Source organism: Rhinatrema bivittatum, chromosome 9, assembly GCF_901001135.1.
Source record: "Rhinatrema bivittatum chromosome 9, aRhiBiv1.1, whole genome shotgun sequence".
Taxonomy (NCBI): domain Eukaryota; kingdom Metazoa; phylum Chordata; class Amphibia; order Gymnophiona; family Rhinatrematidae; genus Rhinatrema; species Rhinatrema bivittatum.
The window spans coordinates 17,176,712-17,248,800 of NC_042623.1; the positions used below are offsets into that span (position 1 = coordinate 17,176,712).

Sequence of the window (72,089 nt, forward strand, 5' to 3'; positions counted from 1 at the left end):
TATACATCATGCGACATGAGGCTCCGTCCACACACCCACTGCAACATGTGGCTTTGGGGCTCTCATACCCAGGAAGAGAGCCCACATGCTGTACCGCACATGGTATAATGCAAACCTCTTGTCCGATCTCTTAATGAAAGTATAATGCGACCATCATATAGTGTCACTCTGTGCTGGCGGCTTATGTGTGAAGCCTGTAGGGCACAAGGACTATCGAATCCATAGGTCGCTTATACTAAACTTCATGTATGCTCTTAGACGGAGCTACACATACATCGGAGAAGTGCACCACTTCTGAAAACATAACGTGCACTTACCTCTGAGAACCACGGATGGCAATCTCTTATGCGATCCTGAAGTCTATCCTCCGACACTGCAGTGTTTCGGAGCATGAAATTCCTTCCTCAGGGAGCTTCAGGAGAATTCTGCTGCCTAAGAATTGGGGTTACTCGTGTGTGGTCACAGCCTATGCGCTTGGTTTGGAAAATTATACAGCGTGCACCAAACTGTGTGCTACCTGCTAATATTTCTTCTCCGCGGCTGCCCTGGTCAGGTAGTCCTTGTGCCCTACAGGCTTCACACATAAGCCGCCAGCACAGAGTGACACTATATGATGGTCACATTATACTTTCAATCAGAGATTGTACAAGAGCTTCACATTATAGCAGAATTTATATCAACTTGCCGAGTTCAATTTTGGGTCACTGTTTTGATAGTACCGCACATGGTGGCACGCTTTCGCCCACTGACAATAGCTCAGCAGTTAAACATACATTCCTTTTCCACTCTTTGCTCAATTATAGGTAATACAAAAAAAAAACCTCAATACACTTTTTGAATGGGCCAAGCACAGCAAAAGCTTAATATTTGTCAGCCAGCTGATGCTATTGTCAATTTGGGTAGAAAACCTGCAAGTTTCAGCTTGAAATGACCACTCCCATTTAAAAGGAAAAAATTCAAATTGGGTTGAAAGAGCAACCATCGCTGGTTTGCATCTGACAATTTCACTGGTGTGCAAACAGATCTCTGAACGCTGGCCAGGCACACAGGGGAAATACAGGAAGCTAGAAGGAAGTGTGCAGCCAATAAGGGCCAGACTGCAATCCAGACTGAGCAAAGATTTTGATTTGTACCAACTGATTTGGAAAGAGCATTGGCTAGCGGCAGAGCAGGAGGATATTCTGGATTTTATGGCTAGAGGAGGAAAATATGACCTACTGCTGGGAGCTGGATCAGGGAGAAGGTGGGATTTGAGAGGGACAGAGGATCAGGCTTATACCAGGTAAGGCACAGAAGCCCGGCTGGTAGCAAGGAGTCGCACAACTGGACTATGGCCACATGGAAGTCTTGTAAGATGGGGTAGGTCACGAGCCAGGCCACTGCTGCAAGTCACCTTTACAAAACATGGGAGTGAAGAAAAATTCAAACTAAAAAAACCCCATCAAAGTGAACACCTTCTCCATACAGAGAGTTAAAAAAAATGTAAATGGAAAGGACGCCTAAGGCCTGGCACACGATACAGGCTCCCATCCAACTTTGTCTGAACTCTTTCAAGGCAGATAAAATACACTTTGGAGATGGGCAATAATGGCATGATTTCCCCATAAAGCACAGTGACATTATAATATCAGCAGGCAAAGCTTCTGAGAATTCAACCAGAAGGCCACAGAACAGTGCAACTGGAAACAGATAAAGCTTCCAGGCTGGCAACCACCAGAATGGGAGAGAGAAAGAAATCAAGGTCCATTTACATCTTCCCATCACGTATCGGGAACTGTTCAGTGCATAAATGCGGTTTGCATTTCCAGCTATTTTGGGGGCGGCTATGGACCCATGAAGCAATACTAGGACTCGTTTCCACCCATGGTCCAGGAATGGAGACAGACCCAGGAACTTCTCACTCCCAGCAATAGCTTTGCCCTCACGACTCGATTCAAATCATGAAAGAGCTCTTTCATTGCTCGGCTCACAGGAACTCCTAGCCTGTCCTAAAGAAGAAAATTGGAAATTACCTGCTAATTTTCATTCCTGGACTACCACAGCTCAGTCCAGACAAGTGGGTTTATGCATCCCTACCAGCAGATGGAGTCGGAGAACAAAAATATTGAGGCACTGCTACATAACCAAGAGTGTCACCTGCAGTCCCTCAGTATTGACCTGTGCCCAAGCCAAGATGTGTAACTCCAAACCTCTAAAGAAGCTGGGGAACAAGTTGGAGCTCCCAGCCAAACTGACCCCTGAACTATGGTCAAGAAAAACTTTTTTAAATCTCAAAACTACAAGAACTATACACAATTATCGTCTGCAAAACAAAATTAATCTCTGCATCATCAGCAGCATCCAGAATCAGGCGAGGTCTTTCTAAAAATTAATCATACTCAGAATGGGACAGTAGCCTGGACTGATCTTTGATATTCCAGGAACGAAAATTAGCAGGTAAGAACCAAATTTTCCTTTCCTGTTCATACCCAGATCAGTCCAGACAAGTGGGATGTTCCCAAGCCCCCTCACTGGGTGGGATCCCGAAAGACCTGCACGCAGCACACTTTCCCCAAAGGCGCCCTCCTCTGGGGCCCTGACATCCAAACGGTAATGTTTAGTGAAAGTGTGCAAAGAGGACCACGCTGCTGCCCTACAAATCCTCCTGTGGCGACACCAACTGAAACTCCGCCCAGGAGGATGCCTGAGCCCTAGTGGAATGCGCCCGCAAACCCTCAGGGAGCGTCCGACCTTTACAAATACAGGCTGAAACAATCGCCTCCTTCAACCAAACGAGACATCGTACTCTTAGTCGCCTTACCACCCTTTCTTGGTCCACTGAACACCACAAAAAAGATGGTCCAAGGTCAGATATTCATTAGTCACCCTTGAGATATCTTAGGAGAACCTGACATCCAAAAGATGAAGCTCCCTCGCAGGGGGGAGAATCGGGCGTCAAAGGCGAAAACCCCAGCAACTGCATTATCTAAGATGAAAAGCCAACACTGCCTTGGGCAAAAAGAAAGGAACCGCCCGCAACGAGATTCCATCATCGGAAATCTGCAAAAAGGGCTCCCTGCACGATCAGCCTTGGAGCTCAGAAGTCCATCTCGTTGAGCAAATCGCCACTAGAAAAAGTGCCTTCAAAAAAAGCCCTGCATAAAGGCTCGAAGGAAAGGCCACATAAGACTCACAGAATCAAACTGAGATTCCAGGATGGACAGGCTACGAACTGGAGGGCGTAAATGCCTTGCTCCTTTCAAAAAAATGCACTATTTCCGGACGTGAAGCTAAAAGTCTTCCCTGCAACCTCCCCACTAAAACAACCTAAGGCTGCAACCTGGACTCGGAGAGAATTATAGGCCAAACCTTTCAACAGCCCCTCCTGCAAATAAGGCCAAAACCTGGACCACATTTGCCTGCAAGGGATCAGTGTCATGGGTACCACCACCAGGCCTCAACACTCTCCAAACTCTGATATACACCAAAGAAGTGGAGGATCTCCTAGCATGAAACAGAGTAGAAGTCACCGGCTCGGAATAACCCTTCAGGCGGAAACATCACCTTTGAAAAGCCGCTAGACAGAAACAATCCGCCTGCTCTGACAAGATGGGTCCCTGGCTCAGCAGACCCTTCAAATGGCTTAAGCGAACGGGCCTGTCCACCACCAGCTGCACCAGATCCACAAACCACAGACGTCACAGCCACTCCAGCGCTACCAGGATCACTGTCCCTGATCCTGCTCGATGCGACAGAGCACCCAACCTATAAGCAGCCATGGAGGAAAGACATACAGCAGTAGCCTCTCTGGCCATGGCTGAACCATAAGAACATGTCATACTGAGCCAGACCAAGGGTCCATCAAGCCCAGCATCCTGTTTCCAACAGAGGCCAATCCAGGCCATAAGAACCTGGAAAGTACCCAAAAACTAAGTCTATCCCATGTTACCGTTGCTAGTAATAGCAGTGACTATTTTCTAAGTCAACTTAATTAATAGCAGGTAATTTGCCTGCAAGGGATCAGTGTCATGGGTACCACCACCAGGCCTCAAACACTCTCCAAGAACTTATCCAATCCTTTTTTAAACACAGCTACACTAACTGCACTAATCACATCCTCTGGCAACAAATTCCAGAGTTTAATTGTGTTTTGAGTAAAAAAGAACTTTCTCCGATTAGTTTTAAATGTGCCAAATGCTAACTTCATGGAGTGCCCCCTAGTCTTTCTATTATCTGAAAGAGTAAATAACCGATTCACATCTACCCGTTCTAGACCTCTCATGATTTTAAACATCTCTATCATATCCCCCCCCTCAGCCGTCTCTTCTCCAAGCTGAAAAGTCCTAACCTCTTTAGTCTTTCCTCATATGGGAGCTGTTCCATTCCCCTTTAACATTTTAGTAGCCCTTCTCTGTACCTTCTCCATCGCAATTATATCTTTTTTGAGATGCAGCGACCAGAATTGTACACAGTATTCAAATACAAACAGTCTAACTTCAGTTAGTCAGCCAGAGTGACTCACTGCTCTCTTGATTAACAAATGTTGGTACCTATTCAAACCAAATCACTCTACCTCAACACCTTTCCAAAGTGATTAACTGAACTTTTCAACTTTTTACTTAGGTATACACTGCTCCTAGCTTATTTCTAGCTTCTGGATACTTTTTTTTTTTTTTAAATACAAGCACTCAGTTCTGCTTACTATTCTGTATTACAGTTCTGTATTTAAAAATACAAACAGTCTAACTTGTTTATTCGCTGCCTTACTGACTATTAAAAGTACAAACACACTAAATAATATTCCCAAATAGTTAACTTTGCCCCAATACTTTTAAAAAAGACAATGTCCCTAGCAAAAATTGACTGATTCCTTTCAGCCACCAGCAAGGTGATCCTCTTCTCTCAGTGCTCCCAGAGAGGAGAGGTACCATGAATGTACCTAAACACTTCTGGGAGCTCCAGATCTTCTTTTCTCTACTCTGTACTAACATTTCTTCCCTTTTGTTTTTTTGTTTTAAACTGACTGCATGTTTGCACCTCTACTATCTGCTGGAGACAGAAATTTCAAAGAAATACTGAGGGACTGCAGGTGGCGCTCTTGGTTATGTAGCAGTGCCTCAAAGGTTTTGTTCTGTCTCCATCTGCTGGTAGGGATGCATAAACCCATTGTCTGGACTGATCTGGGTATTAACAGGAAATATACCTTTTCACGATCAACATGAAAAATTGACTGCAATTTGAAGTTCCAGCAAACATTAATATGCATTACAGGAAGAGATTCCTACAAGGTGGTCCTTTCCATGCCCACTTGCACTAAAGCAAAGTCTGAATTATGGAAGAGAGACCTCTGTTAGCAAGAGCAGCGACATACAGCAATATCCCAAAATGCAAGAAACTATAAAATAAAGGCCACCATAAATGGAAACGAATCTTTATCGTGAAAAATAAAAATGCATCAAAGACTGACCACTTAGAAAGTTTCTTTATCCTATAAAAAAAACAAAACAAACAAATAAAAATTAAAATGAAACCTAAAGCAAAAACAGGGCCATCACAATGAAGATGAGAATCTCCTCCCAGAGAGAATAGGTCCAGTTTCCCAAGAGCATTTGATTCTCTGCTCAGTCTTGCAGGTCAAAGCCGATCGCAGGTGCGTCAATACAGTTCCGTAAGGTCCAGGACCCGAAACTTGTCCAAGTTGTAGAAACAAGCTTTTACCACCCGGCCACCGAAATACCTTCCATTCAGATCAACCACGGCTGAAACGGAAAACAAAACAAGTTAGAAAAATGAAACGGCGCGATCAACTAAGCAACCGTTTCCTCTCTTCTTAAGCCAGTGTCCCCGGGCGAGACACTGGTACGACACGGGCAGGGATGTGCTGCCGCTCAGCCGTGCAGGCCCCCAAGGGGTCAGAGATCCCAGAACAACCAATTTCATTAATGCACACGGAAAGTCTGGGTTTCAATAACTGATTTTGTGTTTTATTCTATTTATGCTTATGGACTCGAGTAAAAAAAAAAAAAAAAAAAGATGCACACAATTAAAACCTTTTATCACTACACAAAGCATTTATGTTCTATTTGCTACTTTTTTCTACCCAAATACATTAATTCTTAATAGTTTTAAATTGTGCTTTTTATCAGTTTAAAGCCCTAGTAGACATTGGCAGTGCTGCGCAGTATAGTCAGAAAACTGTGCATGAGATATTTACCAGAACGAAGCACCATGACAACTCCGTGACACAAAATGCACAACACAAAAAGAGCTGTATCTAAGAGGTCATCCTTCCCCTGGCAGGAGCAGAAGAAAACCCCATCAAAGCGATTACGTTCATGAAGAGAGAGCATTTGCTGAGGGACTGTAGCCAAGATGTTTCATAAGGCCCTGGAAACGCAGACAATCCACAGAGAACATTACAAGGCGGCAGAGCGTGAAGAGGGGAGGTGAAGCCATTGGTGTTTACGAGGGCATCTGAAGGGCAATGGCCTACAGAGCTGGAAGAGGCTCGCTCGACAGTCGGGCTACAGGAGAAACAAGGCCCAGCCAGACCTGGTGTTTTTTTTTTTTTTTTTCTCAAACAGCTGTGAGGGGGGGATTTAGCTTGCAAGAGGCTGCCAACAGTTGAAAAGCCAGAAAAATGCACAGATACAAGAGATGCCCATTTCCCGGTGTTGAGACAGAAAAAAAAAAAAAATAAATGACAAAAAACTGGGTATAAATAATCCAGGGAGAAAGAGCAGCTGGAGCAGCCAAACCTGTCACATCCCCTGCCTCCAGGTTAGAAACATAACATGATCCTGATCGCCACCTGTCCTTGTTCTCTTTTCCTACTTTTAACCACTTTGAGTGCAATTTTCAAAATGCCCACAGAAGTGCAAAGTCCCCGGGTGCTTTTTATCCATAGACCTTGCAGCGATTTCCAAAGGGAAAGCTCCCGCCCAAATCTGCCCCAGTGTTTCTGAGGAGATGCTTTCTGCAGGTAAAGTGATGCGCGCACAGGATTACATCTTTACGGTACGTGAGCGCCCCCTCCCCCGAGGGGCGGGAGAGTTTCAGAGAGCAGGGGGAAAAAGCACCTTGGAAAAGCTGCCTGATCAGAGCCTTCTGCCAGGGCCTTTCCCGGCCTGTACCTTGCAGCAGGATGCAGAGCCCACGCCAACGCTCTCTCTCTCTCTCTCTCTCCTTCCAGGTATTTCTGAAGTGACCCAGTGTACTTTCTGCACGACCTAACGTCCATCACCATAAGTATGGATGCGTGCCGTCAACTTTTACTGCATCTTACGAATTATCTCGGTTAGACTCCTTCAACGAGGATGGTGCTTCTTCATACCCCGTACAATTACTTTAACATAAAAGCAGCCGCTTCTGCTCCTTCCAAAGGATGCCTCCTCTTAGTTATAGCTCCTGTATCATTAATACTAATTACCAAATAATCCACTTAGTTTGTACCCAGCTGCCCTAGCCAAGACAAAACCACACTCAAAATTTTTATTTTTTAGCAAACAAAACTGGTTTTGTCTGCATACACATGCAAGGAGACAGAAGTGCACTAAAAAATTCAGCGTTACATGTTAAATTCATTTTTAAATTTAACTTCGAACCCTGAAGTTAAGTGTAACCTTTAATCACGGATATTAAAGCTGAAAAATCAGTGTTTCATAGGTCCCATGCCAGAGGATCTCGCATCTAACACTGAAGTTTTAACTTCTGTGCTCAGAGGTATGAAAAAATCTAACCCAGAGTTATTAACAGCATTTACTGCTCACTTTGTGTTTTACACTAGTGCTCTGTCATCTGCACACTAAAAATGATCAGCACACTCATTTGACTATAAGTGCCCCAGGTTTAGCACATTCACGGGTGACTGGGGAATTATTTTAGCAGCCAAAAAGGCATTAAGAAGTGCACTATTACATCCCACAGAAGATCTGATTCAGTACGCTACACAGCCTCTTCAGATAATCTTACCCTCAAAAGTCAGATAATTGTGTTTCCTTCTGCTCCTTCTTATGCAAAACATTTAACCTCAAGTTTCTGATCAACACTCAGGAATTCAACACTTATTTGTATAATATTTTAAAAAGCTTTCACTAGATTATATCTTTCAGCTTCACACATACTTTGTATTAAATTCAAATTTGGGTTATAAGCAATTATATTTTAAAAAGGGAAACATTTAAAAAAAAATTTAGAAATTCTTTATACAAACAATTCTAAAACAAATCCGATTTCTTATCTGCCCCAGATGGAAAATATTATATAAATGCAAATTATTATTACAGTAAATCTTAGAGGAAAAAAAAACGAGTGGCAAATACTTCCTGCTTGATGGTAGAAAGCGAAAAGGTATCTGCTTCTGCATACGTAATGGTTCAGCGCATAGCAGAGGCCATCTCTTCTGCCTATAAGAGATCCTCCTAGCCTTAGGCCACCAGAACTGCTCTCCCTCTCAGGCCACGGCACTCTAGTTTAATTTCCAAGGAGGGATACTGTTCTCAAGGCTTCTTTTGTTTCTTCTTGAATGGGATTTTGGCAGGTTAAAGTGCATGATTTGTCGGTATTCACTATGAGGCCTGGCTAAAGTAAAGTAATCGAGAGACCTTTAATACTTATGACCGAAAGCCCTCAATTCTTTTCATAAAGAGAGAGTGAATTCATTCTACCCTCAGCCCCCCACCCTGTGCTAAAATTGCAGCTAGCTGAACCTCCCTCACTTCACAGATGTGCAATCTCAGCAGACCCACGGGATCAGTTAGCAAAACCCACACGTCTATCTTGTGTCAGATTAGAAAGCTAACGCGGAAATCCCTGGAAAATCCAATGAACAGAGTTGGAAGGCAGCCAACAGAATTACTTTACCTTTGATCGCAGATTCAACCCTTTCAAATTCCAAAAATATTCTCACCGCTTCATCATCAGGGGCACCAGGAATCTGAAAGTGTTTAAAACATGGATGAAGAAAGTTTGCAAGCTGACGTGCCTTTGAGTTACTTCTCTCTAGCTGTGCTATATGATGATTGTGGCCATGCATCAGTCTGTGGCTTAGCCCCTGGCACAGGAATCCCTGGTTAAAACCACAGGATCAGCACAAGACTGGGTAGAAATAAGGGAAAAGTGAAAGTAGCAGTGCAGGGAACTACATTTCCCAGGGTACCTGTGCCTAGTCTCTTGGGCCAGAGGCCAGCCCTCCTGACTCACAACTGGGTAGAGTCATGAGCACCTCGCAGAAGGCTCAGGGGAGGGGTATAGGGGGTTCCTGGGGCAGTAAAGGAGTCACAGTCAGGGGAACAGCTGAGCAGACTCACCATGGGAGGTGACTCAGTGGAAGAGGACCCTGAGGCAGGATTTTCCACACAATATGTTTTTTAAGTGATAGTTTTCTTTTGCCATACTGCCTAAGGAGGACACTGCTATAAACAGGAAAGGAAAGGAAAGGTTTTTTGTCGACATGTATGAGGGAAGCCAGACAAGTACGAGGAACAAGGCAGAAGCAAGTAAGGTATAACCTGGTCGGAACTGGGTTTGCTTGGCGTGCTGCGTCCTGTCCAAGTTGGGTTGCTGCACCAGGGGACTCTTAATATATTCAGCAGTACAGAGAATGTGGGCAACGGCAGTACTGAGTAAAGAGAGACTTGGTGACACATCCCTAGGAGCAAACCTCTCCTCAGCTTAGAAACTGCAGTGGGGGAAATGCATAGGAAGAGTGTTTTGTTTGAATTAAAAAGCTGTATTTGTGAGATGCCCGGAAGCAGAAGACCAGGCTTAATTAGTAAGCTGTGAGAGCTGCAAATCTTCTCGTCAATTATGCTGGTGGGGAGGCAAAACCAGGAGTCTGGACTGATCCGGATACGTACAGGGACTGTTTGGCCTCAGCAGCCAGGGCTAGCTACATAGCATGGATATTCCTTGCACATAGCTGCCTCAGTGAAACTCTCCTGTCCCAGAGAAACAAATAATATGCTGTGCTAGATAGGGTTCCCCAGTACTGCTTAGGGTCTAGTAGTGGGTCTAAAATGACAACTGCTTTGCTTGAAGCTAAGAACTTTGCCGGTGATTTGTTCTGCAAGAATTATGATAATGTTGCTTGGGCAGTAAAGCTGAGATTTGCCAAAGGAATGCCTCTGCTTCATGGACGTTTATTTGGGTATTAAGAGGCAGCTCTGGTTCTGTCAGCCTGAATATACCCCTGGAAAGGTGAACCACAGGAATATTAGTGGGAAGAAAGGGTCAGCAGTGATATCACCAGGCACGCTGCCCAGCGCCATGAAAGCAGGGGGGCCTAGCAGCAGTAAAGTAGAATTTAGGGCTCAGTTTGCCTGATCATAGATTAGCCGGCGGTGACAACCCTACACCCACTGGAGCTGCCGGCCACAAGGCTCCCGGGCCCTTGCTCCGCTGTTACAGGCACACACCCCACTGCCCCTCGCGTTACCGAACGGATCCAGCAGCCCCACACCCCCCCCCCCCCCCATGCTCTTACTGCGAGATAGTGCCCAGCCTGGCACGTAAGCGATACCAAAACGCTGGGCACTCAGCATGCGGCGCTGCTTCCCTAAAACCACCCCGGGAAAAGGGGCTTTCAGCCGCAAAATGACGCCTCACCTCAAAAATGACACATTTTCCGACCTTGCCGTATTTTTCACATTCTTCTTTTGTTTCTGCTTCCAGGTCCTCGTCGACTTCCCCGGCACCTACCATATTCTGGGAGCAAAGCACGAACAGGGGCAATCGTTTTGTTACTTAGCCGGGTACAGGGCGCGTAGGGTCTGTAACACCAGGGGTATGGGGCAAGCTCATTTCTCCAAGAATAAAATTACACCAAGGTGAAGGTTTCTGACAGTGGGCACTGGCCCTAGCGAAAAACAAGAAAACGTCTGCACCCGAATCAAGGATTAGAAAAAAAAAATAAATCTTTTTTTTCTTGTACTCAATACATTTGCTCAGAACCGCACCCTTCTGCTTCTGTCCCAGCTCTGATGTCTCGTGGGAGTGCTACACACAGGGACCGAGCCAGCAGCTTTGCTACGCCAGCTTCCCAGATCGTTGGCTGCAATGTGGGGGCAGAGACTGTGAAGGACAGAGAGCTCCAAGCAATCCAGAAAGGATGGAGTAGCTAGATGCAGGGATATCTGTTCGCAGTTTTTATTTTATTTCTCCTGGGAATTTCTGGGGTTTTGTTTTGGTTTTTTTTTTTTGCAACGATATTTACCTGGAAATATGAAAAGTCCTTTTTCCCCCCCCCTCCACGGTTTTCTCCTATTTTGGTTGCAATAAACACTGATAAAATCCCAGGAAAAATTAAAGAATTAACTGAAAACAAAGGTCCTCAAGTATATGGTAACAGCGGGTTAGGATGAAAGAAGAGTAGGGATTCACTGAGCCCAAGCTTCTGAATTTATTTTACCTTCTGATTTATTACATCTTCAGTTCCTTGCAAACACAGAAAGTGAGGCCAGGCAGAAAGAACAAGGCCCGTCAGGTCTGGCCGTTTTCCCTTTTTTAGCTCTATATAAGGTCCAGGTGTCCCCTGCCTTCCCCACTGCTTCCTTTAATTCCATAACTGCTTTTGGGGCCGATGTAATAAAAGCTATGCAAAATTGGTGCTAGTTTCTGTGCCAATTTTTGAGCAAGGGCAGGGTAAAAACTGGCAGCCCCATGGGATGTAATAAAATAAAAAGGTATGCGAACGAGGCCCGCACCAAAAATCTACACGAGGTTAAAAAAAAACAAAACACACGCCTAAACCCACAATGCAGAAAACCGCGGGAAAAACAGGCGCTAAAATCAGCGTCAATGTAAAAAAATGCTGCAGAGTTCCTTAGTGGCTGTTTAAAGTGACAGAGGCCAAACGGATTATGCCTACGCTGATCCAAGAGATATCAGAGCCTACAAAAGAAATTGTCCTGTATAATGCTTACGAGTTAGATAAGCAAAGCTGGTTTCAAACTCAAGCCACTGCTCTGCAAAGTATTATTTCAGCTTCAGATACACAGGCAGAGTGGAAAATGCATAACAATTCTATGTGCCAGGCTCTGTACAATACAAAACTTTGACAAATGAGAACTGGGCAGGTACATGCACTCAATATGCAAGCAGAATTGTTTACAGCTGGCCTGGCTTATTCTCAGGTACATGCACTGAAATATAAAAGCAGTATTTGCAGCTGGTATGGCTTATTCTCAGATACATGCACTGAAATATAAAAGCAGAATTATTTACAGCTGGCCTGGCTTATTCTCAGGTACATGCACTGAAATATAAAAGCAGAATTATTTACAGCTGGCATGGCTTATTCTCAGGTACATGCACTGAAATATAAAAGCAGAATTATTTACAGCTGGCCTGGCTTATTCTCAGGTACATGCACTGAAATATAAAAGCAGAATTATTTACAGCTGGCATGGCTTATTCTCAGGTACATGCACTGAAATATAAAAGCAGAATTATTTACAGCTGGCATGGCTTATTCTCAGGTACATGCACTGAAATATAAAAGCAGAATTATTTACAGCTGGCATGGCTTATTCTCAGGTACATGCACTGAAATATAAAAGCAGAATTATTTACAGCTGGCATGGCTTATTCTCAGGTACATGCACTGAAATATAAAAGCAGAATTATTTGCAGCTGGCCTGGCTTATTCTCAGGTACATGCACTGAAATATAAAAGCAGTATTATTTGCAGCTGGCCTGGCTTATTCTCAGGTACATGCACTGAAATATAAAAGCAGTATTATTTACAGCTGGCATGGCTTATTCTCAGGTACATGCACTGAAATATAAAAGCAGAATTATTTGCAGCTGGCCTGGCTTATTCTCAGGTACATGCACTGAAATATGCAAGCAGAATTATTTACAACTGGCATGGCTTATTCTCAGGTACATGCACTGAAATATAAAAGCAGTATTATTTACATCTGGCATGGCTTATTCCTGGATTATTTTGTGTATCTCAAAACAGGTGCTTTTAACTTTTACTCCTGCCCTTATCCAGGCGCTAAAAAACCCATGTACTAACAATTTTCTCTGCATTACCCGTTAAGTGCTTCATTTGCATGGGCCTGCACTAAACCAACCACGTGTTTTTACTCCAATTTTTGCGCGGGGTTTTTCAGCACCGATATACCCGCGAGTGCCTTACCACAGCTTATTACATCGGCCCACTGTCCCCACCTCCTCGCCAGGAAACCATTCCATGTTTATAAGTAAGTTTAAGTCCCAAACCCCTTTGAAAATAAAGGACCCTGATAAAAAAAAAATTTCACTCTCTTCTCACCCTTAGTAAGACCACCTTGGTAGGGCACTTCAGAATCTCCGTCAACGGATTGGAGTCAGATTTCTTCAGGGCGTCAACTGAAGGACAAAAGTGCATGGGCTGTAATTGTTAATACACGCAGCTGTAAGCCCCACCCAACAATCAGATCCCGAGGGAGAAGAGCTGCCACCTTCACGTTCACGACCCCGATTTAGGGTGCTCTTCTACACAAAGGCTGCGCGCTGCGCTGCCCAGCACTACTAAATTCTTTGCTTTAAAAAGAGAGGCCGGCTGCTGCTCTTACCTTTTCCCGGCTTTGCGTTCTGGGAATTACAGATTCGTTCTTATGTATATGGATGGGTGAATCTTTGGTTCATGTACGCACGTTTTTGTAAATCGAGACCTTGCATATCAGTTATGCTCCGTATTTGGGCTATCGCTTTCTCTTTTCAGATTTAGATGTGCTATGGACGGATTGAAGTTCTTTTTCTTATGGACTCCCCCAGGAAGGGGGATGTGGGGGGGGGATTTGTGTTTCGTATGTATTTCTAATACGCTTCTGTACGTTACCTATGTATTTCAATGTTAAAAATTCAATAAAAACCTTAAATTAAAAACAAAACAAAAAACCAGGCATGCTAAGCTGAAAACCAGAAGACATAAAGTGCTGTGTTACGGAAGGATAAAAACCACACGTGCAAAGAGCTCAAAAGCCTGAGCTGATCTCACGCTGTCAACAGGCGTCCAAGTACCAAAATGGAGAGAGGTACAGAAAAAATAAATGGGGAGCAGGATGGTTTCTGCAGCTGTCTCCAGGGCACACACACACGTGGTCTCTCCAGACCAGTTCAGCTGAACAGGGCATGGCTTATCCTTCACTAGAGTGGCCCTCAGATGCCTTTAAAGGAAAAAGGGGGGTCCCTTAGGGAGCACAGGGCCAGGGTCTCATTCATTTAAACCTGGGAGTCAGCTCTGCAGTGAGAGCTCATGCCATCATGGGGGTGATAGTCCCCACAAGGGGGGCCCACTCATAGTGGAAGGACCCAGACACAGCTAGGAGAGAGTTCAGCTAAAATAGAAGATGCCCACCCTTTTGATTTTTAAGTAGACAAAATTATTTCATAACACAAAAAAAGAGAACCAGGAATAAGACCAAAAGAGGGTGGGCATACATCACATGGCTATTTTACAGACAGCTGTTTGGCTAAATCCTCTCTACACGGCATTCGGACACAAGGCACGATAAAGCAAAGCGGTGAAAGGTGGCCCTACCTGAGAAGCCCGCAGCTGCATCCTCTGTTGGGGCGCTTCCTGGTTTTCCTTTCTTTTCTGTTCAAAACACTTGCAGGTCTTAACTCTTTGCAGAACAGACAAGGTGCATCGTGTACGTCAGTCACGCGCCTTCCACGCAGCGCCGGGTCAACGGGGCCTCCGTGCAGACCTCCGGCACACACTCGCATGCAAACTCTCCCAACCTCCTGCCCACATCTCTTCCTTTGTTATTCAGCTTTTAGGTTGCAAAGCAACACAAATCTTATCAGTAGCTTGGGCCGAGACACTTTCTGCTTCTGATCCCCACAAACGGGAGGCAGCAGCTGGACTCTTGGGGTGGGGAATTAAGAAAACCATCCCAGATCCTTAAGTTACAGTAAATACTTATCAAAGGGGAAACTCACAGGTGCTTAATACCAAGATAATCCTGGTAGAAAGTGTATTAGTGTTGCTAGGGCAATAAGAAATGGGAGTGGCTCACACAACTTCCAAACACGTATTTTGAAAATTAAACACAATCTGGTCTGAAAAGGAACAGCCCGATTGGTTTGGGTTTTGATCTAGCTGCAGGTTTAAAACAATTTCAGATGTACTGCAGCTCCAACATCCGTGGTCAATCCCGTGAATTTCCTGGTGGGAGGAGGGTTGGGCGAATCCGAGGCAAACGATGCCAGGCACGATTCCCCAAGGTAAATCAGAACAAACCTAAGAGCAGCTCTGCCCACACCGTGGTCGTATTACTCACAGGGAGCGAAGACACAAGTCCCACACGGTGTGCGATTATTTCCAGAATGCGGGGTTTTGTTTTGTTTTTTTTGTTTTTTTTTAACGACCCAATAGTTTCTCCTAGCTCCTTTGCACTTCCAGCTCAGTCAGAGCCGGGGCTGGGAGCTTCCATTCACAACCGCCCGGGTACTTTTCCTCCACCTCCACCATTACCCAGTCCGGTCAGTGCAGGGACCGTGCACCGGGGCTCCCCCTCGAACCCTGCACCCAGCACTGATCGTAACCCCCCCTTCCTTCCTGGAGACTGAGAGAGCTGCCTCCGCAGCATCCCCGTCCCCAGCCAACCCCGTGATTGAAGCGGGGACCCTGGCGAGGCAGTGCCGAGCCCTTAGCAGCCGAGCCATCGCGCCGGCTCTAACGCAGAGCCCATCTTTACTATGGAAATCAAAATCCTTGGCAAATGCTTGCCCAGCTTTGAAACAAATAAATGCCCCACCTGAGCGCTACATCTAGGTGCTCTCTGAATACTTCACTAAGGTCTTAATGAACTGAAGTACCTTTATCTGCCAGATCTCCGATGATAATCTTGCCTCCTCTCTTGCTGGTTTTTTCCACCGACAGCGCTGTGCTCAGGCCTTGCTCGTGTTTCCCCAGCCCCTGGCCTTCTCGGAAACCATACTTCTGCATAATTTTGTGGGCTACAGTCCCTCTATTACAGGAGGAAGAAGAAACACTGTCTTAACATTTTATTGCCTGACAGCTTCCTCCTAATTCCTTCGGACTTCCAGTTCTACTAGGATCCTGTCCGAACCAGGGCTCCAGTGCCATGAGCTGGGGTTCACAGGCTTCCCTTCCCCCTGTCTAGCCCGGTCCTCTGGCTGAGAGGTACGGGCTGTGCTTCCTTTCAGGACAGTAAACGGATACCCTTGAGCCAGCTGGTAAACGAATGCTGGAGCTTCACAGGGGACTGTAGACACTGCCTCTGCAAGACTCCCCAACTCCTGTCAACCTACGGAACAGGAGATGGGCCTATGAATTAAACTAAGGTCTCCAACATGGCAGCTGGGCCATTTATTTATTTATTTATTTTAAACACTAGCATAGCCTGGCTGTAGTGCAATAGGCACAACCAGCAATGCTAAAAGTAAGCCAGGCAGCTAGGACTGAGCAATCGTTTCCCAAAGGAAAACTGGTTCTTACCTGCTAATTTTCGTTCCTGTCGTACCACAGATCAGTCCAGACTCCTGGGTTTTGCCTCCCTGCCAGCAGATGGAGACAGAGAAAGTTTTACAGACACTGCCACTTAACCTCGTGGGCCACCTGCAGCTCCTCAGTATCGGTCTGCACCCAAGCCAGAATGAGAAAAAAAAGAAATCTATCCAAAAATCTCAAAGCTTTCAAAACCAGAAAAAACTCTTCAACTAATTAATCTTATTTAAACAACCCTGTATTACATACTATAAAAGCAGAATGAGCGGACGACTCACCCCCTCTACCAAATCGGGCAGGTCCTGGACTGATCTGTAGTACTACAGGAATGAAAATTATCAGGTAAGAACCAATTTTCCTTTCCCTGTATGTACCCGATCAGTCGAGACTCCTGGGATGTACCCAAGCTCACTACTCAGGGTGGGACCTGGAGAGTCCCGCTCAAACACCTTCGCCAAAAGATGGGAAAACCGCTTCCCCCACATCCAGCCAATAGTGCCTTGAAAAAGTATGTAGTGATTTCCAAGTCGCTGCTCTGCAAATCTACTGCGGAAAAACTAGTTGAGCCTCCGCCCAAGAACACAGAATGAGCACGCAATCCCTGGGAGACCCTTAGTGATGTAAGTGGATCCAATAGCTTCCTTAAGCCATTGTCCAATAGGAGACTTAGATGCCTTCAAACCTCTTTTTGGCCCGCTCCACAGAATAAAGAGATGAACCGACTTCTGGAAGTCATTAGTCATCCTGAGATATCCCAACAAGGCTCTCCTCACATCTAACAACTTCAGCTCCCTGGCATGAGGAGCGGAGGCATCCAACTCAGGAAAAAGCTGGAAAGTTTCGCTGTCTGATTCATATGAAACACGGAGACCACCTTAGGTAAAAAAAGAAAGTACTGTCTGCAACGAAATCCCCGACTCTGAAATCTGAAGATATGGATCACGGCAAAAAAAAAGCCTGCAACTAGGAAATTCTTCGAGTCGAACATATGGCCACCAGGAAAACAACTTTAAGAGTAGCTCTTCTGAATGGTTCAAAAGGAGCCTCACATAAACCTCTGAGGACCAGATTAAGATTCCAAGGTGGACACATTTTCCGCATGGCCGGACACAAATTCTTCATCCCCCGAAGAAACTGAACTACATCTGGGTGAGCTGATAAAAGTAGAGCCTTCTACTTTGCCTCAAAGACAACCCAGAGCTGCCACCTGGTCCTTAAGCGAGCTCAGAGACAACACTTAAACCTTTTTGCAGAAAAGACAAAATGTCAGCCACCAAAGATATGAGAGGCCAAACCGCGTTAGAGCAGCATCAGGACTCAAAAACCTTCCATACCCATATGCACGAAAGGTTAGTAGATTTCCTCCTGGCCTGTAGCAACGACTACCTCAGGATAGCCCCTACGTCTCAATCACTGCCTCTGAAAAGCCATTCTGCTAGACAAAAGCAAGTGGCCTGGTCTGAAATTATGGGACCCTTACGAAGAATGCCCGCTATGTGATCGAAGCGAATCAGGCCATCCACTGCCATGTTGAATAGATCCGCGATCCACAGGTGACATGGCCACCAAAATCACATCGCCTGAATGCCTATGAGATGCGTTACCTTGTCCACAAGCGGCCAAGGAGGAAAGAACCTCCCAAGGCACTACTAGAGCATCGATGCCCTCGGCTACGTGCTCTCTTCTCCGACTGAAAAACCGAAACGCCCTGTCATTCTGACGAGTTGCCATTAGATCCACATGTGGGGAGCCCCACCTTTCGCGAATGAGCTGCATCGCCGATTCAGACAACTCCCACTCACTGGGATCCAAAATCCTGCAGCTCAAATAATCCTTTTGAACATTTTCGACCCCGGTGATGTGTGACGCCGCTATCCATTCCAGGTGTTCCCCCAAAAGTATCAACTCCTGCCCCTACTGGGTCACCGCTAGACTCTTGGTTCCGCCCTGATGATTTATATAAGCTACAGTCGTCACATTGTCAGACAGGATCCGTAACAAATGACCTCTCACCAACGGCAGAAAAGCCCACAAGGCTAAGCGGACCACCACTCTGGTCTCCAACCAATTGATAGACCAAGCAGTCTTTTCATGGACCAGCAACCCTAGGCCGATTGCTGCTGAAAAACTGCTCCCAAACCAGAGAGGCTGGCATTGGTAGTAACCACTACCCACTCTGGAAATTAGAGGTCTTTCCCCCGAATGAGATTGGAACTTAGAAGCCACCAGGACAGACTCTCCTGAACGACACCCTCGAATGGCAAAGGAAGGTGAAACTCCTCAGAGACCAGGTTCCACCGTGCCAAAGAGTCTCATATGAGCAAACGCCCATGGCACCAATTCCAGGGTTGAAGCCATAGAGCCCAGAACTTGCAAATAGTTCCATACCTTGGGCATCAGTAACTTTAACAAGTGACGAACCTGCCCCTGCAGTTTCCGAACTCGCTCCTCCATGAGAAACACTTTATCCTCCAGAGTGTCGAACCAAGCTCCCAGATACTCCAAGGACTGTGTCGGTTGCAGGCGACTCTTTGCCAAATTCAACACCCAGCCAAGTGACTTGAGAATACCGACAACCTTCTGAAATGAATGGCGACAAAGAAACTCCAACTCTGCCCTGATAAGCCAGACATCCAGATAAGGATGCACCAGAACCTTTCCTGACGCAAAGCCGCTGCTACCATCACCATCACCTTGGTGAAGGTGTGTGGTGCCATGGCCAAACTGAAAGGACGGGCATGAAATGGAAAATGCTGACCCAGAATCATGAACCGCAGAAAACGTTGCGAGTCTGGCTGAATGGGAATGTGGCGATAAGCCTCCGTTAGATCTACAGATGCCAGAAATTCTCCCTTGCAAACTGCCATCTCAGGGTTTCCATAAGGAAACACGGTACCTTGAGAGCTGCATTGACCTTTTTTAGATCGAGAATCGAAAGAAAGTGCCTTCCTTCTTTGGGACCATGAAGTAAATGGAATACCTTCTCAAGCCTACCTCCTTGCAGGGAACTGGAATTACCGCCCTCAGCTTTCACAGACTGTCCGGCGTCTCTCGAACCGCTATTTGTTAGTCTACGGAACCACAAGGGGAAACCAAACACAAGTCTCGGACCGGACGAGCAAATTCTAAAGCATAGCCGTCTCTTACCACACTGACAACCCACTGGTCCTGAGTAATGATGACCCACATCATGCAGAACCGAACCAGGCGACCACCTTTAAAAGGAACGACGGAGTGGACCAGTCTCGCCTCACTGTGAGGAATTAACTTCGGCTGCACCACCACCGGCAGCACCTCTGAACAGTCTCCGGGCTCCCCGAAAGGACTGACCCTGAAGGGAAAACTGCTTTTGCGGACCTGGCGCCACCCTTGCCGGATGAGACCTCCGAATGTCCTGAAAACGAAATGGACCTGAAAAAACCTCTTGCCCTTAGGTTTTGTCTTCTGGCAATCTGAGACCCTTATCACCTTCTCTAGGTCCTCACCAAACAGGAACCAGCCTTTAAAAGGAAGTGAACCCAACAGGCTTAGAAGATACGTCCCCTGAACAGTTACGCAAGCAAAGCAGCCTCCTGGCAGAAACCGCCGACACCATAATCTGAGACGACGTCCGAACCAAATCATAGAGTGCATCCACCCTGTAAAGCCACCACCGCCTCAACACCACCTCGCCTGACTTCGGGAGACTTTCCTGCGCCTGCCATACTCAGCGCAGGCAAGCTCGCTGCATAAAACTAGTACAACTAGCCATACGCAAGCTAAGGGCTGATACCTCAAAAATCCTCGAGGTGGACTTCCAGTTTACGATCCTGCATGTCCTTCAACGCTGCAGATGCTACCACCGGGGATGCTCGTCTTTTTGGTAACTGCTGAAACTGCGTCAACCTTAGGAAGTGAGAAAAGCTCCAGCATCTGCTCGGGTAATGGGTAGAGCTTTGCCATGGTCCTTCCCACCTTTAACCCTGACTGTGGAGTTTTCCAATCCCTCTTCACCGACTTGTGATAAGGGAAGGCCATCGGGGGACCCCTCAGCCCATCCAGGACCGGATCCGCACCTTCCAAAATCAGAAATCTTCCTAAGGAACTTTAACCCCCAGCCCCTGAAAAGCCTGAGGAATTAATGGGCCAAGTTCCTCTTTTCAAAAAAAGATGCACTGTCTTCCGGTCATCCCCCCTTGGGGGCCGGATTCCCTCCAGACCCATATCGCCTGCTGCCTGATCTACCTGCACATCACTGCCAGCAGGTTCCCTTGTCCTCACTGGGAAATCCTCAGAATCCTCCGAGTCGTCCCCCACTGGGCCTGAACAGGGAGGAGGACCCAATAATTCCTGACCAGAGGAAATGCGCTTCCTGCCCGGGCCCCACAGCACGTCCCTCCGACGACTGGGACTGAGAATCCAGGCTGCCCTGTTGCTTGGCCAGATAAGCCTCATGCAGCAGCAAAACAAAATCAGCTGAAAAAGGCTTAGCAATCCCAGCCCCACCTGAAGGGGCACCCGGGATAGGCAGCACATGAACCTCTTCCCCCTCAGAGCCTCAACATGCCAGAGACAAATGAGGGGGAGCCACCCCCCTCCCCCCCCCCCCCGACACAGGAACGGCCAAAAGTTAATCCAAAATGGCCACTGTTCCCGTGCTGAGCGGGAAAGGATCTTCACCCACCCGCGCGAACCCGGCAGCAATGTCGGAACACAAGCGGGAGCCCTCCATTTCTTTTTTTGCGCACACCCGGCCGTCAGACGAGCCCTTCCCGCCCGCTGAACAGCCGGAGCACAAGCTGAGCCAACTGAGCGCGAATGCGCCGAGCCGCACGCATGGCCTGCCGACCCGCAGCCCCCATCACCGTAGTCGGGGAACCTACCTCAGAGAAGGAAAAACACCCCAGTGAAACAGCTCAGCCACCCGAGAAAGAGGAGGAAGTCGCCCACACAGGAGAGCTGTGCTGCCGCCTCAGACTCTCTTCTCTTTTTTTTATTTTTAAAAACTATTGAAAACTCCCCCAAGGCTGAAGAATAGAGCTCAAAAACAGAGGAACCAAAAATAGGGTAACTCGGGGAAAAAAAAAAAAATTACCCAGAGCCTGCAGCCGTCTAAGCAGCCTCGTGAAGAGGAGGGATCAAGGAGCGAGGGTACTAAAAGGTCACCAACCTGGAGGAAGGCTCAAAATCTAAAAGGAATTGCCCAGACTGCAGAACTTCAGGTTTTGCACCATCTACCATCTGCTGGAGACAGAGAAATACTGAGGGGACTGCAGGTGGCACACGGGGTTAAGTAGCAGTAAAACTCACTCTGTCGCCATCTGCTGGCAGGGAGGCAAAATCCAGGAGGTCTGGACTGATCTGGGTACGTACAGGGAACTCAGAATGACCAATGCTTACCCCATATTAGCAAGGAAGGAATTGCTGGGGCCTGTTGGAGATCGCGGTCTCTCTGGCTCATCGTAGATTGGGGGCGGGACGGCGGCTTTAGAGCCTGAAGATCGCGACCTCGGCTCGTCTTCATAAGGAGCAGGAACAGCTGAGAGCAGACAGAACATGCCGCCAAATGTTAACATGCAAGGCTGCTATACACTCAACACTTAAGCATTCACTTCACTTGAGCCAGGACTGGCTCCTTGATTCCTGGATCAGAAGTGAATTCACATCATGGAAGGAGGTGAGAGTCTCTCCTCCTCACAGCTGATGGACAGAGAGGCTCCCAAAATTTCCCCACCCGCCCAAATATTCAGTAAGTCGGCGAGTGGCAAAACCATCCTGACAGCTTTATCGGGCAAGCTCTGCTGAATATGGGGCGAAAGTAATCGGGATAACTTTGCTGCTTGCCTGCTTCCTGAACATCCCCCCTGGTATGTTTGCTTTATTCACTGGATTGGGTTTGATGCTATTGCTAGGGTTACACTTCTCTAAGGGAAAACACATTGCTGTGGAATATTTTTTTTTTTTTTTTTAAACTCTGTGCATGTTGTGGGCCTTATTTGCACTTATCTGTGCATTCAGCCCAGCCTGCCATGTGTTGCAATGTTTATATGACCCTTCTCATGCATCTTCATGAGAACAGAGAAGCAGGAATAGCTTGCACTTACAAATAAACTCATATACAGCAGGGGGCTTTGGTGTGCTTAAAAGAATTTTCCATTTCTCTGTTGTGACGTATTCCTACCCTCTGCCCAGCCAGGACCACGATGTGCTCATAACAGAATGAGCCAGAGATCTGAGACCAGACAATCAAATAATGGTTATTGCTGGTTATCTGCAGACTGGACTACATCTATAAGGGGTATTTTTTTGTGTGGAAAGCTTTATTATGTCATGAAAAGAAGAGTTACACTGCTTTAATTTTCTCAAATCAATAAATTCCTCTACTCTGCTTTTATTTCTAATTTCAGCTTTTAAAAACAGTTTAATGTAACTTCACAAGTTTCCTAGAACAAAAACAAAGGAAAATTTAAAAAAATGTTATGACGTTGGAATTGTATGAAATGCAAGAGGTTTACATTATGTGCAGAACAAAGTCAAGATCTGCCACCTAGTGGTAGAACATATGCATTACAGCCTCACCCTACTTGAAACCAAATGTCATGTTAGAGGCAGGTAACGGTGGGATACTTACACTCTTTGTCCTTCTCCATGAGAGAAGTAGGTGGTGCGATGGCGGCTCCTCCCATACCTAAAAGAGAAGAGATTAATCAGAGGAGGGAAACAGGCTTGGACCATAGGCAGGTGCATGATTCAGGAGCTGCTCTAAGACTGAAGACATGTTCTTTCGTTACAGGTTTCCCTGCATCTAGCAATATTTACAGGTCCCAAAGTGTAGGAGCTCATCCACCAACATATTCCAAGAAAAGCAGGAAGTCGTGGTCAGGTCCTACTTTATTAAACGTAGGCTTTGCTGTTCACAGCTGGCAGGAACAAAAACTGGCCCATAATGTAAAGACTCAGACAGCTCCAAGGAAATCAAATGTCAAGAGCAAGCAATTGCCATAGTGTTTGTTTCAAATTTAAACAATTTGGATTTAGGTAGCATCTTTATGAGTCAGGTTACAGAACTCCACCTCTGATGCCAACGTGGGATAATCTATAAGCTATCCCAGAACCCAGGTGACAAACCCGTGTTTGTTCTGCTCACCCACATGCACCCGGGTCAAGGAATCTGAGCTGCCCAAGGTGTAGACTTGCACTGATTTTCACATTAGATACACTCAAAGCCACATGCATTTAACTGTCCAAACACGTTCTTGTCAATCAGATCTCAGAACCCATTTCACAGGTCAGGTCTAATGGACTGATCCATCCAATCGTTTAATCGTTTCTCCCAGAGGAAGCTCAAAATTCTTCCTCCAGTAGCATGTGAAAAGGAGAGCTGAGCACACTGCACACTGACACCCCCAGCCTGTAACCTGCCTAGGACAGCAATGATAATCACATCACCAAAACAGAAACTAGGACAAAGCCATCCTGTATACAGCAGTGAATGAAATAATCCCACAGTTTCTACTTAGAAAGACAAACAGAAAATTTGGTTCTTACCTGCTAATTTTCGTTCCTGAAGTACCACGGATCAGTCCAGACGAGTGGGTTTATGCATCCCTACCAGCAGATGACAAAACTTTGAGAGTGCCACCTGCAGTCCCTCAATATTGACCTTTACCCAAGCCAAGTTGTCTACCTTAACAAACCCCAATAAACTTTGGGTGAACAGAGACTTAACTAGCCCCTCCTTGATTTAACCAAAAAAACTATACCAAACTATGTACACTGCTTAATATTCTGAAGCCATATCCAGAAGGCAGGAAGTCTTTCGACAGATGGGGGCAGGTCTCTGGACTAATCCGTGGTACTTCAGGAATGAAAATTAGCAGGTAAAAACCAATTTTCCTTTCCTGTTCGTACCACGGAGCAGCCCAGACGAGATGTACCCAAGCCCCTTTATTCTGGGTGGGAACCCGAAAGACCTGCACGCAAAACACTTTCCCCAAACATAGCCTCCTCTGGGGCTCGCACATCCAAGCAGTAATGTTTGGTAAAAAGTGTGAAGAGAAGACCATGTCGCCGCACGACAGATCTCCTTTGGAGAGAGCAGCTGACACTCCACCCACAAGGTTGCCTGCGCCCTGGTGGAATGTGCTCTCAACCCTTCCTGAAGTGATGAGCTCTTAGAGATGTAAGCCAACATTATCATCTTTTTTAACCAACGAGCAACAGTGCCCTTGGAAGCCTTATTTTCCTTCTTTGCTCCACTGAACAGGATAAACAGATGATCTGATCTCCGAAAGGCATTGGTCACCTTGAGATATTGCAAAAGAAATCAACGCACATCCAAAAATTGAAGTTCCCTAGCCATCGGAGAATCGGCCATCAAGTTCAGAAAGGCCAGAAGCTTGACAACCTGATTGAGGTGAAAGGAGGATACCACCTTCGGTAAAAAAGAAGGAATCATATGTAAGGAAACTCCATCCCCTGAAAAGCAGAGGAAGGGATCCCTGCGCGATAACGCTTGTAGCTGATTTTCGCCAAACCGAGTAGACAGCCACAAGGAAAACAGTCTTCAGGGTTAAATCCTTCAACGACACTTTCCGCATTGGTTCGAAGGGAGGACCACACAGCACACGAAGAACCAAATTCAGATTCCAATCTGGAAAGATCTTCCATACCAGAGGACACAGATGTTTTGCTCCTTTCAGAAAACGAAACATCCGGATGCAACACTAATGGCCTACCCTGCATCCTGCCACAAAGGGAACCCAAGGCTGCTAGTGGACCTGAAGGCCAAACCCTTCGCTAAACCGCTCTGCAAGAAGGCCAGGACCTTTAAAGACTGCACCCTGTTCTGCCAACACCAAGATTCAAAGACTCTCCATACTCTGACATAAGCCATCAAAGTGGAAGGTCTTCTTGCCTGCAGCAAAATTGCAATCACTGGTTTAGAATAGCCCTTCAAACGAAGTTGCCGCCTCTCAAAAGCGATCCTCCCAGTCTGAAAACATGGGACCCTGTCGCAGCAACCCCGAGAGGTGAGACAAGCAAATGGAACAGTTTACTGCCAGATGTAAAAAATCCACAAACCACAGCCGCCGTGGCCATTCGGGTGCTACCAGAATCATCCTGCCTGGATGTAGTTCGTTGCGCCCCAGCACCTAACTTACAAGAGGTCACAGGGGAAACACGTACAGCAACAGGAGTGCCAGCCATGGTTGAGCGAGAGTGTTGATGCCCTCTGATCCAACCTCCCTTTTGCGACTGAAAAAGTGATCCGCTTTGGCATTCACTGGAGTCGCCATGAGGTCCACCACTGGTTTGCCCCACCTTGTCTGCAGCAAGGTGAAGGCCTCTGTCGACAACTCCCACTCGCTGCCTGCTGAGGAAGTCCGCCTGCACACTCTGGCCACATGAGAAGCAGCTATCCACCACAGATGTTTCTCTGCCCATTCAAACAATTCTTGCGCCTCCAGTGCTAACAGATGACTCTTCATGCTGCCCTGCCAATTAATGTACACCACTGTCGTCGCATTCTCAGAGAACACTCGCACTAACTTGTCCCGAATGAGCGGAAGAAACGCTAACAAGGCCTTGCGCACCACTCTGGTTTCCAGCTGAATGATAAACCAAGTTGCCTCTTCTCGCAGCCACTGACCTTAGACTGATTTCCCCTGGCAAATCATCCCCCAGCCCAAGAGGCTGGCATCCACGGTCACTAACACCCAGTCGATCCATCCCTTTCTCCAGACTGTGCTGAGACAGCTACCACGAAAGACTGGACCTGGCATCCTCCGGCAACAGTAAAGGAAGCTGAAATTCTTCCGAAGCAGATCCCAATGGGATAACAGAGACCCCTGCAGAGGACGCATGTGAGCAAAGGCCCACGGCACTAACTCCAGAGTAGATACCATGGAACCCAACACTTGCAGGTAATCACAGATCCCGGGCACCGACAAGTCCAGTAACTGAAGGACCTGATTCTGCAACTTGAGGACTCTTTCCATAGTCAAACACCTTCCCCAGCCAGGTATCAAAGCGAGCTCCCAGATATTCTAGGGATTGGGTTGGCTCCAGATGACTCTTCGCAAGGTTAGTCACCCAGCCCAGCGACTCCAGATGCTGCAGTACTCGCTGGACCGAGCGCACACACTTCACCTCTGACTTTGCCCGTATCAGCCAATTGTCCAGATACGGGTGCACCAGGATATCTTCCTTCCTGAGAGTCGTCACCACTACCACCATCACCTTTGAGAAAGTGCGCAGCGCCATCGCCAACCAAAGGAAGAGTTTGAAACTGGAAGTGTTCCCCAGTACCATGAACCTCAAAAACTTCTGGTGGTCAACCGAATGGGGATGTGGAGGTAGGCTTCTGACAGGTCCGACGATGCTGGAAACTCCCCTTTGCAAACCACCGCTATCACTGTGCGCGTCTCCATCTGAAAGCGTGGCACGCAGAGGGCCTCATTGACCTTCTGCAGATCGAGAATGGGCCGATAGTGCCTTCCTTTTGGGCACCACGAAGTTCACAGAATAACGACCCTGTCCCTTTCCAGAGACACTGGAACAATAGCTTGCAGAAGTTGCACATATTGCAGCGACTCCTACAGCAGAAAATTACAAAGGCATCCCTGAGCGGCTGAGAAAATTCTAAAACATAGCCTTCTTTCACCATCTGCAGGGCCCACTAGTCCGATGTGATCTTGGTCCACTCCTCATAAAACAGGGTCAGTCTCCCTCCAATGGCCTCTGGAGAGGAGTGGACCCGCATGCCTTCATTGCCTGATCTTGTTCCCGCCTCCACCTTGGAAACCCACTGTCCCTCGGGGGGCCTGTGTTGGGCTCAAAAGGACTGCTGCCGGCCAGAACTCTGTTTTGGGGCAGCCGGCGCCCAACTCCTGCCAGCGCGAAACCTCCTTGCCTCTCAAAATCGAGAATGTGGAGGAAAAAAAACATCTTGGGGTTCTTCTTGTACTCGAGCAACTTGTTACCCTTAGACTCCCACAATTGCTTCATGAGCTGCTCAAGATCCTCTCCAAACAGCAGCTTCCCCTTAAAGGGAGGTTAGACAGCTGGGCCTTAGACCACACATCCACCAACCAATTTCATAACCAAAGGAGTCTCTCCTTGCAGCCACTGCTGAGACCATGCTTTTGGTGGAAGCCCGAATCATGTCGTACAGGGCATCTGCCACATAGGCTGCTTCTGCTTCCAAGTGGGCCGCTTGCACCACCTCTACAGTTGATCCCGACTTCTTACAGTGATCCTTCTGAACCCAGCACAAACAGGCTCTCTGCATCAGACTGCCGCAAACCGCTGCATGCAGGCTCAGAGCCAAAACTTCAAACAACCTTTTAAGGAGGATTTCCAGTTTTCGATTCTGAATATCCTTTAACACCGCTGCACCTGCCACCGGAATGGTAGTCTTCTTGGTAACCGGGGAAACCTTCCACGACTCCAGGGTCTGTTCCGGCAAGGGATATAATTTGGCCATAGCTCTGGCTACCTTCAAGCCTGCTTCAGGAGATTCCCACTCCCAATCCAAGAACTTCATCATCATCTTAGGTAACAGGAAAGCCTTAGGGGGCCCCTGCAATCCCTCCAGGACTGGGTTCACCCTCTCACTGTGACTCCTCCTGAGTGACTTAATCCCCAGTTCTTCCAGAACCTGGAGGATCAATGGGTCCAACTATTCCCTGCGGAACAAACAGACCACCCGAGGATCATCCCCATCCTCAGCCAGAATCTCGTCCGGATCCTGCATAGATCCCCTACAGGAGTGCTAGGATCCTGACCCGGATCCAGCAATGGATCCCGTGCCATACCAACAGGGTCCCTACCTGGATCCAGCGAACCTCTCTGTACCCGATCCAGATCAACTGTCTCAGACGGGTCTTCCACCACTACCACGGCCCTCTTAAGACCCAAGAGCCTCAGGAAACCTCCGGACTCTGTCTGCTTATGTTTCCTTGCTGCCTGAGACTTCCTAGGGCAAAGGCCTCTTGGTCCCATCTCCCTTCCTGGCCAAATAGGCCTTATGCATCAAAAGGAGAAATGCGGGGAAAAAGTTTCCGACCTGAAGGAGGGTCCAGATCCGCATTCCCTTGCGGCTACTCCCCCGCCCTGCCGTCAGCAGGGTCTTGTTCTGCAGGAAAAAAGTATGGGAGGGGAGTCCTGAGGCCCTAAAACAGCAGCCTGGCTCCCAGCATGTGCGCACAAAATGGCCGCCGGTTCTTCAGACCCCCCCCCCCCTTCAAAACCTACCCCACCAAATTTGGGTTCCTGCTGTCCCCCAGGGTGCCCGCTGAGGTCCCCACACCTCCGGAGGCGCATTCTCCACAAAGCGCGGCCGATTTGAGGCAAACTCTTGCACGGCATGCCAACAAAAGGGGCCTAAAAATAAACCCTGCCCGCAAGCACTGCAGGTGGCGCTGTCCGGGTGCTGAACCAAGCCCACTGGCCCCGACACACACATTCGGCTCCACTCACCTCGACCTGCCTCCCAGCAGTGAAACCTGAAGCCAGCCGTTGGAGCACAGCCTAAGCTGCACCGTCCCTTTCCTCCTCAACTTTTTTTTTACTTAAAGGGACACTGAAAATACTTCCCTGCTTCTGGTGAAGATGGCTGAGCCCAGGTAGGCGACATGGACCCAGAGAGGATGAGGGAACTGGAACCACCAGCTATCACCGCCCCTGAAGATAAGGCAGTGCTCCCCAGCGATCACCAATCCCCTGCTCTACCCAAGGGATGGCCCACGAAGGATCCTAACATCTCGGGGAGCCGAAATTTTCACAGTTCTTCATTTTTAAAATTTCTTGAAAACTCCAGACTTCAGGAGTGCACCTCTACCATCTGCTGGAGACAGAGAAATACTGAGGGACTGCAGGTGGCGCTCTCGGTTATGTAGCAGTGCCTCAATGTTTTGTTCTCTGCCTCCATCTGCTGGTAAGGATGCATAAACCCACTCGTCTGGACTGAGCCAGGGTACAAACAGGAACAGATGGTTTCTGCCCTTCTGGTCAGATTATTAGATAAATTAGTCAAATTCTGAGAATGTGTCCAGCTAAACAGGTTGCTGTTTACTGTTAGGTTTATATTTAAGAATACATAACTCCAGGTGGCAGTCTGAACATTTGATGAGCTGCAGATTTACACTATGCGGGCTGCAAGGAAAACTAGCAAATGATGATACTAGAACATGGTTTGAGCTCACTAGGATTGAAAAGTATAATATAGAAAACATAGCCGCACTGGCTGATCCAGTGTCCGGCTGACTGCTGGGATCCTGGCGTTAAGCATTCTATTTCCATGATGTGTGAAGGTGCGTTTACTGTATTATCTGAGTCCTAACAGCTCTCCTACAACCTTTGGAACTGGTGTTCAGGAAAAAGCCGGGTAACCTTCCAAGCATGGGACTACAATAAGGGTGTGTTACTGGCCCTGGGACTGCTAGTTTCCAACATAAGGGGCAAGTGCCCAGAAAACTCTGGCCATGGAACCATGTCACTGCTGTCAGCAGGGCCAGACTGCTCTGGCTGACCCCTGGCACTATATAATTCACGGTAGCCATTGCAGACTTAGACACCACTGACTGTATGCAAACAGGGAGATCCGTTCACTATCTATAGAACTGAGCAGTGCACAGGTCATCGCTGCCCAATTCACAGACCCCCCCCCCTCCCAACTTCTCTTTCCAAGATGTTAACACTGCAGCAAAGATTTTTGTCTCTGCCGATTTCTCTTTCACCTGGATGTTCTCCTATCACCAGGAAACACGATATCCTCAGCAACCTCGACCAGCCCAGCACCACCTGCCAGCCAGTTACACACTAAAGGGAGGTGGCACAACCGGATTTAATGCACCAACAATCTCGACCCTGGACTTACCCGGCTCTGCTCAAACCTCGGGCGGTGGTCTCCCTGTCCGCCCCGCTCTCAGCATCGCTGGCTCTTGCCTCTCCATCAGTCTTTTTTTTTTTTTTTTTTTTAAACAAACTTTATACCCAATAACAAAAGGAATACTCTCCTGAGCTGAATCTTCAAAGCCACTGCCGGGGAGGAAGGGGTCCCATGGGAGCTGGAGCGCCAGCTTTCAAAGTCCCACCACCAATCCACCGACGAGGCTCTCAAGGGCCACCAATCCTCTGCTTGCCCAACTCAACCGGAGGGTGACGGCCCCGCCAGGTACCTCACAACCCCTGGGAGTAAAGTCCTGCTAATTTCCCGTTTCTTCTTTTTAAATTCTCCCATCTGCAGGTTTTACACCTCTGCCACCTACCGGCGACAGAGAAACACCGAGGGACGGCAGGGAGTTCACTGGTTTACGGAGCAGTGTCAGTAAAGCTTTTCTTCTGTCTCCATCTGCTGGCAGGGAGGCAAAACCCACCTGTCTGGACTGATCTGGGGTATGAACAGGAAAGGTTGGATCTGGTTAAAGAGGTAGCCCATGTATTAAAACCCTTTTACGGTCAAAGTTAACAAAACTCAGTCCCTTCTTATTTATTTAGGAATGAATTCAAGGCATTCACCTTCAAGCACCCCTGCACAGGTCCACATTTATTACCTTACTGTGATCTGCTACCACAGTATGCAGCCCACTTACCACATGTGGCCTACGCAGACAGTTCACTGCACACATCAAGGCTGCCATTTTAAAAGCTGTTCTGATACAAACAAGCACCAGGGGACTTACGCATAATAAAAGGCGAGTCCAGACATTGCTTGGCTTTCACTGCAGGTGATTAATTCACCTAAATCCAGGCTCTCCTTAAACCCATACCCCTGAGGCACACGTTAAGCTCCCGTCTGGGAGACAATCTGCTAGCGGCACAGGCACCGGGTCTGGGGGAGGGAGAACAGTCCGGATTCAGCCAAGGACAAAGATGTGAAAGCTCTTACTTCTTTTCCTCCTCTCCCTCTCGTAATCTTCCTCCTCATCGGACTCGGTGTCTGGGCGCCTGGAAAAGCCGCTGGCTTCATGCCTGTCCTTCCGTCTCCTGATAAACCAAAGCAAGGGCGGCTTAGCACCTGTTTACGGATGCTTATACAAAAATAAAAATCACCCTAAACAAACTCGGTGTCAGGACTCGGCAGTTTCCCACGCAGGACACACTCTGTGGAGGAGCACTACGTTCAGGGTTAGATTTACATTTTGGGCTAAAGTAGTACATGACCCCTGCAAGGCAGTTTGCAGAGTTTTAAAAACTGCGCATCTCTGGGCCGACGATTTCAATTTCCTCAACTTCAGGAAGGAGGGAATAAACGAAAAGTTCACTGAGCCACTAAAAAACTACTGCAAGGCTTTTGCCCAGAAGCGTTCAAGTTAGGAATTGGTGAGGAAAAAAAACCTCCTTTCTCGCACAATTTTCTCTGTGGGTTGTTTCCCTCCTACAAACTATAAAAAGGTCAAACAAGTTATAGGCCAGACTTTTTTTTTTATCACTAAACTAACATAATACATTTGTGCGAGCTTTGCATCAGGTCAGCAGGGAATGAGCTAGGGATAATGTAGCCCAACACACAAGCAAATCCAGGTCCCCTGCGAAGGGTGGCCTTTGCTTTCAAAACTAGGAGAGTTGTAAAGTAAGAGGATGAGGGGAGAGACAGTGTGGCCAAGGGGTCTTCCAGCCTTTACAGGCATTGGTGGCTTCCATACGTAAAGGTAAGAGACAAAACAGCAGAGTCTGCATTATGGCTGGAAATAAGCGAGGAAACCCAATGTCTCTTAAATCCCACTCTGCCCATTTCTAAGGCTTTGATCAGACAGCATCACAGGATCTTTCAGCATAAAAACCATATACATGCTCCTCTATTACTGTGGAATATATTACTCAATGCAAGACGCTGATGAAAACAACCCCCGACGTTAAACACCCAGAGACACCAGAGAAATGGGACCCTTCTGTAGGGGTGGGGGGGGCTGCAGGATCCAAGGCAACAGGGTTTTACCAAAGGAAGGTCATGTCAAAATGACCTTCATTTGATCTCCGATTGGGTAACTAGAGAATTAGATAAAGGTCAAAGCACTTGATATAATTTATGGGGATTTCAGCAAAGCTTTTAACACTGTTCCACATAGGAAGCTCATGAACACAATGAATTACAAACTGGCTGACTGACAGACAACAAGCGGTGGTACAGAGAAGCCACTCTGAGGGAAGAAGAGTGGTAAGTGGAGTGCCTCAAGGATCCTTGTCAGCACCATTGCTGAAGGGTTGGAAGGAAAATGTTGTCCTTTTGTGGAGGGCACTAAGATCTGCAACAGACTGATATCCCTGAAGGAAGAGAGAGAATGAAAAGTTATCTAAGAAAGCTGGAGGAGTGGTTGAAGGTTTGGCAGCTGGGATTCGATGCCAGGAAGTGCAGAGTCCTGCATGCATCTGGGATGCGGAAATCCAAAGGAGCTGTATGTGATGGGGGATGAAAGAGTGATGTGCCCGGATCAGCGTCTGATGATCTGAAGGAGGAGAAGCAATGTGACAAGGTGGCGGCTAAGGCTAGAGGGATGCCGGGCTGCATAGAGAGGGGCATAACCAGAGGTGGTGATGTCCTTACACAGATCCTTGGTGAGGTCTCACCTGGAGTTCTGTGTTCAATTCTGGAGCCCGTATCTAAAAAAAGGAGAGAGACAGGATGGAGGTGGTCCACAGAAAGCTGACCAAAATGATGAGGGGTCTTGTACTGGACTTATGAGACGAGACTGAAGGACCCTAAATATATATACCCTAAACATGAGAAGGGACAGTGTAGATAAGATAGACTTAAATACCTGAAGGATATTAATGATCCACAAAAAAAATCTAACATTTTACAATGGAAAGAAAGCTGTAGAACTAGGGGATATAATACGAAGCTCCAAGGAGGGAGATTCAGGACCAACATCAGGAAATATTTCTTCATGGAAGGGGTGATGAATGCATGGAATGCCCTCCTGGAAGAGGCGGTGAAGACAAGAACAGTAATGGACTTCAAAAGGGTGTGGGATTAACACACGAAGATGCCCAACAACTAAAGGATGGGCATAAGGCATAGGGGTAACCCTCCCAGAGCAGCAGCTATTACCCTAGGCAACTCGCTGGGCAGAGTGGATGGACCACTCACTGTGCAAATATATTCCAATCATTTCTACACCTCAAGTACAAACTCGGTTCAACAGCCTGCCATGATGGCCAAAGAAGGCAACAGCCAGAGAGAGAGGGAGACCCCCAGAATAAAGGTTAAACATCTCGCATCACACGGCCGAAAAAAAGATTTGAAAGGATTAAACAGGAAATCTTCTCAGGCAGAGCTATGCTCTATTGAAACACGTCTTAGCACAACCTCTGTAAGCGCCTCGCACACAGTTCTCTCGTATTTTCGAGCCAGCCGGTAAAGTGCGCAGATTTAAATCCTTAAAGAAAACCTCTCACGTTTCCCCTCATTACAACTGGACAAGGATTTAGCTAATCATACAACAAGGACAAATTAATTTTGTTAAGAGAGAGATGCCAGAACTAAACATCAGCAATGTGAAGTAGCCTGCCAGAGAAGGGAGCTGATGCCAGGCAGCTGGCAGGACTAGTGAATCATGCCACGCTGTCTGAGAGGAGATGCCGGCGGCAGCAGACTCGTACTACATGACTAAGTTACCATTGTACATCAGGCAAGAAGGCAGCTGGCAGTCACGTACGCCACGTGGAGCAGAAACTGCCACAGAAAGAGGGGTACGCATAGGGCACAGCGGCCTACTGCATGGCTCCTGACATGAGAAAAAGCATGGGGTGTGTCAGACACCCCCAACCTCTGATCTGCTCAGGACTCCCTGGGGTCTTGCCAGCTGCCTACAGGTGCTCTGTAATGGGGGCCATAAAACAACAACAGATTAGACAAGCACCTGCTCGTAAGGATCAGCGAAAGGTCACAACTAATAAGAGCTGTAATCAAGAAATACTTTTCCCATAGACGCAGGCAGGAAGACTTCTTTTAGTAGAAGGCTCTGTGTGTCTTACATGTGATGCTGAAACTTTTGGGAGATTTTTCTTATGCGAGGTCCGCCTTCAGCTGCAGACCACAAGTACCGCGTAAACACTGAAGAAATATCAGCAATCTGGAAGCACGGGCAGGGGAAAGGAACAGCCAGGAATTTAATATGCGGCCCTCCTGTCATACTAACACAGAAGATACACCGACAGATTTCAGGACCAGATCTCAATCTATTTCAAATATTGGCTGCCCATGTCCTCCAAAGTCGAGGGCGGGGTATAGGGTCACATACATTAAGCTAATACAGAAATTAAGCATAAAACAAAACATTAACACACAGAAACAAAAAAAACAAACCCAAAAAAACAGTCCAACAAAAACAGACTGGCTGCTAGCAAAGTACTCAAAACCTCATCAGTGATGAGGTTCGAATGCTTCCTTGAGGAATTTCTTACGTGCTCTCTTTCAGAGAGAGCCACCTGCAGTCCCTCAGTATTGACCTGTACCCAAGCCAGAATAAGTATGATACCAGGCCTAAGGGTTGGAAACCCCCAAAAAAGAACTGTAAACGTGTGCAACCACAACTATAAACAACAAAGTAAAGATAAAAGATGCAGGACACCACGGATCCTGCTTGAAAGAAATCCGGCAAAATTCTTCTTCTTCTCAGTGTCCCAAGAGTTGACAGGAATTTCAGGCTGAGTCAAACTGGGCGGGCCTCTGGACTGATCGGTGGTATTACAGGAACAAAAATTAGCAGGTAAGAACCAATTTTCCTTTCCTGAACATACCCAGATCAGTCCAGATCAGTGGTATGTACCCAAGCCCCCTCACTGGGAGGGAATCCAAAAGGCCCGCACGTAGGACACGCTCACCAAAGGACGACTCATCCTGCGCTCTCATATGCAGACGATAAAGCCGGGTGAAAGTATGAAGCGAGGACCACACTGCGGCCCTACAAATCTCCTGTGGCGAGAAAAGATGACATTCAGCCCTGGACATAGCTTGCGCCGTTGTGGAGTGAGCACACAAACCCACAGGAATCGGTCGACCCTTGCAAATATATGCTGAAGTAATCACCTCCCTAAGCCAACGAGAGATAGTAGCCTTAGAGGCCTTATCTCCTTTTCTTACTCTGCCATATACCACAAATAGATGATCGGAACAACGAAAGGGATCAGTGACTTCCAAATAGCGCAAGAGAGTCCTACACACATCCAAAAGATGCAACTCCCTATCCTTAGGGGAGTCTGTCGACCAGTTTGGAGACCCCGGCAAATCCACCGTCTGATTAACGTGAAAAGACGACACTACCTTAGGCACAAAGGAAGGAACAGTTCACAACAAAACTATCATTGTAAATCTGCAAAAACAGATCCCTACAAGACAGGGCTGCAACTCTGAAATCTGCCTGGCTGAGCAAATGGCTACTAGAAAAACTGTCTTCAGCATTAAGTCCTTAATGGTCGCTCTCTTCAAAGGCTCAAACGGAGCCCCGCAAATTACTTGAACCAGGATCGGGTTCAAATTCGGACAAATCTTGCACACTGGGAGGGAGAAGGGCGCAGATGTTTAAACCCCTTTCAAAAACCGGGATATATCGGGATGAGCAGCAAGCACACAACCATGATGCTTGCCCTTGAATGCCCCCTAGGCAGCGACTTGCACCTGTGAGTTATACGCCAACCCTGAAGACAGCCCCCGCTGCAGGAACTCCAAGACATGTGAAACCTCTGCCGTCGGGGGGGGAGGGGGTCTAATGCATGCAGTTGACACCAGTTTTCAAACACCCTCCAGACCCTAACATATGCCATAGACGTAGATGGTCTTTTAGCTTGCAGGAGAGTGGAAATAACTGCTCATAGTATCCACTCAGATGCAATCTCCACCTCTCAAAAGCCAGGCCACGAGACATGACCAGCAATCCTGGAAGATGGGCCAGATGCAGAGAACCGTCTACCGTGAGTCGAACCAGGTCTGTGAACCATGGGCGCCGCAGCCACTCTGGCACCACCAGAACCGATTCGACTCTATGCAAAGGACCCTTCCTATGAGGGGCCATCGAGGAAAGACGTACAGGAGGAAGCTCATTGGCCATGGACACACCAGAGCATCCAGGCCCACCGAGCAGACTTCTTTTCTGCGGCTGAAGAATCTCTCCGTCTTCGCACCGACACTCGTCACCATCAGATCCGGTTGGGGGACTCCACACTTGGTGCAGATGTGATTCCATGGCTCGGGAGACAACGCCCATTCTCCGGGATCCAGCTGCTGCCTGCTGAGAAAATCCGCCTGCACGTTGTCAACCCCGCGACATGCGACACTGCTAGATCTTCGAGGTGGGGGTTCCACCCAAGCAAAGAGCCTGCGTGCTTCCAGTGCCACGGCAGGACTCCTCGTTCTGCCCTGCAGATTGATGTACGCCACCATTGTGGCATTGTCCGAAAATACACAAACCACTCGGCCCCGGACTAGGGGAGGACGGCCTGAAGAGCTCAATGGATCACCCACGTTTCAAGCTGGTTGATGGACCAAGCCTTCTCTTCCGCTAACCAGAGTCCTTGAACGGACTGGCCCAAGCACACCGCCTCCCTCCCTGAGAGGCTGGCATCTGTGGAAACCACCATCCAGACCGGAGACTCCAGGTCCACCCCCTTTTCCAAATTCGGACGAGACAGCCACCAGGAGAGACTGGATTTGGACCCTTGAGGTAGGGGCAAGGGGAGATGGTACAGTTCAGACAAAGGATTTCACCTGGACAACAGTGCGCGCTGCAGGGGCCGCATGTGAGCAAAGGCCCAGGGCACCAACTCTAACGTGGACGCCATGGATCCCAAAACTTGCAGATAATCCCAAACTGTCGGGATCATCAGTCGGCACAAGCGCTTCACCTGGAACTGCAACTTAACAATCCCGTCCGCCACCAGGAATACTTTGCCCTTCTACATGTCGAAAAGGGCTCCCAGGTACAATAAGGACTGGGTAGGCTCCAGGTGATTCTTCTAGAGACTGATGACCCAACCAACCCAGTGCACGCAAGATGCCCATGACCCTATGCAGGAACCACTTGCACTCCTCCTTTGACTTTGCTCGAATCAGCCAGGTAAGGATGAACCAGAAAGTCTTCCTTGCGAAGTGCTGCCGCAAGTACCACCATCACCTTGGTGAAAGTGCGTGCCTCCGTTGTCAGACCAAAGCTTCCCTTTGGTCTGACAACATTTTTAGCTCTGAGCCCTTCCGGCTCAGAGCTAAAAATGTTGACCCATTACCATGAAACGAAGACACGTTTGATGGTCCTGTCGAATAGGAATGTGCAAATATGCCTCCATGAGGTCCAGAGAGGCCAAGAACTCTCCTTTGCGAACCGCAGCCACTACCGTGTGCAGAGTTTCCATTCGGCAGCATGGGACCCGAAAGAACTGATTTACCTTCTACACATCGAGGATGGGTTGAAAGGTACCTTCCTTCTTGGGAACCACTAAGTACACGGAGTACCTTCCCTGCCCCTGCTCTGCTAACAGAATGGGAACTATAGCCTCTAAGGCAAGCAATCATCATAGGGTACCCAAGGCCGCCTCCTGTTTGCTGTGAGAGGAGACGTGGGACTCCACAAATGCCTCTCTGATGGGGCAGGAAAACTCTAGTGCATAGCCTACCTTTATTACCTCTAAGACCCAACGGTCCAAGGTAATCTTTTCCCACTCCTCATAAAAGCTGGCCAATCTGCCTCCTACAGCTTCTATGGAGAAGTGGGGAGCACTGGCTTCTCTGGTTCACCTTCCCACCTCCGGTGCCCTGACCTGCACCATCTGACTGGCCAGCGGGATTCACGAAAGGACTGTCGCCCCAAGCCCTGTTTCACCAAAGAGGTAGCAGCAGCCCTGTTGGCTTGAAAACGGTGAGCATCCTGGAAACAAGCCCGAGGCAAGAAAACCTTTTTGCTAGGCTTCCTATCTTCCAGCAGTCTATGACTCTTAAACTCCCCCAACGTTTCACAAGCTGGTCCAGATACTCCCCGAATAGAAGCTTCCCCTTAAAGGGGAAGATACACAGTTGAGCTTTGGAGGATAAATCCACCGACCAATAGAAGAGCCAAAGAGCCTGAGGGCTGGCACGGATGAAACCATGGTATGTGCTGATGTTCGCACCAAGTCATAGAGCACGTCAGCCACATAGGCAATGCCCGCCTGCAAGGAATCGCCGCTTCCAGGAGGTCCTGCGCCAGGGGACTTCTGTACCCAGCACAGACAGGCTCTCTGCATCAAGCTAGCACAAACTGCAGCACGCAGGCTCAGCGCAGAGACCTTAAACATCTGCTTTAACTGAATCTCTAACTTGCAGTCCTGCACATCCTTCAATGTTGTGGCCCCCACCATGGGAATGGTTGTTTTCTTGGTGACCGCTGAAACTGCGGCATCCACCTTTGGAATCTTCAGAAGATCTAGGGTCTCCTCCATCAAGGGATAAAGTTTGGCCAATGCTCTTCCCACTTTCAGAACCGCATCCAGGAAGTCCCACCCCCGGGTCACCAACTTCCGAATCTTTTTGGGCAAAGGAAAGACGGTCGTCAGCCCCCAAAGACTATCAAGAACCGAACTGACCCCCTCGCTGAGTCTTTCTGAGAGACCTTCACCCCCATCTCCTCCACGACTTGAGGAATTAAGGAGCACAACTCCTCATGTTTGAATAAATGCACTATGTGTGGGTTGTCCCCCTCTGGAGCTGGGATCTCATTCGGATCGGGGTCATCCGCTGAATCAGGGATGGCAGCGATATCTGGATCTGCTGCATCCAGGTCTGGCTCATGGGGGTTAAACAGGTCCCCCTGTGGCACAGTCGCATGATCAGTCTCCCCTCCCCGATGGAGAGAAAGGCAGAATCTCCCCCGAGATCCTGTCCCCAGAGGGCTTACAATGTAAGGCCTGGGTTTATCAAAATGCACTAAATATCGCATGCGATAGGAAAAGGGGTGTGTTTTATGGTAATAGGCAGTTTATCGCAATTTGCGCTAACTTTTTCACACTTTGTGATAAGTGCCAGAATTGATGTATTTCCTACATACAACCACTGGGGGGACCATGTTTAAGCTCCTGGAGAACCAGCCTAGCTGGAGGGAGAGGGAGAGAGACTAGCCATAATGCCCTCAAGCTAGATTGATATTTATATCTCTATGGGAGGCCCACCTAGTCACTCGAGATGAGGTTTAGGTGTTCGTGTAGGGGTTAGGGGCCACTTTGACATTCAAAGCGAGACGTACGAACAGAACAGTGCTCTCTTGTGAAGATTTGATGACCTTCGGAGTGAGGAAACTCACTCAAAGATGAGATTTGTGCAATGTTCTCTCAACCTAGCTTGATGTTACCTAGGATGAGAGAACATTGCACAAATCTCATCCTTGGGTGAGTTTCCTCACTCCGAAGGTCATCAAATCTTCACAAGAGCGCACTGATCTGTTTGTATGTCTCACTTTGAATGTGAAAGTGGCCCCTAACCCCCTACACTAATACCTAAACCACACCTCCAGTTACTAGGTGGGCCTCCTATAGAGATATAAATACCAGTCTAGCTTGAGGGCATCATGGCTAGGCTCTCTCCTTTCCCCCCCCCCCCCAGGAGGGCCCTGATAGCTTGGCTGGCTCTCCAGGAGCTCAAAACAGCATGTGTGAAAAACATCACAACCGCGATAAAGCCCTATCGCACGGCTTTACGCAAATGAAAAAGGTGTAGTTAAAATTTGCGTTAAAGCTGTGCAAACGGCTTCGCAAAACTGTGAGCCCAGCCCACTTGGCCAAAATTCCCACCCCAGTAGCCTCCCCTTTTTCTCATTTGCATTGCACCGAACATTATGGTGCTTTCGCATGCGAAAACGCCATGTAGCACTTTCATAAATGACCCAAGTTTGTACCTGAGGCAACAGAGGGTAAAGTGACTTGCCCAGGGTTAGGAGGAGTAACAGGGGGTCTTGAACCCTGCTCTCCTGGTTCGTTGCCCACTGCTCTAACCACCTCCATTCCAAGATTGCCAAGTGGCTCCACCACTGTTACCTCTTCCACCAAATCCCATGCTCCTCTAAAGACCAGGTCTAAAATAGTTTCCTCTCTTGTTGGTTCTTGTACCTGTTGCTCTATGAAGCAGTCATTTATTTCATCTAGGAACTTCACCTCTCTAGCTGCGCGCACATGTTATAAAATAGGGCGTAGATATTAAAATCTGCCCCTTTCTGCTTTATCTGCTCTTTACTTAAGAGACACCTGGTCCACTTTAACATTTACTGCAACCTCTCTACTGGGATTTCCTAAATTCCTTGCACTCTTAGCATCTTTCAAAGATGCATCATTCCAAACCATGCGCATCTGAGTGACTGTCGGCTTTCCCCCCTTGTTCTAGTTTAAAAGCTGTTCGCTCTCCTTTTTAAAGGTTAGTGCCAGCAGCCTGGTTCCACTCTGGTTAAGGTGGAGCCCATCCTTTCAGAGAAGGCCACCCCTTTCCCCTCATGATGCCCAGTTCCTAATAAACCGAAACCCTCTTCCTCGCATCATTGTCTCATCCACGCATTGAGACTTTGAAGCTCTGTCTGCTTCTGAGGTCTCGCACGTGGAAGTGCTTCTGAGAATGCCTCCCTGGAGGTTTGGGATTTCAGCTTTCTACCTACAATCCTAAATTTGGCTTCCAGAATCTCTCTCCTGCACTTTCCTATGTTGTTGGTGCCCACATGTACCAAGACAACCAGCTCCTCCCCAGCACTATGTGAGGCATGAGATCCACCTCCTTCACACTAGGCAGACAAGGCTCTGATTTGCCGACCAAATGGTTCATGAAGGGGTATAAATTTTATTGTGGAAGCAACCCAAGGAGAGGTTTCATTATTTAATTAAGCGGTAAACAACAACAACTCGCTAGTATTGGATACACCAGTATAGAGACTGAAGTATGGGAACAACATATGTATTTTAGTCCCTGTTGATATTCGTGCAGTCACATTCTGGATAATTTGTAAAGATTCTAGGGTGCTAGCTGGAAGACTGACAACGTTTCAATAATCTATGCCTGAGAATACCAGTGATTGAGGGACAGTTCAAAAGTCATTCGGACTGAGAAATGGTTTCAAATGATGCAACAGACGTAGTTTGGCAAACGATGCCGAAGCTACTGACTTAATGTGAGGTCACATCAGGAGAGCAGAATCAATAATTACTCCCAGGTTACGTGCCTTATCAAAGATCTGAACAGCATGGGCCATCAAATGTGACCACTGAAGGAACAGTCAGCAGGAAGTCAGGAAGGGATGATTGTTTTGGATTTTTCAATATTAAGAGATAAGTTTGTTTGTCACAGCCAACTCCGGATTGAGGAAAGACAGTGATGCAACCTAAACAATCAGGTCCCATGAGGAATTTAGGAGAAAAAGAATTGAATGTCATCAGCATAGAATTAACAGTGGACCCCAAGGCTGGCAAGGTGATGACAAAGGTGTTAAATATGTATTAAAGGCGGCGCTGATAGTGCCAAACCATGGGGCACACCAGTTGGAATAGAAAGCGTTGTGTGTGATGTGAAAGATAGGATTTAAACCAAGCCAATACTGATCCAGTAATTCCCAAGGCAGAAAGGCGAGAAAGTAAAATATTATGATTAATAGTATTGAAGGCGGAAGAGATTTAATAAATCAAGCATGTATTTACTCCTGAATCAAACTCTCTGCATACAGAGACTGAACTGGATAGCAGAAGGGTTTCTGCCCTTTTGGTGTTTGATTTCCACAAACTGATATTGATCTAATGTGGTTTGGTCATCAAAAAATTCAGCAGTTGGCGTAAGACAGCATTTTCAATGATTTTGGCAAGAAATGGCAGGGACGAGAATTTGCCAGTATAGTTGGCTCAGCAGAGGGTTTTAAGGATAGGCCTAACGGATGCTCTCTTGGAGGCTAGGATTACGTTCAACAGACAATCCTTTCCTTTCTCCACTTGCACACTTCTCATGAATACAAAACTGTGAATACACTTTTTTAAAGGATGATTAGCATTTTTACTATCACTAGTAAAGCTTACCAGGGCTGCTAAGACAAAATGGTGTCAGGGTCTTACTTTTCTCTTTCTTCAATCTCCTTCTGCCTCTCCAGTTCGCGCTGCCTCTGCCTTTCTTCTCTCTGGCGTTTTACCACTTTCTCATAATCATTAGGGAACATAGGATCATACTCATCAGCCAGTGGAATCAACACATCTCCAGTGGAAAACCCACTCGGTGCCGGATCCTGAAGAAGAGAACAGGGCACAGCCTATCAGTGAGGGACCATCATCTGAGCTCCAGGAAAGCAAAACCTCACACAGCACAACCTGCAAACCCAAGGCAAGTCCTGAGCATCAAGGTCTCCTCTTTCATTGCTTCCTGGCATGCTCACCCAATGGGAAACCTACAGATCCAAAGCACTTTTCTTTTTAAAAGTTATTTTGACTCCTGGGAGTTCCCTGCAGTGGGGTCATGATTCAGAGAGAAATGAGGAAACAGAGGTGCTTTCTGGCTGCTTGTGGCTTGACAGTTTCCAGGTTTACTACTGAAACTACAGATGCTAGCTGTTGCCTACCTATAGAGTGTTATGGACCAGGCCAATGCATCCTGGTTTATTGCTGCCTGCGTTAACTGTATTTTGGAGTGCAAGCTAAAAAACCAGGAATAACACTTCTGAAACCAGATTGGTCACTCTCGCTAGCTTTAGAAATGTTTTACCGCTAGAAACGAAAACAGTTAACTACCAGAGAGGGGAGCTATATACCCAATTGGAAAGCACATGAACTTCAAATTCATTACAGCAGCAGCTCTTGCTAACAGTACTTACTGCTCCCTTGACCTTACCTTTAACCCAGCTGCCACATGTGGAGGTGTGTCCACAATTTGCCTTTCATCAGCTCCACTACCACGCTTCAGGTCAACCACCGGAGCCAGGACGGTAGTTTGTTTTGTCCTTTGGGTCTACACCAAATAAGAATAAAGGTAGAAAAAAAAAATTAGTCTCTACTACTGAAATATAAAGTATTGGCTAGAATGATACTTTTGCTGTCATCCTTTTCTCACCACAAAAAATACTATTTAAATCTTTGTTAAGTTTCCTTATGCCCCCAGATATGGCAGTGTTGTGCAACCAGACTGCATGTGGGCTGATTGTAGAACACAAAGTGTGCACTATCAACCTCTTGAAGAATCTGTTCCATTTTACAACTGCTCCTATCCCCGTAGCACAGAACAAAGCAGAACGATTAAATACAAAAAAAAAGCACCAGAAATCTTTCTTGATCAGTTTTCTGTACTTCTACCGGTCAAGGCCCTCCCTTCCTTACTCCTTCCTATTTCCTCTATTTCAGGCACGTCCGGCTAAGAAGCAACATTGCTTTAATAATTCTTTACTCTGACACCCAACCCTATCCCAGTTTAAAGTAATAGTTTTCACAAAATTTGTTTCAGAGCTGGTTTATACCATACCTACTACAATCATTAAACCTAAACCAGTTCCAGGCAAGTCCTAAAGGAGATTTTAGTCCTTCTAGTGCTACTAACCTAGCCAATCAACCTGATTCAATAATGGCAATACCGCGTAGACTAGGTTTGGATTCCACATGTGGGTATCTAGCACTGCAGGCTCAGGAGGAGAGGGAAATATGTGGAAGTGAGGTCAGGAGCTTCACTAAAAGACTTTCTCCCATTATAAAACAGCCTTTAATGAATAAAGTCCTTCACTTTGTAAGTTAACAGCTGGGAGTATTTTATGCTAGCCACCTATTTATTTATTTATTTTGTATACCGACATTCGATCGAGATATCACATCGGTTTCCAGATAACAGGTTGAATAGGGCGGGATCTGCCCTATTTTACATTTAACAAGATAACAATTAATTAAACTATTGCAGTAAAAACATTGTAACATATGAATACAAAAGAATGTGAGTATAAATTTGTAGCATATATCCTATATACAATATATACAGTATGACTTGGTTAGGATTAGATCTGGTGTCAGAGGCTATGGGGGTTTGGGGGGGAAAAGGAGGGGGTGGTTGTGAGGGGGGGTGTTATGCGTTAGTGCATGTTAGGAGTCATGTGGGAAGGTTTTCAAGAACATGCATTTGAGGAGGTTGGGAATCCGGAGGGAAGGCTTTCAAGAACAGCCATGTTTTTAGCTGTTTTTTAAAGACTTGTGGTGAGGGTTCGTTTCTGAGATGTGTGGGGAGGGAGTTCCACAGGGTAGGGCCAGCTATTGAAATGGCTCGTTTGCGTGTTGTATTGAGGTGAGCATTTTTGAGATTTGGGATGGAGAGGAGACCTGTGTTGGAGGATCTGAGATTTCTTTGTGAGGTGTATTGTTGGATAGTGTTGTTTAGCCAGACCATTTTGTTGTTTATTTTTTTGTGTATAAGGGTGAGGGTTTTATACTGGATTCTTTGTGTGATGGGCAGCCAGTGGAGGTCTTTGAGAGTGGGTGTGATATGGGAGGATTTTCTGTGGTTGGTGATAATTCTGGCGGCGGCGTTTTGTAGGACTTGGAGGGGTTTGATGTGGATTTCTGGTAGTCCAATGAGGAGGGAGTTGCAGTAGTCGAGTTTTGAGAAAATAATTGATTGAAGTACTGTTCGGAAATCGTGCTGTTGGAGGAGGGGTTTGAGTTTAAGTGTTTGAAGCTTGAAAAATCCATCTTTGATTGTATTGGAGATGTGTCGTTTAAAGTTGAGTTGGCTGTCGATTGTTACTCCTAGGTTTTTTGTGATCAGGCCACAGAAAATTTGACAGTATGCAGCTGAGATACACAGAAAAATTAAAAGCTTCTCTCAAAACTAGTGATGACTTTTCACTGTGGACAAAGCAAGCGTCGAAATGGCAAGTCTCAGCTCAGACTGTGGAAACCCAGCTCTGAATCCTCACCATCAGACATAGCAGGACTGAATACCTTCTATTTTAATGACTACTAAAATTCTTTTAACAGGAAAGAAAATAAGGAAATGAACACAAAGTTCAATTCTGATATAAAAACTAGAGCTGCCTAAGGTTCAAATTCGTTCTGTGCAACTCAGTATAACCTTTTTGGGATCTGGCCAGGACCAGCCACTGTCAGACAGGAGGCTGGGCTTAATGGATCTTGGGCTGACCCAGCACAGCATATCTTATGTGATCACCATATGGTTAATGTTGCTCTGGGCTTTCTTTACTAAATGTTTTCTTCAATTGAAGATTTCTTGGCTCAAGATCCTCTCATCCTTCAATACCTGTGCCAGCTCGGGGTTGTATACACGAATGGCAGTTACAAGCCACTAAGTAAGATCAGCCTATCCTGTAAGTGCTTTCCTTGAGGGGATGCAAATAAAAAGACCATAAGACTTTGCAGTCACTGCCTCTACCTTTGCCTGTGTAAGGGCTGCTTTCTTCACCTGCAGCTGCGACTGCAGCAGCTTGAAATTTTTGGACCAGCCTTCTGTCTTTGAGTCGCTGGTCTCCACTCCCAGGTCATCATACAGAGACATTTTCACTCCAGCTTAAAACTAGAAAAAAAATTAATTACATTTTTTTTTTCCTTTTGTCTTTACCCATTTTACACTTTTGCAGTCTTTGTCCAGCAATCACCCCCCTCCCTCCAAAGCAACAGGATCAGTTAGCAGTAGTAGCCGAGGGCTGCTTTCTTTGAAACCCCCCCCCCCTCCCTCCTGTCAGAGCTGTGCCTGGTAAGGCAGTGGGCATCATCTCTCCAAACCTGGGCTGGAGGCACCATCTGCCAAGCAGCCCCCGACAGCACAGAGGAGCCTTGGCCAGCTTGCAGCCCGAACCACAGGGCCAGATTTAATTGCTTTTTTTTTTTATTGTTATTGTTATTGCGCGGTGAGCCCCGTGCAACCCAAGTCTGCTTAGTTTTGAATTAACAGAGGTGAAATACCCCCATAAAAGCCACACCACCATTACAAGTCCCCTTTCTGGTGATGAATTTTTAATTCCCAAAGAGAAGTTAGTGCTATCAAGTTTCGGTTTCGGCCACGTTCACAATAATTATTCGCCTGAGGGAAGGGTTACCGGAAAACCCTACCGGGCCAGGCCTGGGGCAGTCTGAGAACCCAACGCGACCACAATCGTTTTATTCCAATAATAAAAATAAAGGAACAAAACTAGAACGAAGCATGGAGGGGCGTAGGAGCCGGGGGAGCGGCGCGGCCTTGTCATTCCGAAGCTCCCCGACCCTGGCGCGTTACAGGCGGCCCGCCTCAAGCTGGCGACCGCGGGAGAGAAGGGCTCCGCCCCATTCCCCCTCGGGAGCCGCTCACCTGGGACTCCCGGAACCGCGGCGGCCAGGCCCGGCCCGTCCGGAGAGACCGCGCACTTGCGTAAGCGCCGAGGATCCGTCAACGGCGTAGCTAAGCTCCGGGAGAAGGAAAGGGGGGGGGGGGGGGGGGCGGGGACGGGAGTCCCTGAGATACGCAAGCCGCGTAACTAACGCGGCGAGCCCGATTGAACGTCACGCGGACAACGTCACTCGCTGTCGCAGAGGAAGCGCTAAGGTTCCTCCTCCCCGCGGCCGAACGTTTTTTACGCGAGGCGCGTGCATGTGCAGGAACTCCGGCGGCCCCCGGGTTGCCCGTTCTCTTTGCTGGTGACACCTGGTGGCCGGAGGACCGCAGCGGCATGCATCCGTGCCCCGAAAACCAGAGGCTGCGAGCACGTGATGGCACCTGCTGGTTGATTTCCGCTCACCTTGAATCTGTCCTGGCAGATTACGGGGCCGTGGGAGCACAAGCTTTCTCCTCTCTCTCGTACCCACACTCCCCTATTCATTGTCTCACTCACTTCCCGCTCTCCCCCTCCCCCCTCACTTTCTCACACCAGCTCAAACAGCGTGTTCAGCTAACTTTAGCCGTTTAAGATCTGGACTATTTTATTGATATGACTTCATTTGTTGTAATGTGGTTTGTTAATTTTGTTAATTTTTAAAATTATTTTGTATGTGATTTGTTAATTGCTTAGAGCCTACATATGGGCTGATTCAGTATGGCGCGCTCGGCCAAGTGCACCTTTAGCCCCGGTTTGGCCGTGCGTTTTCGACGCACTATTTTTACCCCTTATACACAGGCTGATACAGTAAAGTGCGGAGCGCACTGTTAGCCCACGTTTGGCCACGCGTTTTCGACGTGCTGTTTTTACGCTTTATACAGTAAGGGGTAATAGCGTGACGAAAACGCGCGGCCAACCCCCCCCCCCCCCGAAACTAATAGCGCCTGCATGTTGATGGGCCTGTTAGTTATTCCTGCGCGATTCAGAAAGTAAAATGTGCAGCCAACCTGCCCATTTTACTCTCAGAAATGGCAGGCGTTAATTTCGGCCGGCACTGGGGAAGTGTACAGAAAAGCAGAAAAAACTGCTTTTCTGTACACCTTACGACTTAATATCATAGCGATATTAAGTCGGAGGCCCCAAAAATTAAAAAAATTAAAAATCTGCCCGCGGCCTGCGGGTTGGAAGACGGATGCCCATTTATGCTGGCGTCCATTTTCCGAATCCCTGGCTGTCAGCGGGTTCGAGAACCAACACCGGTAAAATTGAGCATCGGCTGTCAAACCTGCTGACAGCCGCCGCTTCTGTCAAAAAGGAGGCGCTAGGGACGCGCTAGTGTCCCTAGCGCCTCCTTTTACCGTGGGCCCTCATTTAAATACTCAATCGCATGCCCAGGAGTGTGGCCTGGGCGCCCGTTGGGAGAGCGGGTGCTCACCTCGGAGCGCCGGCTCGCCTACGGTTTTTACTGTATCGGCCCGCTAGTAAGCAATACAGAAATTTTAATAAACTAAACTAAACTCACTCTCGCGCTCTCTCTCTAACATAATGACTCATTCTCCCACCCTCTTCAGAAAGTAATGTAAGCATCTCAGGCCTGACCAAGAGAGGCGGGCACACACTCAATAGCAGGACTAAGGCTTAGTCTTCGCTCTATCTGCCTCAAGGCCCTGAGCATTTAATATATTCTGATTTGTCAAAAGCCAGTAAAGAAATCGGACACTTTGCTGGTTTTCCAACACAAAACTTTACTGAATATGTAATTCAACATGAATAATTAGGTACGTGGTACAAGTCCCTTAAATTAGCTCCATGATACAACTAAAAACTGAACCCGTGGTCCCTTAATCTCTCCTTCAGGATTTCTTCCTTTATTCTTAGATTGAATGGGAAGCGGCCCAGGGCAAACTGGAAAGGATCTTCCTATCACATTAAGGATTTTATTTTTTAAATTTTTATATACTGCTATTCAGTGATATCATAGCGGTTTACAAGAGAACCATACACAGTAGTAAAATTACATATCAGTTAAAAAACAAAATACAAATAATACATCTTAAAATAATACAGAAAATAAAACATCACTTATAAAATAATACATCACTGTTTATACAACACCTTGTGTTGCAAACTCTTCTTTATAAAGCCAGGTTTAAAGCCCTTCTTAAAAAAACATTTACATCACTTTGGGCAAATCCAGTGGTCACAGGGGGCGGTCCTGCGCTAGCCGGCATAAAAGGTGTAGTTATTGGGCGCGAAATAGGCAGCGAAAAGGCTCCTTCCTCGCAGAGTTGGCCCCAGTGATGCCCCGACTCCTCCTCTTCCGGGGCCTACTCCATACCGATGTAGGTAGTGCAGGCGTGTGCTACCTTCGCTAGCTATCACAGGCACACACACACCTTGTCTCCTTGTCCCTCCTCATCTCCCCTTGGCTGTGAACGGCCTGCGCCGTGGAAATAAGTAGCCACCGGTCTCTCTCCCGGTACCTATTTCCTTCCTCTCGTCAGCTCCTCGCGCCCTCCCTCCCCTAGGAGCTGTGGGGGCTCTGCCTTTTGCCTTATTCCTCCTGGCACTGCTGTCATCTACTCCCTGCTCCCAACTTACCGCACCCCGGGTACAGGCCGCAGTCGGCCGATCCACCCCCGAGGGAGAGCCATGCGGAGCGATGAAATCATCCACGGAGGCATTCAGCGATAAATCAAGCGGGGCGCAGGCTTCCGACGCGCCATCTGCACCGTAGGGAGGCAGGAACGGTCAACGGGCCGACCTCCGGCCCACTTTCCCCCGAGCTGGTATCCGGGGACCTGGAGTCAGGAACGCTTGCCCTGCGCCGTCTGGAGAGCGTCCGCAGGCACTGAAGTTGTCCTCCCAGCTGCGTCTCTCCTGCGACCGCCAACCCTTATACGCATGCCCGACCGAACACCACGCTCTCTTCCCCGTCTCAGCATGCTCGCGATCGTGGCGCACGCTTCTCAGCACGCTGCTGCCCCGACTCCTGCGAATGCCTCTCCTACGGGACATCTATAATTTTTTGTCTTTTCCCTTTTTTTTTTTAAACTGCCCCGCTCACTGCTCAGCTCGATAAACCTGCTTAAGACCTACTTGACCACGTAACCTCGACTCGCCTATTTGTTAGTAAGTAGAGAGCCCGCTCCCACATCCAGCCGAGCACCCCCGCATAGGCTGCTAACCCGCTGAAAGTGGCGAACGCGGCCAGCCCGTCATCTTCACTGTTCCCCCCCCCCCCCCCATCCACTCAGGAGCCTGCAATTTAAAATCCCGCCAACCGTCCTATCGCCCTCCCCCAAAACTAATCCCCCCAACTCCCCTCCCCTACCTACCGCTTAACATTCGCTTTCGCGCGCTTTTCCCCGTGTTATGATCGGCAGTGCAGGACAGGCCTGCACCGCCTGTCCTTTATACTCTCAAAAGAATTAGCAAATTTGTGAGGCAGGACTTCCCTTGGCTTAATCCATGTTGGCTTTGTCTCGTTACCTATCTGTACAGCAAGTTTGTTCTTTCTTTCTTTCTTTATTTGTTGAGTTTTATATACCGTCATTCGGTGAAGCCATCACAACGGTTTACAAAATTCAAAAGGTATTCTCTTAACATATGTGAATTAAGGGTATAACAGGATAACATATTATAAACGTAAAGTTATTCTTTTTATAGTCCGATAGAAACTATCGTGCTGCTTGGCACGGACATCAGACTCACTGGTCTGTGGTGTTTCTTGTTTTCTTCATTCGGATTCCTTTTCCATTTCTTATTGTTACGAAGTGGACCCTGACTCTTTGAGTCGAGGTTGTTACCTACCTGTAGGTTCTCGTAAGTCGGTAGGTGGAGCTGGCAGATGCAGAGAGCCAACAGTGGAAGGAAAATCTATACGATAGGGTGCTCAGAAAGGTGCCTAGCTTACCTTGCTGTTTGGGCACTGAGCTAGGAGCTTAGTTGCTCGCAAATGTATACGATTGGGCACCCAGAAAAGTGCCTAGCTAAGCTGGCCACTCGGACGCAGAGATAGACGCTCAGCTAGGTGGTTTTCAGGGTGCTCGGATGCCGGCATAGCTCCTCCCCCCCCCCCAGTTGGCACTGTCACTTAACTCGTGCCCTGACCGTGGCGGTGAAAAACCCGCATTAAAAAAGCCGCACTAGCATTAGCGCAACTCCCTGCATTGCCTATGATTAGCTAAGTGCCTCCTTTGCATGCCATTAGCATGCATTCGTGCAGGAAAAACCGCAGGTCCGTAAACGCGTCTGTACGCGCTTTTTCCTGTACACAAAACCCTTATTGCATCCCCGTATAGGGCTTTGCGCGGGAAAACGCGCGTACATCCGCGCACAAACCCACGGCACCTTCAGCGCACCTTATTACACCGGCTCTGATAAAAGCAATTGCTCAGCACTGCCATCCAGTGGTCACTTTGCAGTACTGCCAGCACAATTGTTTTTTCCTATTACGCTCCCTTCCAAGGAGACCCCTGGGTGTCCCCCACCTAGAGCAACTTGTACACCAAATCGTGGATGGGGACCCAACTGGAGACCCTTACCCACACACACACACAAAAATAAAGCCAGAAACTATCTGCATATTATTATAGCGAGCCAGTAATTTACCTGCATTACGATCGCATTTCTGTGAAAAACTCCGCACTGGCCTCAGTATTTCACGACTTCATTTTTTTTTTTTTCCTGCAATCTGTAGTTCACACTTGGGATTTTCCTTCTGATTGGCCTTGAGGCCCTCGTAATATCAAAAAGGTGTGGTTCTTGTCCTAGCATCTTCCTGATCTGACCAGCCAGGGTTTTGGAAACAGTTTTTGAGTTGATAAAACTTAGAAGTAAAGGGCAGCCAACAAGTTGTTGGTGATACTTTTTGACTGGACTAAGCTGACCTGTCTGGGACTCGATTTGGAGGACTCAGCTCCCATCGGTAAGTCAGTGCAGAATGAGCTAAGGACGATGTTTGCCTGAAAATGTAGGGTGGCCTGTAGCACCGGCGTTGTCTCTCAAAACTGTAAAGGGTTGTACAGCAAAAGCCTGGGGAGGGGGAGAGTGGTGGTGAAGTGTTTCGAGGGGGTGGGAGAAAAGTTGAAAAACACTTAAAGGAAATCCATGTCGGGTCATGAGTGCGTTTGTTTCAGATGTCAAACGTGTTATGCTCCTGGTTAGTTTTGAGGTTCCTTTGTAATATCCGGATCACAGGATCAAAACTGAAAATGGAAAATGCCATGGGGCTGGGTGAGGTACATCCTAGGATACTGAGGGAGAGGTTTTGGCGAGTTGTTCGACAGATCGCTGGAGACAGGAGCGGGTCCGCAAAACTGGAGAAGGGCAGTTGTGGTCTCACTTTCCCGCATGCCATACCGTCCGTGTCGCTGCCCCCTCACTGTCCCTTAGGTGTGCACGGGCACTTCAGACCCTTGTAGGCCCCGCAGCAGGAGCCTCCCTTGCAGCGCCCGCTGATGATGTCATCCGTGCAGAGGGATTTAAACCCCGATCACTCAGCTGGCTGGTGCCCTCACAACAGGTTTCCTGCTAGCTGAGCGCTAGTTCTTCCATGTTCCTGATTTCTGCTTGCTCCTGCCTAGCTCCATGTTGCTCTTGTGTCCCTTGGTCTTCCTTTTCCTATTGTCCTTCCTGGTATCTCCTCGGCCCTGCTCTGTCCATCCCTTTGGACTGTCTTCTCATAGCTTGACCTCAGAATGGACCTGGCCTACACCTTTGTCTGCCGCCTAACTTGACCTCAGAATGGATCTGGACTATGCCTTTGGCTGCCGCCTGCTTTGACCTTGGAATGGACTTGGACTGCTGCTGCCTGCCTAGATCCCGGACCAGACCATTACCTCGCTTCACTCACCCGGCAGTCTTGTCCCTGTTGTCACCATCAGATCAAGCTCTGCAAGTCCTATCAGCCACCAGAACCTGTAGGCTCAACACAAAGGGAGGTGGTTGGCTAGGCAGAAGACACATTCCTGTGGTGCATCATCCTCAGCCTGTTAAGGCCTATCCTGTGCTTTCACAAGATAGGCTGCACCAACTTAGCTGCTCTAGGGCTTAATACCCCACAGAGTGACAGGGGGCAAAAGACTGTTGTGCATGGATCAGGAGGAGAGAAACCTCGGGGTGATAATGTCTGATGATTTGAAGGTGGTGAAGCAATGTGACAAGGCGATGGTTAAGCACAGAGAGAGGCATAACCAGCAGGAAAAAGGAGGTGATGATGCCCTTGTACAGGTGATTGGTGAGACCTCACCTGGGGTACTTACTGTGTTCAGTTCTGGAGGCCCTGTCTAAAAAAAGAGAGAGAGATAGGATAGAAGCAGTCCAGAAAAAGCAACCAAAATGCTGTGAGGTCTGCACCAAAAGCCATATGAGATGAAACTGAAGGACCTAAATATGTATACCCTAGAGGAGATTGGAGACAGAAGGGTCTGATTCAGATGTATAAATAGCTGAAAGATATTAAAAAAATGCACAAGAAAGAAACCTTTTCTGATGGAAAGGAAATGTAGAATTAGGGGTCATGCTAGAACTCCAGGGAGTAGAGTCAGGAACAATGTCAAAGAATATTTTTTCATGGAAAGGGTGGTGGACACCTGGACTGCCCTCCCAGAGGAGGTGATGATGGAATTCAAAAAGGCACGGGAAAAACAGAGGATCCCTAGTGGCAAAAAGATGAAACCGAAGCACTGAGATACCATCTGCTAACTTTCCTGCATGGGGATAACTTGCATGGAACGGCAATTACCGACTAAATAAAAGGCATGGAGGTAACCTGCACGGAGCAGCAATTATCACCTTAAACTGAAGGCATGGGGTAACCTGCACGGAGTGGCAATTACCACCTTAAACTGAAGGCATGGAGGTAACCTGCACGGAGTGGCAGTTACCATCATAAACAGAAGGCATGGGGTAACCTGCACGGAGCGGCAATTACCATCATAAACAGAAGGCATGGGGTAACCTGCGCGGAGCGGCAATTACCACCCTAAACAGAAGGCATGGGGTAACCTGCACGGAGTGGCAATTACCACCTTAAACAGAATGCATGGGGGTAACCTGCACAGAGCAGCAATTACCACCTTAAACAGAAGTCATGGGGGTAACATGCACAGAACAGCAGTCACACGCTAAACAGAAAGCATGGGGTAACCTGCAGAGAGTGGAAATTACCACCCTAAATAGAAGGCATGGGGGTAACCTGCATGGAGCAAAAGTTACAACTCTAAACATCTTGCTGGACAGACTGGATGGGCCTTTTTGATTATTGACTGCTATCATTTAGGAAATGGATTGGCTTTTGAGGTCTGTATCAGGGGCTAGAAGTGAACTTTAAAAATACCCAGGAATGCACTTACAGAGAACAATGATGAAAGACTTTGAAATGAGGACTTAGTAGAAACATTGGTTTCCTCTCTCAACCAGACCGTTTTCCTGTAGCTATAAAGTTTACTATTTGCTTACCCCTTGCTCAACATTTTACCCACCTGACCCCATCCGCCAGTACTGTTATTTTACAACTCTTTACAGGTGTGAAAACAAACACTGAGGCGGTGAGATCCAACCTGCCTTTCGCTCTTCATTCCCACTGACCTCATGAAGGGAGCAAGTGACGGAGGTATTGAGTACTCCAATAAAAATATAGCACCTATATCGTGGGTGTTTAGAGACCTTCATTTGCGTGCATTGAGGCTGTAGATTGAACCTACTCATTCATCCTCCTTAGCCGAAATGTATTTGGAATTGTATAATGAGGTTAATCTGTGTTAGCAAAAGTTCCTATCATCTAATGGGGCTACCCAATGGCACCGGTGGTCCCTATCACATGACAGGGGCAAAGGGCGGCCTATGCCATTTTGAATAATGGTGGCTGCTGGACCCGGAAGCAGAGGGGTTGCTCCTGGGCCCCCACTGGACCAGGGGGGGTCAGGGGGATGGGTTAGGGTGGACATGGGAGGCTGGCTACTGGGGGCAAGGGGGCTCTGCTTTCACAAAGGGGAGAAGGTGGGGCCAGGCCTGAGACCAGATTTTTTGAAAATAAATATTACATTTTGAGGGGGAAAACGGCCACCTCCCGGGGTGGAGGGGAGGTGAAACAGAGGGTTTCTGGAGATACCAGTTTCGGAGATGGTTTTCAAGGGTGATGAGTGTTATTATTTAGGAGAGTTGTGGGTGGATCCTTGGGCCGGTGGCAGATGATCACGCCCCCGGGGGGAAGATCCCGAGAGGGACCACCGGTCAGGCTCAGAGTTAGGAGACAGACACACACTAGTTCTTTTATTAGACAGTATACTGAACCACCAGAGGTGGCAGTAGTGAGCTGGAATGCCCGGCTGGGCTGTAGTCCCTCAGATACTGGAACAGCTGTAGAGAAACTGAATATAGTGAGTAGGCAGGGTATGCAGAGTTCATGGACAGAACCTGATGGTAACACTCACACAATGTCTCATAGAAGCCCAGGAGCTGGAATGTATAGGCCCTCGAGGAGCGAGTACCTGGTTCCAGGGAAAGCTCTGAGAGTGCGATGGTAACTCACAGATGTAGTAGGCAGCGATGACTTCCAGGCAGAAGTGAATTCCGAAGAAGTCCGGGAACGAGGGCCCTCGAGGAGTGAGTACCGGTTCCAGACTGCAACCTACAAAGTAAGAGAGAACGAGGCCCCCGAGGAGCTGGTACCCCTGGTTAGTCCGAGGAGGCAGAGTAGCGTAGATAGAACGAATCCTTATCCTTATCCGTTATCCTTGCCAACTCGAGATCTTAGCAATTCAGAGACCTTTAAATATCTGAAGCGGATGACGTCATCTCAGGGGGACGCCCCTGAGGATCGCGCCACTTCTGGTACTTGAGGTGGGGCCATGGCTCCACCTCAAGTACCAACTCTGTTCTCTTCCCTCTTTAGTCCTTCACTAATCTGAGTAGATAAGCGAAAACCACCCAGAGCACACGCTATTATCTGTCTTCTCCGCCTTTGTGTGCCTGTGTGAATAATGCGAACAAGCCTCGATTTTGGCAGTAAGGTCGTATTAATCAATCACGCCTTTGCCTGTCCTTGCTTACCCTGGACGATGGACACTAGTTCCGTGGCTGCACTAAGCCTTAATGTTTAAAAGTCAGAACACACTGCAGGTTTCTGCTGCTGCTGCCTGACCCGGGAAACATGTAGGCCTATCATTGCCAAATCTTCCTCAGCATACAGGCCGCCGGCGTACAGACGGCATTTGCGTCCTATTTTAAAGATCGGTTAAAAGGTGAAAGTCCGGTCCATTCGGTCGGCAACGTGAAATAAAAGTGAGGCCTTGTGTTGCCGCTTTGTTTAAGGCTGAGCCTACTGAATGAGAAATAATAAAAAGTGCAGCTCCCGAAGCAAGCAGTACAAAAAAACAAAACCCACTTCCAGCTCGCCCGTGTTTTTGTAAGATCTGTTGGGGGTTTAACGCGTGCTCGTGCGCAGCGACTCTGCCCTGGGAACGGAGACAAGCGGGAGTGCGGTTTACCGTGCCACGACCCCAGGTGGAGGTGGGGGGAATTCCACTGCTGGTTGGTGCTGCCAAGTCCTGCAGCAGCTTCACGTGAAATGAAAAAAAAAAAAGGGTTTGAATCACAGGAACGGAAAAGATTAGAGAGCCTCCTGGGAGAGAGTCGTGCCACTTACAGCAGCTCAGGGGCAGGGGCAAGACACGGAGGGGGAGGCATCTTCATCTCGGTTAGGGCTCTGCTCAGGCCTCCTTTCTGATTTGTTTTCTGTACTGATATTATATAATCAATCACACACAATATGCCCCAAATACTTTATTCCAGAGCCTCCAAAGTTGTAAAACACACATCAAACTTTATGTAAAGGACACTGGTCTACCATTTATCCACAATCACAATGTAGAACCACAACTATAGATCACTATTAAGTTCTCTGTGTATTTGTAGGACCTCTGATCTACATGAGTGTGTTAGGCATACAAACTCATTTGTAGTGTACAGGTCCAAATTGCTTTATTAATCACAAAGTTTTTTGAAATTTATTTCTTATTGTTTTTTTAAAAACATTACAAGACCCCCCCACTGCTGATAATCATTCTGTGCATCACAATCGCACAAACTTTGGAACCAAATCAAACTTCCAAACTAGAACAGTGCTTTTCAACTCTTTGAATTGTTCTAAACGATTATCTGTTATAAGAGTATACTCATCTTTCAAGCGTCCCGACACGGCCGTGTTTCGGACCGTCCTGGTCCTGCTTCAGGGGTAGTTAGTCCAAACAAATTAAGGGTCTCCAAACGATATCTTTATCACGGTTCACTTTCATTTTCTGTGTGTTTTACAACTGATATTATATAAAACACTTCCCTGGCTGTGATTAGCTGCCCAAAGCAGTGTACGAAAGTCACGTGGAGCGTGAAACAGAAAATATGTAATCATCGCACGCGCAAGATCCATCAAGCCCGGTATTCTGTCTCCGACAGAGGCCGGACCGGGTCAAAAGAACTCATCAGATCCCGTGCCGATTTGACTGTTGGGAGTGAAAGCAAACCTCTGTTAGCTGATCTCAAATTGCGTTGGGGCGTGTGAGAGTGCAGAGAGGCATTCACCCATTCCATTTGATCACTGAAAAGTGATTTGTGAATCAAACAAAGGACCTTGTATTCAGTCCTGAATTTTACTGGAAGCCAGTGTAGATCTATAAGCGTTGGAGTAATGTGATCATATTTTCTTATACCCGAAAGCACGCTGGCTGCCGCATTCTGCAATAATTGTAGCGGTCTCAGCGTATTACTAGATAGGCTTAAAAGTAAAGCATTGCAATGGTTGAGTTTTGAAAAAATTAACGCCTGCAGAACAGTCCAGAAGTCACCTAGGTTTAGAAGAGGTTTTAGTTTTTTTAAGGTTTGTCATTTGTTAAAACCTCCTTTTATTATATTATTTATATTATTCTTCATACTCAATTCAGTATCGATAATTATGCCTAGATCGCGAACTGAATTTACTAAAGTAATGTTGTTTGAATCAAAATGATAATGTCATAGGTAAATTAGCATTAATCTTATTACTAATCAGGATTATTTCGGTCTTTGCATGATTTTATTTTAGCTTCATATGGAATAACAGTTGTTGTATTGATACCATATAGACATTAAACAGTTTTGTTATGACTCTGGCTGCTGTGCAGCCTCCTCACCACCAGAGGCCTCCAATGAGCATGCTCCCCTGTCTGGCCTGGCCTTCCTCTGTTAGCTTAAGAATCTCAGCGTTACGCTTCTTATTCTGGGTAGCAACATAGGCTATAATGTGGCCCCACATAACTACCTTTCCGGCCTCCCACAAAACCCGTGGCATAATACCAGGTGTGTTATTATGAAGCATATAGTTTTCCCAGCGGTCTGTAAGAAAGCGGGAGAACTCCTTATCCAAAAACAAACCCGGAGACATGCGCCAAGAAAAAGGAGCTTTAGGTAAGCGCCCAAATGACGCCGTGACAGAGACCGGCGAATGATCCGATAGGGCAAAAGTGCCTATGGTAGCGGTTGTCACCCTGGGGAACAGGAACTCCGAGATCAAAAAGTAGTCCAAACGGGAATAAGACCCGGGAGGATGAGAAAGAAATGTGTAGTCCTGTTCTCCCGGGTGCAACGCCCTCCATATGTCCAGCAGGCGCAGTTCCTGGCATGAAAAGTTGGGACCTTTATGCATATCATTAGGTTCTATGGGTTTAATAGGTTTGCAGTCTTCCAACTTATTGGCCACCATATTAAAGTCTCCTCCCACCAGCAATGCACAGTCCGTAAGCTCACCTAAGATCCCCAGGAGACGAGTAAAAAACGCATGCTGATATACATTAGGAGCATATACGTTACATAAGGCCACTCTTTGCTGGTTACACAATCCTTGGACTATAATATAACGACCCTCAGGGTCGTGCCATACTCTTTCTGATTGAAAAGGCAGTTGTTTATGAATTAATATAGCCACCCTTCGCTTTCGGGATGAGTATGAGGAGAAGAAACACTGCCCCACCCATTCTCTCTGTAGCTTGGCATGTTCACTCACTGACAAGTGGGTCTCTTGAATGAACACAACCTGCGACCCCATGCGTTTGAAAGCCATTAATAGTTTCTTCCGTTTGATAGGGGAGTGTATGCCATCTACATTATGAGATGTGCATTTTACCGTGGCCATAACAAGGGTTATTTGTTTTATTCTTTTAAATTTAAATCTTTATTTACATTTGTTTTTTATTTAGTTATGTAAACCGTTTTGATTAAACACTGTTTGTAAAGACGGTATACAAACACTTTTAAATAAAATAAATAAATAAATAAATAAATATTTAACGAGCATCACCAAGAGGATGCAGCGAATTGGTTGCGACAATAAGGGATCCCGGGGCTCCCCAGCCTAAGCAACCGGGATCATAGGGAAAAAATAGCAAAGGACATAGGCCATTAGCCATAAAAAAAACTGCCTTAGTACCATCTTGAGAGGAATGTCACCCAGGGTTTCCACCCTCCCCCACCCCGACCCCAACAAACCTGACTTCTCACCCCTAACACAACATTCACACCAAACATACCACATCCATATCAACCCACTTACCCACAAAACCCACAACACAATTGCGTGCCCCAACAGGTTCAGAGCCACTCCCCCCCCCCCCCCCCCCTCCACTTCTGGAGCAATGGAGAGAGGAGCTCCCCTCTAGACCCCCCCCCCACGCCGCCCTCCCCCCCAACACAACTACTGAACATTTTCAAACTGTCAGGCTAGATCAACAGCACTTTAGGATCATTATGGAGCCCCGCGGACCCCCAGACTAGAGGACCCCAACACTCCAGCTTCACTTCAACGCCACGGGTATCATGGCAAATTCAGGCCAGAGCAATTTTCCCGTGATCAAAACTTAAGATGTGTCCCTTTGATCAGCCACTGCAGAGAAAGATCCATAAACAGGAGCCAGAATCATCAACAAACCACCCCCTCGACGATAACGAAGAAGGCGCCTCTACGATGACTGGCTGTTATTCTCCCCCTGCGGCAGGCAAGGTAGCTATAAACTGGTCCGCAGCATCCCTAGAGGTGAAGAGGAGAACTTTATTATCGTGGAAGACACGCAGCTTGGCTGGATAAAGTAGCCCAAATTTGATGCCCCTCTTATGTAACTCAGTACACGCCGGAGACATACTCTTTCGCTGTGCTGTCGTCACCGCTGAGAAATCATTGAAAAGAAGTATCTTATGGCCCTGGAATTCCATAGACGCCTGTTGCCTGGAAGCCCGCGTGATCTGTGTTTTATGCGTCCAGTTCAGGATTTTTGCTAGCACCAGTCTGGGCCTAACCGCTCCCTCTCGCAATAAACCAATGCGATGAACCCGCTCACAGGCCATTGGTGCCGCAGAAAACTCCAGGCCCAGCTGCCTCGGCAGCCAATCTTCCACAAATTCTGATAACCCGCTGTCCTTGACTGACTCATGATATGTATGTTGTTCCTCCGACTTCTGTCCTCTAAATCCTCAATTTTTGCCAACAAGTCTCGTTGGGTGGCTTGTAGCACTACCACATTACGCTCCGACTCGCCCAACCGGTCCCCATGGTCTGACAGGACATGTTCCGCTTCATCCAGCCATTTCGTCTGACCTTCCAAGGCTGATCTGATGTCGTCCATGGATGCCCTGTATTTTAGTGAGGCGGAGGTCTAGGGCTGCTGTGACACTTTGAGAGATCTGAAGAAGAGCCTCTGCAGACAGCGAGTCAAGAACCTTGGTACCTACAGAAGCCTCCGCCATCGTTGCAACTGAGGTGCGGGACCGGCAGACGACACTCTTCCGCGCGCTTCTCTGTCGTATCGCCCCCCCCCTCCGACCTGGGCAGCAGTACAACCACCAGGTGAGGAACGTACACTAATGAGATGGTCTGAGAAAGAGAATTCCAAGTAGCCAGCGGGGTTGCCACAGTGAAGCCTGGGAATGCAGTATGAGATGTCTGGAGAAAAAAGAGTTCCAAGAGGTCAATAACAGGCAACAGCGAGTGTTGGGAATGCAGCAGGAAATATCTGAGGAAGAGAATTCCAAGTAGCCAGCGGTATGTCACAGTGAAACCTGGGAGTGCAGTATGAGACGTCTGAGAAAGAGAGTTCCAAATATTCAGGCAACAGCGAATTCCAGGAGTGTAGTAGGAGATATCAGAGAGAGAGAATTCCACGTAACTAGCGGGATACGACAGTGAAACTGGAAGCACAGGCAGCCACCACCGCTAGAGTTAGAGCTGTCGAGGCCGGGCCGCAACCCGGAGCGGGGCAGAGAACCTCCAGGGAACACGAAACAACTCAGTCCAACCGTACCCCACCCCAGAAAAAAAGAAGAGGAGGAGGGGCCCAGGAGGCAACAGCGCCCGGAGTCTTAAACAGTGAAGGCAGTCTCAGAGATCCAGATCCAGCCCCCGCTCCCCAGCAGGCTCAGCCACCACACCTCGTGTTCACAGAAGTGCGTGCACGATCTAAAGCTCCAGCGCAGGTCCGCTCGCGCACCCACGCACGCGCGTACGTGCGCCCGCGCGCTGGTTGTAAAGTTGCAGACTAAGGCTTTTCTCCCATTCTTATCTAAGGGAAAACACCTTGAGGAATCGGGCCCTAAGGCTAAACAAACGAAGGAGGATTCCAGTCATGCAACAAGTGGTTGGTAGCGAGTGTGACATACGGTGGAAAGGTTGTGCAGGGAGGCCCCCAGATTTGATCCTCCTTTTGATTTCCAGTTGCACCAGGCGCTCTGGCTCAGGAGACCCAGGATTTAGCACGATTGAATGTTTCTAAGCGCAGTAACAGCAAATGACCACCGGGTGGCATTTCCAGAGACGAGAGCATTGTAGCGAGATGTGCTAATGAGGTCTGTTTTAAGGGGTTGGTGGATTGTCCCCATAAGAACCCAGGGGGTATGACTGGTGGGAAAGGATTGAGAGAGAGAGGAAGGATCTGGTGGGAGCTTGGCCCTTTTCATCCTGCCCTTCCTGTATGGGGCTGGTATAGGAAGGGACCTCCAGGAGTGACCAAGCCTGCAGGCTGGTGGGCCCGGGGATCTCCCCTTCCAATGGGAGTGGAGCCCCTGCAGGGGCTCTGTCGCCCTCAACGGGAGAGGCCCGTGGCCATGCCAGGGACAGGCTTTCTTCCTCCTCCCAAGAAAGTGAGGAAAATCTGGAGCGATGACGAGGCCGTTCCTCCCTTTGAGGGGGACGTTAAGCGGGTGATAGAGGCGAGGGATGTGGGGGGAGATGTTTAAAGAGGTGGGCGCCAGGGAGTTAAGTGGAGTGGTTAGGAGACTAATTACTGAAAAGCAGGAAGGCCCAGGCAGCACATTATTTTCCCCTCCTTTCGCTGCCCGGTTCCAGTTCTCCGCTGCCAATGCACCAAGCCTGGTCGGCAGCTGCAAGGCTGGAAGACAACACCTGTGCCCCCCCCCCTCCACCCAGGGCTGGCATGGGGGGGGGGGGGCAACCAGGGCAATCGCCCGCAGCCTCTAAGCCACAAGAGGCCCTGTGGTCCTGTTTCTTTTTTTTTTAATTGAAATTTTATTAGAAAACACGACCATTTACAAGTGCATGAAAAACAGCACATAAATCCACCCCATCAATTCATCCCTCTCATACACTTATCCATCCCAAAAACCTCGATAATATCTGACACGAGTAAAAGAATAAGAGAATAAGAATGAGCGACTATATTATTGTATTTCCCCCCGCCCACCCCCTCCCGAGGCAGAATGACACGTAATAACTGCACGTTCCCACATATCTCACCGGCCAGCAATTTAGCCCTTCTTTCGCCATAATACGTATCGGAGCCGTAATTTCTCAGATTTAGGAAGCCGTTTCCGCCGGTTTAAATAATAAATCCGGGCTCACCGCTGACTAACTCTCTGAAGAGGCGGAACCGAAGGTTTCCTCCAGTGACAAGCCTCTTCCCCCCCTAGCAGCCAATAGTATTTGAAGAGACAATGAGACCATCTCAGACTCCTGTTCAGAATCGGGTAATGTTCAAAAGAAAAAAACCCAAGGGACCTTTAGGCACAGTGGGTCCCCACCGTCTCATCCCAGAATACCGATATCATAGGACAGTCCCACCACATACGTAGAAAGGTACCTACCGAACCACAGTTTCGCCAACAAGACTCATCCAAGGTGGGGTACAAACTGTTTCCTACTATTGTCGCTGAGATGGAGCACTTTTTAACAAAATCCCATCGCCGTTCCCCCAACTCACAATGCAAATCTTTCTCCCAACCCAAAATAAGTGGAGGGGGCGGTTTAAGGTCTTTATTTAAGAGGGATATATATTCTAGAAAAGTGAGCCTATCACAGAACCCTTCAAAAAGAGATTTTCCCTCTCCCAAACTCCCCTTAACCACTTTCTGCGACAAAAAGGTGAATGACCTGCAAAGAAAGGTAGTAATCAGAAGAATCTAAAGGAAAAGCAGACATCACCTCCTGAAATTCCCACTTGTGTCATCTACTACATCCCCTCTCCTCCCAACGTCTCGCAACCCTGGCAGAGCAACCCGGGATAAAAAAAAATTCAAAATTAAAAAAAAAATAGGGGTTCTTTAGAAGTAGGATTTATCGCCCACCAAATCAGATTTCCACTTTTCCCAGAATTTTAGAGTGAGAGCAACCGGCGGTGACAAAGAGCTAGGGAGTGTTCGTGCATTATTAGGGCGCCACACAAGAATATCTGGAGGAACACCATTCAACAGAGCCATTTCTAAACCCACCCATCTTTTTCCCGTGCCCCTACTAGGCCAATCAAAAATGAATCTAAGTTGCGTTGTGCCATAGTACCAGGTCAGGCAAGGGACTCCCGTCTTTAGGCAAATATAGTACCCGGCGTCCCACCCTAGGAGGCCGTCTCTTCCATATAAAACGAAAAAGTTCGCGTTGCCAGAGAGATAGACGGGTATCCGGAGTGTCAATGGGTAAAGTTTGGAACAAATAATTCAACTTAAGGAGTATATTCATTTTTATGGCTGCTACTCTTCCCATGTTAGGTGTACACTTTGGGTGATGTTTATCCACCCTCTCAACAATATTGTAATATACACATATATATTTTTTTATTTATTATTTTTTTTATTTAGAGTTTTTATATACCGGCAATCATGAAAACATATCTTGCTGGTTTACATAATACGGGAGTGCATTATAAACATAAAACTAGAACTGTGGTGACCAAAGGTACAGTTACATTTAACAGGGGTAGCCGAACTTGGAGAAGGAAGAAGAGAGGAAAGAATAGAAATAGTTATACAATATACAAATTAAATGTTGTATACAAATTAAATGTTATATACAAAAGGCATGGTGTTTTAGGAGTCATTGGGTTGTGACATATATATATATGAGAGAGGTTACAAAACTTTACTAACAATACTATATCCAAATCACATAAAATGTGTCATGTTACTCCACACTCATACATTCATACACATTCACTCATTAAAATCAAATTAACGGTAATGGGTCAGGCACAAATAACCTTTTGTAGCACAATGTCACACATTTATCTATGATCCCTGTGGCATTATACGCCACTTACAACCCTTAAAGTGACAATATATGGCTATCAATTGAAATTTTTTCTTGCATAACAATAAGCTTTGTTAATACTTTAAGCCACAATGACTTCTATAAACATCGCACATTTCTTTCTGTTATGTAGCCCCAATTATTCACATGCCCATATCACCCTTTCCTGTTTGTTCTTTCTTCAATTTAAATCCCACTGATGTATATCTTCTGTCTCAGAAGCTAGGCCAAAAAATCGCCTTTTACTCTGGTATTACCCCGCATTACATAACATTGGTTATCCTCCTTCCACCAAGTCTCTGTGATGCCAATTATGTCAATCTCATCATTCGCTGCTATACACTTTAACTCTCCCATCTTACGTCTTAGACTTCTGGCATTGGCATACAGACATTTCAAAGTGTGTTTTTTGTTTGTATTAACAACCTGCTTTTCAGTTTTAGGGATAATTCAGAAATCATTAGCTTCAGTGATTTGTTACATATAGGCACATGGACTACGTTTGCTTTTATTGGAACCTCTCTGTTGGGATGCCCTAACTCTCCTGTTTCATTAGTATCCTTCAAGGATACATTTCTCAGAACCATGCACTGCTGAGTGACTGTCGGCTTTCCCCCTTGTTCTAGTTTAAAAGCTGCTCTATCTCCTTTTTGAAAGTTAGCGCCAGCAGCCTGGTTCCACTCTGGTTAAGGTGGAGCCCATCCTTTCGGAAAACTCTCCCCCTTCCCGAAAAGTTTTCCCAGTTCCTTACAAAGCTGAATCCCTCTTCCTTGCACCATCGTCTCATCCATGCATTGAAACTCTGGAGCTCTGCCTACCTCTGGGGACCTGTACGTGGAACAGGAAGCATTTCAGAGAATGCCACCCTGGAGGTTCTGGATTTCAGCTTCCTACCTAAAATCCTAAATTTGGCTTCCAGAACCTCTCTCCCACATTTTCCTATGTCGTTGGTGCCCACATGTACCACGACAGCCGGCTCCTCCCCAGCACTGTCTATAATCCTATCTAGGTGTCGCGTGAGGTCCGCCACCTTCGCACCAGGCAGGCAAGTTACCAGGCGGTCCTCACGTCCACCAGCCACCCTGCTATCTACATTTCTAATAATTGAATCACCAACTATGATGGCCGGCCTAACCCTTCCCTCCTGGGCAGTAGCCCTGGGAGACTTGTCCTCGGTGCGAGAGGACAATGCATCACCTGGAGAGCAGGTCCTTGCTACAGGATCACTTCCTGCTACACCAGGGTGATGTTCTCCTACTGGGAGACCTTTCAGATCCAAGGCAGCACTGGGGCTGCCAGACTGGATTTGGGACTTGGCTACTGTGTCCCTGAAGGTCTCATCAATGTACCTCTCTGTCTGCCTCAGCTCCTCCAAGTCTGCTACTCTAGCCTCCAGAGATCGGACTCGTTCTCTGAGAGCCAGGAGCTCTTTGCACCGAGTGCACACATACAATCTCTCACCGGCGGGTAAAAAAAATCATACATGTGACACTCGATGCAAAAGACTGGGAGGCCCCCCTCTTGCTGCTGGACTGCTGCCTTCATCTTAGTTTTATTGAGTTCCTAGATAAGTTTATCTAGGTTACCCACTCCTGGATCGATTCTCCAGGTCCTCCACCCAGTCTCTAAGCTTCATATTATCCTCTCGAAGGATTTGCAGTTCTTCCTGAACGCTTTCAGTCGCACTTTCCTGCTCATCCTGCCGGTGTTCCACAGACTCCACGCGGTCGCCTAGCTCAGCGCACTCGCTCCTCAGCTCGTAGACGAGACATTTAAGTTCCTGTTTCAACTGGCACATATCTTCTCGCAGATCACCGAACTGCTGCTGAGAATCCTCCCGGGAAAGAGGTACATCTGGTCGCTGTGCAAGATCACAGCTCTTCTCTGAGGCTGAAGTTCGCCCCACTGCACTGCCGCTATTTTCCCTTGCACTCCCCTCACCGGGGCCGTCAGAGTTTTTCGCCGCGGCAGTCTCATACGAGAACCTTTTTAAATCGGGCACTTTTTTGTGCACGGACATTGTGGGTGCTCCAGTAATCAGAGGAGGAAGCTTGAGTGATCCAAACGCCGCAGTGATCACTCAGAGGGAGGGATTCTTAAAATCGGGATCTGGAGCATCTCGTCTAAGCCGCCATTCACCAGTGTGATGTCACTTCCTCCTGGGGTCCTGTTTCTGGTGCCCATTCAGAGCTAAAAGAAGCACGGCCCGAGCCCATCCTACCACTGGCAGAGATCTGCAAGCAGTGGCATCTGCATTGCCAACAGGAGGAAGAGTCAGCTTGGGGCCTGCGAGCTGGCACGCACTCAGGGGCCCTGCAGCGGTCCTGATTGCTGCATTTACCCTAAAAGGATGTCATACCCCTCCCCCCTTGAAACTGAGTTAAAAGCTATGCATGAAGCTCAAAAGCCTGTCAGCTCTAACCGAATTCCTGTCAGCCTCCTACCACTATCCATCCTGTTACCTTATCCTCTCTAGCTGTGCTGCAGAATACAACCTAATGCCTACTACCTTATCCTCTCTAGCTGTGCTGCAGAATGCAACCTAATGCCTACTACCTTATCCTCTCTAGCTGTGCTGCAGAATGCAACCTAATGCCTTCTACCTTATCCTCTCTAGCTCTGCTGCAGAATGCAACCTAATGCCTACTACCTTATCCTCTCTAGCTGTGCTGCAGAATGCAACCTAATGCCTACTACCTTATCCTCTCTAGCTCTGCTGCAGAATGCAACCTAATGCCTACTTCCTTATCCTCTCTAGCTGTGCTGCAGAATGCAACCTAATTCCTACTACATTATCCTCTCTAGCTGTGCTGCAGAGTGCAACCTAATGCCTACTACCTTATCCTCTCTGTGTTGACCTAATTCTAAAATTAGAAAAAACATATGAAACTAGGTCAGTAGGCCTCAGATCAATCAAACATGGATAGCACCATTCAAACAGCAACGCCATGGTTCTTTAATTCTTGTCTTCTGTAAAATGCACATAATCCCTTAATTGTAATCACTGTACAACTGCTGACTAAGCCTGAAATGGGGATGGCAGGGTTACTCTATGCTATTAGCCTGCTGCCAGTTGGCACGGCAATGCTTTCACTTTGCGGCCTGGGGATTATTTCACTCAAATTTGTGAATCTCTGATTCATGCCATGTATTCTGAAGCTAATTCTCACGTGCACCGACTTCACTATCCTGTTCCCAGTGTTGCAGAGCGGCCCTCCCGTCATCTTGCCGACATCTTGAAACTGGGTGGAAGAAGCTCCACCTAAGGTGAGAAGCTAAAAAAAAAAAAAAAAAAAATGCTTCCCACACTTCAGTCACCGCTCTGCATCATGTTAACAAGCTCAAAACTGCTTACCTGGAGGGATCACGTGATGTACGCTAGGAGGTAACAGCTGGGTGGTGTGGCCAAGAAGATCGAGCAAATGGAAGCCAGTGAAATAATATATGTGCAGAGTTGGCTTACCGGAGAGAGAGAACAGAGGGCCAGGACATTTCGGATTTTGTTGCAAAATGTCTGCCGGAGCTACTCGAGAATGAGACGAAAGGGGGGAAAAAGGCAATAACAGATAAAGTGTGCAAAGCGTTAGAGCCATAGCCTGGATCAAACGGAAGATTGAGAGGGTTAGTAGCTCAGCTGTACAACTTTGTGGATAAACAATTGATCATGGAGACGGCTTGACAGCAAGGATGATTTTTTGTTCAGCAGCAGAAGCGTAGAGAGCCCTACTGAGTCTCTGCTAAAAGGTTTATACTATATTTGTAGGGGGAATTCTAAGTATCTTTGGTGGAGAATAGCTCCCTAAAGGGATTGCTTAGCCTTAAATCTGTCAAGCTTGGCTTAAGATGTATTGAGAAGGTGGGCCCGATCCCTCTTTCGCGTGACTGTACAATAAGTGTGGAAAAGAAGCAAACAAAAAAAAAATGCACAGGCGAGGGAGTTAGAGTCACAAGAGAAAACCGGTTGTTTTCTCTCCCTGGACCATGTTTGGAAAAATTGTATGAACCTTTTCGAAACATGCTTTCAGATGTACAGATGAATTAAAGAGGCAGGGGAGGGGAGAGGGCCAGACAGAGAGAGAGAATCCCAAACCGTCAGCTGCCCTCCTAATAATTGTAAGAGAAGCACTTGCACCTCACTATTGCAACTATTGTTTCTGCTATATCTGTATATTACCTTTGCCGCATTGCTTTGTTTCTGGTGCATAGTCGGAAAATAAAGGGGCATTTGGGGGCCATTGCTAACTTAGCTGAATAGTGGGCACATCCGGATAAGCTTTAGACCTGCTTCAGAGCAGATAACTTTCTACGTCACTGGATATCTTCAAAGAGATGCCCTGCCTGGAACAAGCTAGCTCCAAGGACCAGGGGTCCCTGCAGTGCAATTGCCCCAAGGCCAGGGGATGCTGTGATCAGAGGCGCTAGGGGGAGAAGGGGAGGTTTAACGTTTTAAGTTTGAGGGGAAATCTGAGAGACAACATTAAGTCCCGGGTCAAAAACAGAGTTAGAAAACTCTGTGACGTCATACTGGGGAAAGATGTATCCTAGGAGCGGATGCAGGGGAAGGGTGCTTTCCAGTTTACAGATTAACTGGATAATATAAGTTTGGGGGGTGGGCTGGGGATTGTACCTGGTTGGTTTTAGTTTGGTTAATCTTAAAATAAAAAACAAGGCGCACGGAAATGTCGGCAAGAGGCTGTGGCAGAGCGGGCCGTGAGCCCTCGGGATCTCCCCCTGGGTTCAGAGGTGCAGGGCTGGTGCCCGTTTTTGTTCTTTTGCCTTTTGTGCATTTCCTTGAAGATCAGAGGAGTTTCGTTTTCCCATTCAGAGGACTCAGCACGATTTCTGAGAAAGCAGAACTGACGGGTTGCCTTTTCTAGGAAGCCCTCACATGAACTCCAGCAGAGCATGACAAACTGAACGGAGATGGGGGTGGGCTGGGACCATTTCGGCTGGGGAGCTGTGCATGCGGAAACCCGAGACACTTCCCTCCACTACTGCTGGGTCAGCCAGAAATCCAGAGGGGCAATATGGAATTGGGAAAGGGGCACTGAATAGGGGGAAACGTGGTTTTCATGAACGTCTATAACCCCAACTCCAGTTACAGCAATTTTTATCAATCCTTTTTGGGGGTTTTTTTTCCCAATGTCGGGGGCTTTAAAACTTCTGTGTTAATAATGTGAGGTGCCTGGCGTTGCATCGATTTCAAGGCTGGCTCTCATGCTCGGGTTGCCCCTAGAACATTGCCTGGTAGTTTAAAAAAAATGCAATTCAAATGTTAAACCTTGAAGCTGATGTCCTCGTAACTGTGACTACGCCTTTTGCTCTCCGAGACGCCAGACATTCAGTAGGATTGATCATTTTCTTTGTAAGCAGGCATTGATGCACAAGGAAAAGGAGTGAAACGTTTTGACTTGCCACCTTTCAGATCACATTATCACCCTATCTCCATGTCTATTTTTTTTTTTTTTTTTTTTAATAACGATGGGGTCAGGAGCAGGTGGAAACTTAGTTTCTCCGTTCTGAGGAATTCAGATTTCAGTAACATGGTTTTGGATGCCTTTGAGGAATTCCACCGAGGTCATCCTGCAGAGAATCTAGATGGGAGATTTTAAAGGTGATTTTGAAGGGTCAAGTTATAGCTTTTTCTAACTTATTTGAAAAACAGTAGGCCCTATTTAAAAAGATCCAGGAATTGGAAGCTAAGCCTTCAGCAGGATTGTTCAGATAAAAAAATTACAGAGCTTGACTGCTAGCAAGGGACAAGTTGAGAACCCTTCAGACTGACCAAACTGAAAAGTCATTACATCTCGGCAAGCAGAAATTTTACGAACAGGGAAGCAAACACTGTTGGCGCGCGGGATCAAAGCCTGAATTTCAGGCTCAGCCGTACATGCTCCTAAGGCTAAAAAGGGGCATTAATCTCTAGAGACAGCTGAGGCATTTAAAGCACATTTTGCATCACTATACACAGTTTCTGATTAAGTAACAATAAATGGGTTTAATACAATTTTGTAAAGCTCGGGCACCGTTTGCAGGTGGTGTTCACCACACAGAGCAACAGGAAACAAGCCAGGAACCCAGCACAGTTTATCCAGAGCAGCTAACCGAAAGCAAGGCTGTGAGCCTTTAGGAGATCCCCGCGCTGAGGGTTAAACAGACAGGAGGCCCTGGAGGTGGGGAGAGCAGAAACAGAGGGGCTTTTGCAGTGTGCACATGTGGGGGTGTTTGTCTGCAGGAACAGAGAGAGGAAACGTCCCAGCTCATCTGCACGGAGTCTGTAGAATTCCTCGGGCATGAATAGGAATTATCTGAATTGTCCGTTAAGGAGCTGTTTGGTGAAAAAGCGCTGTTTGGGTTTTCTGGAGGAAGAGAATGGTGTGTTAGCTCCAAGCCTGGGTTTCAGCGTGTGGATGAATGCACGTGAGCTGGAGCAGCACGCGGGAAGTAATCCTTGCTCCATTAGAGGTTGTTTGACAAAGAGTGTGAAAGCTAAAGAATATCTTTTGGCTGTAAGAAAAGTCAAAGTGGGAAGCTAACCAGATAAATACTACCAATCCATATTTAGATAAGAAGTTCAGAGTGATTATTTTTGTACACATCTTTGGGTCTTATTGTTGGCTATAGCAGGAAAACCTTAGTTTACTAAAAAAGAATGTTTCAGCAAAGAGAAGCTGAATACTGTGACAATTTTTGGTTCCCTTTGGAAGAGAGAATTATGGAGGTTTTCTGAAGTGCCTGCCACCTTACTGCAAAGTTTTTTTTATCCTGTACACCAAATATATAGACCCGTGTAGCATGATTCAGGCTGCAGTCAGTTTGTGGAGGCCTGACAGAAATCATGACCCATCAGTGCTTCTAGAAAAATTAAAAGAAGCCTGGCGGTGTGAGTGGACGTATGAGAGAGTGCTGTAAAGAAGCAGAGTGAGGTAGAGTGAGAGAGTGCCTGAATAAGTTGGAGAAAATCTTCAAGAGTGCTGGGGCAGTTTACCTGGGAAATACCACACCTAGCTAGTTGAAGCTCCCAATTCTACTACAAGGTTCCAGATTTGTGTTAGCAACATTCTTGCGAAAGATTGGAGAGAGAGTAGCATAGCAGGGTTTTGCCTCTTTTAATTTCTTTTTAGTCGGGGAGTAGGTGCCCTCAAGAGAAGGAGATAGAAGATTCTACTGAGACAACAGTCTGCATTCCCAAGGTTGCTGGATCCAGAGGAGGCAAAAGAGCTGCAGAGAGAAACAGGACAGAGAGAAGTATGTGCACACTGGACTACATTTTGTATGTCTGGCCAAACAGACTACAGAGAAACAGAGAAACAAACAGACTACTAGTACTAGTACTAGTAGAAACAGAGAAACAAACAGACTACTAGTACTAATACTACAGACTAAGTTCTTCAGAAACACAGTCTAGTAATACTCAGGAGGGGCTCAGGGCAATCTGCTGCCCTGAGATTGATGGATGAAATGGCGTTCTCCACCCCCACCCTCGCTCCCCCCCAAGGCATGGTGCAAGTCAATTCATCAAGAGGGGCAAGTGGGGGGTGCCTTTGTAGTCTGGCCCTTTCGGTGATTTCTAATGCTGCAGAAGGGGGAAAGCAGGGGTCAGACTTCCCAGAGGAGTGGCAGTGATAATGTTTCTAGGAAGCTGGTGACCCTGCCCCACTCCCAGAAACCCTAAGACCGGCCTTCCCAGCATTTTCTCCTGGATAAGTGGAAGATGGGTGAATGGCAGGGGTTTTTGTGTAGCGCACTCTCTCTGGGCTGGTGCAAGAGCATTAAGCACCTCAGGCAAACTTTACGGCCTTGTGCCCTATCTCCTGCCCTCACCACACACAATTAAAAATGGCGCTGGCCA

General features: G+C 47.4%; 1 protein-coding gene across 2 annotated transcripts; it reads right to left on the reverse strand.

Annotated features, from left to right (window-relative positions):
- Positions 1-5,394: 5,394 nt before the first annotated feature.
- Positions 5,395-46,834, reverse strand: LOC115098838 (splicing factor 45). Of its 2 annotated transcripts, XM_029615836.1 has the most exons (13): positions 46,677-46,834; positions 45,765-45,905; positions 43,233-43,349; positions 42,467-42,633; positions 31,317-31,414; positions 23,055-23,111; positions 21,824-21,962; positions 15,793-15,944; positions 14,510-14,566; positions 13,259-13,335; positions 10,585-10,683; positions 8,842-8,914; positions 5,395-5,738 (listed from the first exon to the last, which is right to left on the reverse strand). In XM_029615836.1, exons 2-13 carry the CDS (start codon positions 45,885-45,887, stop codon positions 5,635-5,637), a joined length of 1,263 nt encoding a protein of 420 aa, XP_029471696.1. In that variant the 5' UTR covers positions 45,888-45,905; positions 46,677-46,834; the 3' UTR covers positions 5,395-5,634. The 2 variants fall into 2 exon arrangements, with proteins under 2 accessions (XP_029471696.1, XP_029471697.1); XM_029615837.1 differs by lacking the exon at positions 14,510-14,566.
- Between the last annotated feature and the right edge of the window lie 25,255 nt (positions 46,835-72,089).

What these genes read in the sequence shown, in the direction of transcription:
- LOC115098838 (XM_029615836.1), bottom strand. Translation starts at nt 45,887, where the DNA reads ATGTCTCTGTATGATGACCTGGGAGTGGAGACCAGCGACTCAAAGACA. An exon ending in CATGGAGAAGGACAAAGAGT is followed by an intron (nt 21,963 to 23,054) that starts GTAAGTATCCCA and finishes GTCTGCTCTCAG; the next exon opens with CTGTTCCTGCTCCTTATGAA. An exon ending in GGTTGAATCTGCGATCAAAG is followed by an intron (nt 5,739 to 8,841) that starts GTAAAGTAATTC and finishes TTTCCGTTTCAG; the next exon opens with CCGTGGTTGATCTGAATGGA.